The 71718-nt window shown below is 42.4% G+C and overlaps 3 protein-coding genes and 1 long non-coding RNA gene across 7 annotated transcripts in view; 3 read left to right on the forward strand and 1 right to left on the reverse strand.

Annotated features, from left to right (window-relative positions):
* Positions 1-3329, forward strand: part of aebp2 (AE binding protein 2) — a 10236-nt gene extending 6907 nt beyond the window's left edge. Inside the window, exons 2-8 of the mRNA XM_058416895.1 lie at positions 1045-1258; positions 1367-1474; positions 1559-1745; positions 1827-1951; positions 2101-2168; positions 2280-2393; positions 2510-3329. Coding sequence (XP_058272878.1) covers positions 1045-1258; positions 1367-1474; positions 1559-1745; positions 1827-1951; positions 2101-2168; positions 2280-2393; positions 2510-2522 — 829 coding nt within the window. The 3' untranslated portion in view covers positions 2523-3329. The remainder of the gene's footprint in view (positions 1-1044; positions 1259-1366; positions 1475-1558; positions 1746-1826; positions 1952-2100; positions 2169-2279; positions 2394-2509) is intronic.
* Positions 3330-15324: 11995 nt separating this feature from the next.
* pde3a (phosphodiesterase 3A, cGMP-inhibited) lies at positions 15325-52164 on the forward strand. Of its 4 annotated transcripts, none has more exons than XM_058416864.1 (15): positions 15325-16924; positions 36203-36454; positions 38885-39045; positions 40513-40574; positions 40676-40907; positions 41328-41401; positions 41916-42097; positions 42255-42392; positions 44917-45028; positions 45107-45220; positions 45487-45686; positions 46470-46673; positions 46758-46919; positions 48242-48518; positions 48653-52164. In XM_058416864.1, exons 1-15 carry the CDS (start codon positions 16010-16012, stop codon positions 48907-48909), a joined length of 3342 nt encoding a protein of 1113 aa, XP_058272847.1. In that variant the 5' UTR covers positions 15325-16009; the 3' UTR covers positions 48910-52164. The 4 variants fall into 4 exon arrangements, with proteins under 4 accessions (XP_058272847.1, XP_058272846.1, XP_058272850.1 ...); XM_058416863.1 differs by having other exon boundaries at positions 15326-16924; positions 40673-40907; XM_058416867.1 differs by having other exon boundaries at positions 15327-16924; positions 38888-39045.
* Positions 29626-36207, reverse strand: LOC131369971 (uncharacterized). The gene is made up of 3 exons (XR_009207359.1): positions 33613-36207; positions 33449-33492; positions 29626-32384 (listed from the first exon to the last, which is right to left on the reverse strand). It is a non-coding gene; the product is annotated as an uncharacterized LOC131369971 (long non-coding RNA).
* A 3014-nt stretch (positions 52165-55178) lies between the features above and the next one.
* Positions 55179-71718, forward strand: part of slco1c1 (solute carrier organic anion transporter family, member 1C1) — a 21144-nt gene continuing 4604 nt past the window's right edge. The window contains exons 1-10 of the mRNA XM_058416887.1: positions 55179-55410; positions 55496-55729; positions 62241-62383; positions 63360-63501; positions 66043-66175; positions 69950-70071; positions 70160-70306; positions 70632-70730; positions 70920-71165; positions 71259-71423. Coding sequence (XP_058272870.1) covers positions 62255-62383; positions 63360-63501; positions 66043-66175; positions 69950-70071; positions 70160-70306; positions 70632-70730; positions 70920-71165; positions 71259-71423 — 1183 coding nt within the window. The 5' untranslated portion in view covers positions 55179-55410; positions 55496-55729; positions 62241-62254. The remainder of the gene's footprint in view (positions 55411-55495; positions 55730-62240; positions 62384-63359; positions 63502-66042; positions 66176-69949; positions 70072-70159; positions 70307-70631; positions 70731-70919; positions 71166-71258; positions 71424-71718) is intronic.

Below are 71718 nucleotides of genomic sequence, written 5' to 3' on the forward strand. Positions count from 1 at the left end.
ACCTTTCCAGGCCAATGGATGACCCAGTCCTCATTATAGCCTAATGTCTGCTTTTTGTTTCCACAAGATGTGTGTCGTCCTCCTGGGCATCACTTGGGGTTAGTCATTCAGGAGATCTGCCCCAAAGCTACACTATATTGCCAAAAGTTTTGGGATGTCTGCCTTTACCTGCACATGAATGTAATATGGAGTTGTCCCGCCCTTTGCAGCTATAACAGCTTCAACTCTTCTGGGAAGGCTTTCCACAAGGTTTAGGAGTGTGTTTATGGGAATTTTTGACCGTTCCTCTAGAAGCACATTTGTGAGGTCAGGTACTGATGTTGGATGAGAAGGTCTGTCTCACAGTCTCCGCTCTAATTCATCCCAAAGGTGTTCTATCGGGTTGAGGTCAGGACTCTGTTCAGGCCAGTCAAGTTCCTCCACACCAAACTCACTCATCCATGTCTTTATGGACCTTGCTTTGGTCACTGGTGGGCAGTCATGTTGGAACAGGAAGGGGTCATCCCCAAACTGTTCCCACAAAGAGCATGAAATTGTTCAAAATGTCTTGGTATGAAGCTGAAGCATTAAGAGTTCCTTTCACTGGAACTAAGGGGCGGAGCCCAACCCCTGAAAAACAACACCTGAATTCAGTGATTTGAAGTGGTGTCCTAAAACTTTTGGCAATATAGTGTACTTGGGCAACAGTAAGACCAACCCATGGGTGTGTGAGTGCAGGAGCTTGTGTTTGTCAGGAACTCACAAGGAGCAGTGACCCCAGTAGACACTTGGGGAATCCATTCCAGGATTCTAGCACAACCTTTTTCTCTTCCATTTTTGTTTGTCAGACATCAAAATAGTAGAAAATTTGGACACAAGCAGTAAAAGGACTGTTCAGAAGAATCATTCAGATTTTGACACGTTACTGAGTCGTACTTGAGCTTTAGCTGTGTGACACAGATGAATAGCTTCCTGTGTTGTTAGCTCGTGTGAACACATCTTAACCATAAAATAGAATAGGAACTGCTTATATGATGAGCGTGTGTGTGTGTGTGTGTGTTTCAGTATCAGCAGCACCCTGATGGACATGGAGAGCACAGCATCCAGTGGACGCTCCACACCAGCCATGATGAATGGCCATGGAGGAGCAGCTCTGGCCTCTACCAAAGGTTCCTCCTCCTACCCCTGCTGCTGGGATCAGTGCCCTCTGCTGTTCACCAGCAGCCCAGACCTGGCTGAACACATACGCTCGGTCCACGTGGACGGTCAGCGTGGAGGGGTCAGTACCACATCCAGCATTAGGAACAGTCAGATGAGGTTTTCTGAAGTCTAGTCTATTCTTGCTGTCTCCTTGCTGAGTGTGTGTGTGTGTGTTTCTCTGCACTAGGTGTTTGTGTGTCTGTGGAAGGGCTGTAAGGTTTACAACACACCGTCCACTAGCCAGAGCTGGCTGCAGAGACACATGCTGTCCCACAGTGGAGATAAACCTTTCAAGGTATGATTCAGTTCCACTGCCACAACATCTCCTACACACTTCACTCTCTTTAACTGCCTTCTCCATGGCATCCTGTGTTTTCAGTGTGTAGTGGGTGGCTGCAACGCTACCTTCGCCTCTCAGGGAGGACTGGCACGTCACGTTCCCACCCACTTCAGCTCCCAAAACTCGTCCAAGCTGTCCAGCCAGGCCAAGCTGAAGGAAGAGTCGCCTTCCAAAGCGGGCATCAGCAAGCGCAGGAAGCTGAAGAACAAATGCAGGAGGTCGTTGCGTATGTATCTGAACCTCAGTAGTGATGATAATGATGATATCTTTTATACGCCTCTTTTTTAACCCACGCTTCCTGTTCCAGCTCGGCCACATGACTTCTTTGACGCACAAACGATGGACGCCATCCGTCACCGTGCCATCTGTCTCAATCTGGCAACCCACATTGAGAGCCAGGGCAAGGGCCACAGTGTAGTGTTTCACAGCACGGTGAGTGTGCAGTGTGTGAGCCATGCAGCACACCACAGATCAGATCCAACATGTCCATGTCATCCGTTTAAATCCATCAGGATCATCACATTCTTCCAGAAATCTCCATTAACCCCCATAATACTGACGGTGTGTGTTTGGATCCACAGGTGATTGCGAGACGGAAGGAGGATTCAGGGAAGGTGAAGGTGCTGCTCCACTGGACTCCAGAGGACATGTGAGTACACATCAGTTTAGAAGAACCACTGCTTCAGGAAGGTTCAGAGGTTCTGAGCTGGCACAACCAGCAGAGTTTCCGTCAGTCAGACCGTCTGTCTTTGTGTCTCAGACTGCCGGACTCGTGGGTGAGCGAGAGCGACCGACCACAGATGAAGACCAAAGTGGTACATCTCTCCCAGCTTCCTCAGGATACAGCTGTGCTGCTGGACCCCAACATCTACAGGTGACCGTTCGGTCCAGGTCCGCTGGGTTAGACGCCTCATAGTGGCACTAGAGAATACCTCCTGCTGATTAAACATGTCTGTGTGTCCTGCTGACGGTGATCTTATGTGTTTTCAGGATGTTCTTCTAGGAGGCGGGGTTTATGGTGGCCTGCTGATGTTTCCAAACTCAAGTGGACTTGCGGCTCTGTAGAGACAGGACTTAACATCCTGATTACTGTTGTTTTTAAATGCTCAAACTTTTAACTGCGTTTTCAATCTACGAAGAGGAAGAACTTGCACAAAATCGGACTCTAACTGGTGCTAGACTTTGAAACGCTTCTTTTCTCTTTTATTTCCTTCTTTCTTTCTCAATACCACTATAAAGTTGCATCGCTCTCCCTTGGTCCACAGCTTTCCTCACTAGCTTTATTAGAAACCCTATTAGATGTATTTGTTGAGAAAGTGCCCATGTAAATATGCCTGGAGATTTGTAATATATTTTTGTACTGAAGAATTTTACTGTACTGTAGATAGCTGTAATATTCCACAACCTTCAGGAAATATTACTGCACAGAGAGATAGAACCGGGTTAGGTCTTTTGCTGGGAACCGCCTGACGGTTCCAGCAGGTTTTTAGTCTGAGACTAGATGTAGTGACCCCTTTCTCACTGCGATGTTCGTCGAGTACGTACTGCTCCGCTGTGGTTTACGGTAGACCAGAATGATGTTCCTGTTGACATGTGCACTCTTTGACAGAGACCTTACTCGAGTTAGATATGAGCCAAGGACCCTAAAGACATCTCAAAGAAATGGTGCTACAGTAAACACTAGCATTTTAGACTTGTATAGAAGAGATTTTTTTCTTTTTTTGATCGATGAATGGTCGTGCTCCGGAGTGTACGGAGTCACTCAAGCCAATGTACTGCTGGATCCTAACTCTGTCTTTGTAGTAAAAAAAAAAACTGAAAACAGTGCTACACCTGGTCTGGATTTATTGCTGTGTTCGTCTTCATACAACACATCTCCTGACTCACACACACTCCCATGGTCTGATCTACAGCACTGATGAACGAGGTCGTCCTAACACTGAATGACCTACTTCACACTGCTGAGGTCTGTGCAAATTAACCACCATGTTTTAGTGCACGCATATACACACTTTTCCCCACTAGGGGGCAGTGAAGTTTCATTATTCACCAAGCGGTCCTTCAGCCACAAAGCGGAAAGATCCACATCAGCGATTCTACATGCTCAGTAGACACTAGGGTGTATAAATATATAAATAAATAAGTGTTAGTGTAGAATCAGTGTTTATGAAGCCTGCTGTATAATAAAGATATAGCTTAATGGGCTTCATTGCCAATAGACACGTTTTCAAAATAAAAGTCCTAGTTAGAAACATAGTGAGGCTGAAACTGCTTCATGTTTAACTTCACTTCAGACAGAAGTTTATGCTTTAGTTTTTATGCTTATTTAATGTTGGTGTGCACATACTACACTAAAGTCACTACAACAGGCTGCACTCATCTGTTCTCATTCATGCTAGAGCTTTACTTTTATGATTAACAGTAAAGTCAATGATGCTGCATGGATTAGAACAGCTAATAAAATAAAGCAAACAGGGGCTTTCATCTGCCATGTCCCCTTCTCCTTCAGAAATCCACTGGTTTAGCAGAGAGCTCATTCTTTTTTCTGTTTTTTTTTTATAAATGAGGCTAATAGAAAAGTAGCTGCCGGTGAATCCTGTAGATCCATCCAGATCTTGTAGATCCATCCAGATCTTGTAGATCCATCCAGATTTTGTAGATCCATCCAGATTTTGTGTGTAAAATACTTGAGACCATCCCGTCATGTGGTGATATTTGATGATACTTGAATTCTATGCAGAATTTCCCTCTGACAAAGTAATTCTAATTCCCATCGTCCGAGTTGAATTATCTGACCAGCAGCAAAGTTTTGTCGTCTCTCGTACTCTTCTCTCTTCATCCACAACGCTCTGGTTCTTAAAGTAACACCCACTAAACTGTTATTTCTGAACACGTTCCCCACAGCGTAGACATCCAATTATCTGTCCGGCCTCAATACTCACTGCCCTGGAGGTTTAACTCTTTCTCCATTTGATTTCTTCCTCCACTGACCCTGATCTTATTGCTGCTATTGATAAGCATGCACCTGCTTAGCCATCTCTATAGGAAGAGCTTCAAGGAGAAATAAGCCAGGACTCAGCTCTCACCAATGAAAAGGCCAAGAGAGAGTTCACTACGCTTAATATCCCTGAATGTGTGCACTAATCCCATCCCCCAATCCGCTCCAGAGCTGTCGTGATCTGCAAGCCGAGTCTGACCTCATTACAGCTGATGCCTAGTACTCGTACACTTCCTGACATGAATACGGAGATACACACAGATGATTCCCACAAACGCATCAGGTGACTTCCTGCTCCATCCCATTCCATCAAATCCACTTTCCCAAACCTTTTCACTTCACTCCAGTCACCGGAGTCTCCAGACAGTCATCACAGCAGACATCTGTAAAGCTCCTGAAATGCACGCTTCACAGCATGGTGACGTACCTCAATTAAAGTTTAAATTCTATTGTTTTAACACGGCCGATAGTAGTCTGTCGTATCTGGTAGATATTCGCCAATGGACAGTATCTCTGTTTTTTGGACAGTGTCCCTCATCTATGAGAGAGATAGATAGATAGATAGATAGATAGATAGATAGATAGATAGATAGATAGATAGATAGATAGATAGATAGATAGATAGATAGATAGACAGACAGACAGACAGACAGACAGACAGACAGACAGACAGACAGACAGACAGACAGACACTTTATTCATCCCAAAGGGAAATTTACAGCTTCTAGCAGTATCCACAAACACAGGTAATAGATAAAATAAGAAGCAATATAACAAAAATTACTGAAATACCCAAAATTAAGGCTACAAAAATATAACAGAAAATATAACCAATAACAAAATATTACACAATTTAACAAAATATAGCAGAAAAATACTAAATATAGAGATTAAATATAGAGAATTAGAGGAATACAAGATAAGTAATGTGCAAAAAACAAGTGTTTAAAGTTACAGATGTAGAGAGGTGATGGGCAAAAACTGGGTGTTTATGAGTCCTGTGCAAATCTCAGTGTATTGAAGAGATCGTCTAAGGACAGTGCCCCTTGTCTATGGAAAGTGTTTTTCGTCCATGGACAGTGTCCCTTGTCTATGGACAGGGTCACTGTTCTTTGGACAGTGTCTCTCATCTATGGACAATGTCTCTGTTCTTTGGACAGTGTCTTTGGTCTATGAACAATGTCTCTCATCAATGGATAATGTCTCTGGTCTATGGACAGTGTCTCTGCTCTTTGGACAGTGTCTCTGGTCTATGGACAGTGTCTCTCAACTTTGGACAGTGTTTCTGGTCTTTGGACAGTGTCTCTGGTCTATGGACAGTGTCTCTGGTCTATGGACAGTGTTTCTGGTCTTTGGACAGTGTCTCTGGTCTATGGACAGTGTTTCTGGTCTATGGACAGTGTCTCTCAACTTTGGACAGTGTTTCTGGTCTTTGGACAGTGTCTCTGGTCTATGGACAGTGTTTCTGGTCTATGGACAGTGTTTCTGGTCTTTGGACAGTGTCTCTGGTCTATGGACAGTGTTTCTGGTCTTTGGACAGTGTCTCTGGTCTATGGACAGTGTTTCTGGTCTTTGGACAGTGTCTCTGGTCTATGGACAGTGTCTCTCAACTTTGGACAGTGTTTCTGGTCTTTGGACAGTGTTTCTGGTCTATGGACAGTGTCTCTCAACTTTGGACAGTGTTTCTGGTCTTTGGACAGTGTCTCTGGTCTATGGACAGTGTTTCTGGTCTTTGGACAGTGTCTCTGGTCTATGGACAGTGTTTCTGGTCTATGGACAGTGTCTCTGGTCTATGGACAGTGTTTCTGGTCTTTGGACAGTGTTTCTGGTCTTTGGACAGTGTCTCTGGTCTATGGACAGTGTTTCTGGTCTTTGGACAGTGTCTCTGGTCTATGGACAGTGTTTCTGGTCTTTGGACAGTGTCTCTGGTCTTTGGACAGTGTCTCTGGTCTATGGACAGTGTTTCTGGTCTTTGGACAGTGTTTCTGGTCTTTGGACAGTGTCTCTGGTCTATGGACAGTGTCTCTGGTCTTTGGACAGTGTCTCTGGTCTTTGGACAGTGTCTCTGGTCTATGGACAGTGTTTCTGGTCTTTGGACAGTGTCTCTGGTCTTTGGACAGTGTCTCTGGTCTATGGACAGTGCTGTCTGTATTTTCATGCCTTTCAGATCTTCACTTCCTTTTAAAGCTACAAGACTCGGATAAATCAGTAGAATAAATGTGTAAATGAATAATCAGTGTAGACAGTTGAAGAGGGAAAACCCTAAAGCTGATCTGAAAGTGATTCCATTGCGTTAATACAGAAGCGTAGATCAGACTATTTCCTACAGAGGTCCACTGCTTATTGACCGTCTGCCTCGCTACCGATTTTTCCTCTGCCCCGAGCAGCTGACAGCTCCACACAGAGACAGCCAGCGGATGCATTATTCAACTAGTCTATGCAACATGCATGCACATGAACTCGTACATGTCCACACCCACACAGTGAGAAGGGGGAAAAATCAGATTACAGGCTACACCAAGCAATGTGCAGAGCATCAGAGTGAAGCTAACGCTCGCCACCGAGCGGCAAATCTCCTTCTAACAAACATCATTCAGCGCTACAACTCCTTTCGGTTCATGGCTTCAAGCCCAAACATCAGTGCAGCTACCAAAACACGCTAAAATATTCCACAACTCTTAAAAGCTCTTAGAAAGCACTAATGATTGTGTTAACAGGAACACTTCAGTCAGAGCACAGGGTCCAAAAAACACTCAAGAGCTGCTGCCATGGCAGCCATGTATGGATCTGTAGAAATGATATCTTTATCGTCTTTACGCTAGGAGAATGAGAACAACCCGCAGTGGAATAACACAAGAGCTGATAGGAAGGTAAATAACCGTTACTCTTTATAAACATGGTGAGCAGAAAAGCATCTCATGGGGCAGCAGGAGAAATTCCTCTAGCAGGAACTTTATTTGTCCTGTGATAGCCGCTCTTTGCTAGACTGTTAATGGTTTTGTTGGTATTCGGATCCCACTGGAGACCCAGACCACCTCCCTCCTTTAGCTGGAATGCCTCAGGAGGACCTTGATTTACATCTGCACAGTGTGCAGAGTTACAGTTAATGTGCTGCCCCAGAATGTGATTGCACACTTCATCACCACGTTTGGCAGCAGCACAGAGACTAACCCTGTTTGAACCCGCTGTTTACTGCACTTAATGCAATCAGGCCAGGCCAATTCAGCCGAGTGCCTGCGTCACAACAGCCCCGCTAATGGGGTGGAGCGCTACTGTATGCCTGGGTTGTAAACAGTGGCCTGGCTTCTTGTTTAGATTTGATTCAGCTGCTGCCTCTCTCGTGTGCTCACTTGGCCTCCGTCAGGTTCTGTCTGGCTCTTCTGTTTTTGAGAGTTGCAGAGCATGGGGCTATGGAAAAAAAGAAGAGATGTGTAAACATCAAAAGAGAGAGAGAGAGAGAGAGAGAGAGAGAGAGAGTCAGACTTCCACATATAAAAAGCCCCATGATGTTGACAAAGAGAGGTCAGGGGTAGAGAGAGAGAGAGAGAGAGAGAGAGAGAGAGAGAGAGAGAGAGAGAGAGAGCGTGTTGTAAAATTAGTTTATTGAAAGTTCTCTGCAAATATGGCATATTTTAGGTCACATCAAATAAATAAATAAATAAATAAATAAATAAATGAGTGCCATGCAGTTTGCTCAGTCTGGTGTCGTAGTGCAGAGCTTTGATCTCTCAAGGTAGTGAGGAAGTGTTTTTTTCTTTTTTTTCATTGTTCAGCTGAGATTTAGGGTTCCTGCAAGTGATAGGCTCTGAGAACGTTCCTGATTTTGCTCTTTTTACGACCCCGCTGTAAACATCTGTCACTGACACCACGGTGGCTTCTGGGATTTGTTCTACTATTTAGATGGTACTGTGTCCACATGTCTAAAATAATGGATGACCCAAAGTCCAATAGGGCATGAGAAGAATCTGTGTTCATCATTATCCAGACACTGAAACCTCAATATATACAACAAGCTCTGCGTGAGCCTTTGGTCCCATAAGCAAGGTACACAAGCCGAGGTTATTTTTAGGGTGCAGTTCCTGTTTGGATAAGATTGGGTTTCCTGTTAACACTTGATTTCAAATGTAAGGGTATTTTAATGACCACAAAACACTGGCTTTCTGAAATGATGACTGGAGGAGATTAGTGATGAAGATCTATGTGTGTGTATGTGTGTGTGTGTGTGTGTGTGCATGGTGGAGAAAACAAGGCAAGGCTGCTTTATGAGATGGGCTTCTGTGTAGAACCAGAGGTTGAGGTTCCTAGGAAATGAAAGGAAATGACTAGGACCTGTAGGATTTAGCTGGTGCTGCTGCTGCTTTTTAGCCAGTGTTGTTTTAATGTAGTGGTCTGGAGGACCTGAAACATCCTAAGGAACATGGTCCAGGATCCACAAAAGTGCTTCACTAACAGGAAGGTCAGGTGGAGCTTGTGGAACCAGGCCACAGGAGCATCATCAGTGATCCTTTAACCGTCCTGAGCTAGTGGAAAAGTGGTAGGTCCAATCTCTCGTGGCGGTGGTGGCTCAAGTGGTTAAGGCGCTGGGTCATCAGGGGTTCAAGCCCCAGCACCACCAAATTGCCACTGTTGGGCCCTTGAGCAAGGCCCTTAACCCTCTCTGCTCCAGGGGCGCTGTATCATAGCTGACCCTGCTCTCTGACCCCAACCTCCAAGGATGGGATATGCGAAGAAAAGAATTTCACTGTGCTGTAATGTATATGTGACAAATAAAGGCTAATTATTATTATTATTACTCTCTGCAGCGTCAGTGCTCTATGACCTGACCAGCTCCGTCTGCAATAATCTCATGCTGCCCAGGATGGAGGCCATCCTCAGCAGCAGCGAGTGTTTTTTCAGGTCAGTCACATGATGGGCTTAAAAGCTCCTGCCACATTACGACCTGCTCCTTTCATCAAACTCTGTCTCAGAGGAGGAATGGAGTAGGTTTTAAAGCTGGACCTTCCCTCACAGTCCCTGATGAGAGTGTAACAGCTGCACAGATGCAGATTCAGAATGTAGAACTTGCCTGGTGATTATTGTTGCCATGGAGACTCTTAAGCATTAGAGCATTAATTCTACGTAGCTTTAATGGCTAGAGAAACGATCCTGGGTGAGGATTTTTTTAATCCTTCTTGCATGTGATATATAAGTCGGTGACCTCGTGGGAACTTGATGGCTCACAAAACACAAACACGGTTTTATGATCCTCTTTGTACTCACACTTCATGGTTAATAACTTCCTCCTTTTTTTCTATTTCTCTAAACTCTTTGATTTCTATGAAGATAGTCACACATTAATTTGACTCATTTGTTGTGTAAACGTTGCTGGTGTGTTAACTCGCTGTTGTGAAATTTTATAGCCGTATTTTGTTGTACAGTGTCGTTGCTCCCTCTGTATCTGACCCGTGCTATAATAATAAGTCATAGCTGTAAACGCCTGCGGTTCTGGATTGAACCGGATCTCGGCTGTTTGATGTCGTAAACCTGGACGATGTCTTTAACGTGGAATTCTTTAAAATTGCATGCTTAAAGATTTCTCAGAATTCAGTCAGAGTGCTCTTGTTTCGTTAGTTTTGTGTAGAAACGTAGCTAACAGCGTGCAGACAAAACATTCCCTCGGATCTGTCTGCACGTAATCGTGTCGCTAAACCTTTTTATTTCTTCTGAGGTAAAGATACAGGAGCGTGACCTTTCTTGGTCCCATCTGAGCTTAAAAGCCACAGTAACTCTGTCAGAAGTGACAAACTACGCACTCTGAGACTTCCATAGGAACCGTCTGGCTTTTCTCATGTGTGTGGACTCCCTTAGCTCTTTCCCCCACACTTCACCATGTTGATAATGGAGATTGGAAAAATAAAGCATTTCCTTGTGGGTAGCGAGAGTTGCCTGCTATTTGGGGCGAAGGTGACCTCAGTGGACCGACGCCGCCGCCGCTGCTCCTGCTGCTGCTTGGGAAAGAAAAAGTCTACTTTAATACGTGTTTCGCTCTCTGTCAAACATGTTAAATGGATTCTTCTGGAACTTTATTTTGGAGAACTCAATATAAACAGTAATGAAACACGCATGTGCTGTGGAATGTAACTGTTATTACACCTTTATAAATATAAAGTACTACTGGGATGCGTTTAATAAGACGCCCAAATGAAAGAACTGACCACTTCGTCAAATTCTTCAGAATACTTAAAGTACAGTACTGGATATCCAGGTTTAACAGAGCAATCAACTTGTTCACCTCCGCGCTTATTAGCGTCTGCATTAATAAAGCTGGAGCTCGCGATTCAGCAGTAATCCAGCATTCCTCAGCAAATCCCAGATGGAATTTGCCATTTAAAGGTGCTAAAAATTCATTACGCCGTTATTTCTCCAACCTTCGCCAACTCATTACACGAGTGGTACACATGGTTCTGATTTTATTCGCCTTGTTGGCAGTCTTTATCGCCTCTGTAGGGAACGTGAACCTTTACTAACCTGCTGCGCTTGACTTTGTCTCTGTACGCTTTATTTCATTCCTTTACGTGTTTGTTAAATAGGCTCGAAGAGAACTGGCCTGAGAACTGCTTCGCCTGGAGGAATAATGGAAAGCGGCTCAGTGCTGAGTGGGCCAGAATTCACCTGGACTTTTAAAAAGAAAGGGAAAAAAAGAAACAATCTTTGACTGTAAATTCCCCAACGGTTAGCGGCGCTGAGCTTATCAGCATGCCGATGCGAAAGGAGTTGGACGGAGTGTGTTTTCACTTCACATTTCTGATGGACTTCCTGGACTTGCAGATTAGATTGGGGAACAAGATTGGCTGGTCTGAGAACCTCTCGAGTGGAGACAGAGAGGAAAGCCAATGCTCAGGGGACGAGTGTGTTACGTGGAAACAAGACGCCGCTGTGAGCTTTGAGTAATGTGACAAAAAAAAAATAGCAAGAGCTGCAGAATGTCAGCTTTAAACCAAACCCGGTACTTCCACAGCATCATATGTAGCACCCGTGTTAAAGCGAGTGTGTCTGATACTTTATACAGAAAGCTGCTCATAATCTGTGTGTAACGGCTCATTAATACATTAATAACAAAGCTCTTTCCGAAGCTTCACCTCCTCGTACATGATGGACTCGCACACCAGAATTCTCCGAACGCTTGTTTTTTTTTTTTTTTACCAACATTCCTGGTGTTGTAGAAAGTTCTGTCCATAAAGTATGAGGAAGAGCTGAAAGTGAGCAGTCATGGTCCCGGGCCCTGGGCCGTACGCTTGCCCTGGGGCTTCGCCGTGTGAAAGCACACTTTTGTGCTTGAGCTCCTGTTCCTGGTGCTCAAGTGGATCCAGACTGTTTTCTCTGGCAACTCTTACACAAACAGAAAGCAATTACGTCGCACACTAACCCCTGCATCAAAATATCAAAACGTATGATGCATAGCTTTATTTGGTATTATCAGAGAAAATGACGGAAATAAACTGCCGGGTCCCAGAAAAGGGGAAGTGAACAATGGAGGAGTAAATCATTTTTAAGTGTATGTGCAAATGTGGCCTTAAAGCAAACAACCCTGCACTCCAGCTGCTCAACATCGCTCTTAATAGCTGACAAACATAACGTGGGGAAGTCTATAGACTGGCCAGGCTTTTCTCTTTTTATTAAACAGGTGGGTTAATTCGGTTCCATTAAAGAAGAGCTAGTCAAAAAACAGAGAGAAGAAAAAAACTTGGACACACTGCATTAATATTAATGAAGTTATTAATATTAGATATTAATAAAGTTATTAATATTAGACGTCTCTATTCATGAGGATTTCTCACGACTCAGGATGCCATTACTTTTGAATCTCAGTCGAGGTGTGTGCTCATGTGTCTGAAATCTATCCCGCTTACTCATATCTTTCCCCGATGAGTATATGATGAGTTTATGATGAGTTTACCTCTGATAATTCAGTCATTTATTTAACTTCATAAATGAGGATTAGGTTTTTTTTGTCATGTTTCAGTAAATAAAACAGTTGGGACACCGAGCCAGACTCAGGTCAGGTCAACAGCTGGGGCCCACGTGTCCAGGGTCTGTGTCAGAGGCCATCTTTCCCATAAAACAATGGAGAGTAGGGATTGGTTAGTGAAAACATGTGTTTTACTCATTTCATGTGTCCGTGTGTGTGTGGGGGGGGGGGGTTGTTGGGGGGGTCAGTACCCAGAAAGTAATAAAGGAGGAATTATTTACCGTAAGCTACATACTGACCCTTAAATGTACTGACCCTCAAACATACTGACCCTCAAACAAATATTACGCACATCACACTGCAAACCAAAACCTGATCATCAACAATATCAAATTCTGACCTGACTCTGAAGACTCTAACATTGAGTGGAGTCTAAATTCTGACCAGGTCAAGGGCACTACATTACAGTGAAGAGACACAGACACTAGAACAACACAAGTGACAGATCAGCTAGGGGGCAATAATGTTCAACAGCTGAGCAAAACTACATATAATCACTGGTGAGTTGAGTTTTATTTTCGAATTCCATCAAAAGGTTTGATTCATTTTTGTAAATAAAAGCCTTTATTAATTGAGGTACCAATTAATAACCTGCACCTTTAGATCGGAGTAGGTGTGGCAGATAATAAAAAAAAAAGATTGCTCAGGTACTGCAGTGTGAGACCATTCAGAGCTTTATAGGTCAGTAACAGGATTTTATAATCAATGTGAAATTTGATTGGGAGCCAATGTAGTGTGGATAAGATAGGAGTGATGTGTTCATATCTTCTGCTTCTAGTTAGGACTCTAGCTGCTGCATTCTGGACTAACTGGAGCTTGTTTCTGCTCCTACTGGAACATCCAGACATGCCTCCTTGAAGGTGGAAGCTGGAGCATGATTGGAGGCTTGGAGGCAAGCAGAATGTATACTTCTTGGAGCAGAAAGGAACGTTACACAGAGTGAGAGAGTAAATATATCGGTCAGTCCACCAGCTGAGAGATCTGTGGATGCTCGGCCTGGGGATGCCATCTGGACGGTTGTTTTGCGAGTGTCGACTTGACTGAAGGATCCTAAAGTGACGGCAGTGTGATTTCATTAACTAGTGCTAAATGTTCGTGTCAGCCAGTCAGAACCTAACATCTTGTTTAATCTCACGGGTGACAGATACGTTATAATTATTAATTAGCATGTGTTTCAGTTATAAACGTTATCTGTTCTTTACGCAAACTTCCAAACACAAAATGTGGAATAATTTTGGCTGTAAACGGCTAGACAGCTTTCTTTGATGAAGAAAGGCCATGAAGTAAGAGAGTTCTTCTAGCACTTTCTATCCAGATGGTATTGTACTTTAGTTCTGAAGTGATGAATGGAGTTAACCTTCTTGCTAGTCCTGTGCTTGCTGATCAAACAGTGCAGACCATCAAACAGAGTCATCACAGACATCCTGATTAAGGAACATTTTATTTACCAGAACAAAAGTTTAAATAAAAGAACATGTATTTCAATGAATATGAAGATTATTACAGTGCTTATTATTAGTGTGATTAGCTCAGAGTTATTTTATTATTATTTTACACTTACACCAATCAGGCGTAACATTGTGTTGGTCCACCTTTTTGACACCAAAACAGCCCTGACCCGTCCTGCACTGTGTATTCTGACCCCTTTCTATCAGAACCAGCATTAACTTCTTCTGCAGTTTGATCAACAGTAGCTCGTCTGTTGGATCGGATCACACGGGTCAGCCTTCTCTCCCCACGTGCATCAATGAGTCTTGACCGCCCATGACCCTGTCGCCGGTTCACCACTGTTCCTTCCTTGGACCACTTTTGATAGATACTGACCACTGCAGACCGGGAACACCCCACAAGAGCTGCAGTTTTGGAGATGCTCTGATCCAGTGGTCTAGACATCACACTTTGCCCCTTTTGGTCAAACTCGCTCAAATCCTTACGCTTGTCCATTTTTCCTGCTTCTAACATCAACTTTGAGGACAAAATGTTGACTTGCTGCCTGATATATCCCACCCACTAACAGGTGCCATGATGAGGAGATACTCAGTCTTATTCACTTCACCTCTCAGTGTTCAGAGTGTTATAGCTGATCAGTGTATATCAACATATTTATTTAATTTTTAATGTGTAATTCGCACTAAATCTGCACCTGTCTGATGTGACCTGACCACCTTATCTCTTTTTAAAAGACTCCAAGAGGAGAACCATTCTTCTTCTTCTTTGGTGCTGATGAATTAGAAAGATGTCAGTTTTTTTTCCTCATGCGATCACAAGCATCTGTCTCCTTTGCTAACCAGCTCAACCCTTCTGTAGAGGTCACCTCGTATGAAATTAGACCCTGGGTAGCCTGATTTGATATTTTTGCGTTACAGTAGTCTATTGGATGATATTGGTGCACACCCTGAGGCCTGGAAATGACGTTACCTTCCTGTCTGACTATTGACTGTAGTTGAGTGTGGTTTTGGAGGTACAGCAGGTTCACTCTGTGTGATGTAGATGTGTGTAGATTCAGAAGGTACAGAGTGCTGATTTATGGTGTCATGCAGAAACGCTAATGTGCCTGTGTGTACACAAGGCAGTGCCCATGGTATCGACCGAAAAAAGGGCTACTCAATACGACGCATGGTACGAAGGGAAGATTCTGGTGAAGTGACAGCGAATATTATTTAATACAAGTGAGGAGTGGAAAATTCTTCTATTGCAAATTTTACATTCTACAGAGCTCATGAAGTCCCAAACATCCACGTGTAAAAAGAGATGGATAAGAAGACCCACTAGTGGACTATAAGATGATGAAAACGCATATAAGTAAGGCTTTGTTATCCCTCCAAGTCGTCACTGCTGCCTGCATTAGGGACCGCCTCACGAGGAGGAGAGGAGGAGAGGAACACCGGCCTGTATCAGGATAAAGCCAGAGGAATTGGAAGTCAGAAATGATGTGTTTTTTTTTTCAGGGATGACGTCTGTGTGAGAGCTTAGTGCTGCCAAGGAAAGTATAAATACTCGAAAACACTAGCTTAACAAAATAGTAGGAATAAGCTGGAGGGAGGAAGAGGAGGAATAAGAAGAAGGATTCGCGCTGTGGAAGGAAGCAATGGCCTTGTGAAGAACGTCAGAAGCCTTTTCTTTCTGCCTCAGTGCGCGTTAGCCTGCCTCCACACACACACACACACACACACTCACACACTCTCTCTCTCTCTCTCTCTCTCTCTCTCTCTCTCTGAACGGGATGGCGGGCGAGGGGAATGGAGCCGATTGAGGTTTGTGCGCTAAAAAAAAAGAAAAAAGAAAGAGAGAGAGAGAGAGAGAGAAGCGCCACCGACCGAAGTGCGCCTCTTCCTCCCCCTACTCGATTATTTCACTTTCTTTCTGTTTACTTAAGCATGTGATTCCGGCGACGCAATAAATCACGCACTACGTGTACTCCCCGTGTCCACCCTCCACATCAATGCATAGCCTGGGCAACTTCTGTTTTTTTTTTTCTTGACTGATGGCAACGGGAGCCGACTCGGACATCTGTAGAGGAATATCGCGAGCTGTGCACGAGAGTAACCCGCGCGCTGGCGAGCGCAGCGCCTATGTGAAGGCGTGCGTGTCCCCTCTGTATCAGGACAGCGGCTGCCAGTGGTTTTGTCCGAACGCGAGCTGGAGGTGTGGTAAACTCTCGTCTGCGGCGTGCGTCGGCTCCGTGTCGTTTTGTCTCGCCTTGCTGCTCCAGTTGGTGGACTGGGATGTGGAGCCCAGCTCCAGCTGTAGCGGTGCTCCCCAGCACGACACGGGATCGTATTTTCTCGTCCTGAACAGAAGTGTGCTGGACTTCTGCCTGGCCCTGTGGCATCTGATCGCACCCATTTTCACGCTGGTCACTGCCTTCTTCTGGGCCGGCCTGTACTTGATCCGCTGCGGAGTGCTGGAGCGGACCATCGTTTTCCTGCTCGCGCTGTGTCACCTGGGAGAAGCGGCGGCGCAGGCGTTCTTGCATGGCTCGGACGAGCAGCTGCACTCTCTGACGGCTAGCGTGGTGGTGCTCGGCTGCTTGGCAAGCGGGGCACTCATGGTGATGCGACTGGGCCAGGGCATCTCCGTCATCGTCTTCATCAGCATCATCAGAGCCGCCTCGCTCATTTCGCTGCACAGAGTGCGCGCGAGCTGGAGACCCTACTTGGCGTACCTGGTGGGGGTTCTGGGCGTCCTGCTGGCGAGGTATGCTGACAGGCTGCTTCCGAATCAGCCGAGCCAACTGGAGGGCTGCAGCTCCGTGACAGGGTCGAGACAGGACCTTCTCGTGTTTAAAAGGCGCAGGAGATCCAGCTCCGTCGTAGCATCGGACATGGCACAGCACGGCTTCGAGGCCAGCAGCAAGTCGCACAGGAGAACCTCCCTGCCGTGCATCCGGAAAGACCAGGTACAACTTTACACTCACATCACCACACTACAGCTTTCCATGACCAGCTTGGTGTGTGTGTGTGTGTGTGTAAAAACTTAATAAAATAATAATATAATATTATTAAATAATAATAATAATGATGATGATGATGATGATGATGATAGTGATGATGATGATGGCCTGTGGTCTCACAGACTCTGAACACATCCCTGTTCACACGACAAGAAATTATTATACTCTCATACTAAAAAGGTGCGTTTGTCTGCAGAAAAGAATTAAGGGGAATGTTTTACTCCCAGTCCCAGGCTTTCTATGTGTGTGTGTGTGTGTGTGTGTGTGTGTGTGTGTTTGTGTTTGAGAATGATTAGGAAATTGTTCCAGTGTGTTCCACCATTTCCACATTGCCTCCTGGCACTTATTTCTCTCTGAAATGTTCACCTAGCTGAGGCGAACTCACATGTCTCATTTTTCCTTCCAATCACATGAAGAGAGCATCAGTAAAAAGTGTAGTGGTTTAAAATAAGTATTTAAACACTCTACATACTAAAACATTCATATATATATATGAGGATATATAAACTGAGGAGATATTATTTCCACACTGATTTCCGCTGCACATGGCGGTGGTTCTGGAGTCACAGGAAGTCCTGTAGGTTCTGAAATGTTACTCCAGCACTGATTTCTTTTAGTGTTACAGCAAAGACACACAACATCCTCTTCTGAAGCCTGTGCTCGAGTGTGTGTGAGATTTATGTGTGTGTGTGTGTGTGTGTCAGTTTTAATTGATGGATTAGATGTAGTTACTAATTGACTTGTTTTCTTGTTGTATAAGTTGCGCCCTCTAGTGACTGGATATTTTGAACGTTTATATTATACACACACACACACACACACACACACACACACATACACACACACGTATAGATGTGTATAAAATATGCTTGTAGAGTATAACACATGCAGTTTTTTTGTGAAGCCATGCTGTTTAAATGCTTCATAGTACACACCATGTATGAGTCATTCTTCTCTGGCTCTGAGAAGCTGTGCAGCTCCACACACACACACACACACACACACACACGTGCTGTGGTATGTGGTTAATACAGATGTTGGAGGTTAAGCTTGTTGTGTATGAGGAGTAGTTCATTTGGAGTTCTTCATTAACCCTGCGCACTCAGGACAGGAGGAAATGAAGTGAGGACTGGAGCTGCTGCACTGACTGGGACCTTATCTGTCACCCTCTCTGCACAACACATGCCTCTGTCAATGACACAGATAAAAATTGCTCTGTTATGAACATTGCAGCCACGTGATGTATATTACATAAGCCCCTCTTTGAATGAACCCTGTGCCAAAAAAAACACTGAAGAAATAAGCTTTCTTTCCTTCTTTCGATTCTGTATCAGTGTATCTGTGGGTCAGTGCTGTTCGGATAACGTCCGGGCTTTCCTAAAGTTACTAGAAGTGTTTCGCTGGAATGATGCTGCTACATATTTCATAGTTTTAATTTTTTAAAAATAGGTTTTTCCTAGAAACTCTATGGCCCGAGGATAGGACAGGATGGGAGACAGGAAAGAGGACAGGACAGAGTTAAGGACAGGATTGGAGACAGGACAGCTTAGATTACAGGATGGAGTTAAGGACTGAATAGGAGACAGAATAGCAGACAGGAGAGAGGACAGGAGAGAGAGGACAGAACAGGAGAGAAGACAGGTGAGAGAGGACAGAGGACAGAACAGGAGAGAGGATAGGAGAGAGGACAGGACAGGAGAAAGAGGAGAGGGGACAGGACAGGAGAGAGGACAGTGCAGGAGAGAGGACAGGGCAGGAGAGAGGAAAAGACAGGAGAGAGGACAGGACAGAGGGCAGAGAGAGGACATTGCAGGAGAGAGGACAGGACAGAAAAGAGTAAAGGACAGGAGAGAGGACAAGACAGGAGAGAGGACAGGGCAGGAGAGAGGACAGGACAGGAGAGAGGACAGGGCAGAGGGCAGGAGAGAGGAGAGGAGAGGAGAGGAGAGGAGAGGAGAGGAGAGGAGAGGAGAAGAGAAGAGAAGAGGAGAGGAGAGGAGAGGAGAGGAGAGGAGAGGAGAGGAGAGGAGAGGAGAGGAGAGGAGAGAAGAGAAGAGAAGAGAAGAGAAGAGAAAGGACAGGGCAGGAGAGAGGGCAGGGCAGGAGAGAGGACAGGAGAGAGGACAGGGCAGGAGAGAGGGCAGGAGAGAGGACAGGAGAGAGGACAGGGCAGGAGAGAGGGCAGGAGAGAGGACAGGAGAGAGGACAGGGCAGGAGAGAGGGCAGGGCAGGAGAGAGGACAGGAGAGAGGACAGGGCAGGAGAGAGGGCAGGAGAGAGGACAGGAGAGAGGACAGGGCAGGAGAGAGGACAGGGCAGGCTGCAGATCATCCTAATTGAAACTGTTCATTTGATCCCACTGCTTTTCAGGAGCTGACTCCATCCCTGATTTTCACATCCATTACCTCTTTCCCCTAATGTGTGCCTGAAGTTGTTATTTTTTTCCTGAGAGCTGTGGAATTGGCAGTAACTTCAGGTTCTCTTTCGATTGTGCTTTGGAAAAGATAATGGATTACGGGTTGAAGGAGACGCGAGGGTGTGTGCCTGGATCTATTTGAGGAAAATGAGGAAGAACAATATTCTCTCATTGACGCACACGGAGATCCGTGGAGACCAGCTATATTTCGGTGACATGTTTTATAAGGTCTCATTATAAATGTTTGAAAAAGAGATGCAGGAATACGAATTTTCACTGCTCTCTCTCTCTCTCTCTCTCTCTCTCTCTCTCTCTCTCTCTCTTGCTTGCTTTTCATTTGCACTTTCTCTCGTTCTCACCCCTACTGTTTAATTGGCCTCATTTATATTGTTGTGCCAGACAGAGATGCCAACAGAGAGCCAGCACTCCGTGTGTGTGTGTGTGTATGTGTGTATGTGTGTGTGTGTGTGTATGTGTGTGTGTGTGTGTGTTTTTACTCTCCGTGTTTTGTAAGGGGTCTTCGTCTAGCCAGCCTTGGAATGTGTAGCTTCAGCTGTCTTGTGTGCACGGCCAGCTTCCTGCCAAAACCCTGGTCCAGCCAGAACCTCTGGAAACCTGTAATTTCACAGGTACGCCTGGTCACAGAAAGCCAAGAAGCGGCGGTATAGCTGATTCAATCAGATCGATGAAGAAATCAGACGCTCTGCTCCATCCAAAGGCACAGATACTTTTACAGCTAAAACTCCACTTCCCCCTTTTTCTCCTCGCTAGCAGCGGCAGTTCCGTGTCTTAAAGCAATAGGCGAGACGCACAGTTTTTCCGCTAGGTTAAGCACAAGTTAATCATTAACCCAACTTAACTGTGTTGCGATTCCTGTTCGAATGCGCATATTGCATACTCAGCTGGAATATGTGTGTGTGTGTGCCACATGTGAGCTCCATGGCCCATGGCTGCTGAGAGGGAGCTTGTTATTTTAACCTGGGCTGGCTTTAGCCCAGCATGCCTTTCTCTCATAGGTCCCCTGCTAGCTGTCCATATGAGCTCGGTTCCCCAGACAAGGCCCGTCTTGTTACGCCACTCAATGGTGTGTTTTACTTTCAAGAATATATCAGGCAGATGAAGAGGGGGCCAGGGAGTGGGTTCGAGGTCTAGAGCAGGCCAAAAGCAAAAAAGTAGGTCTGTACATTCTGACTATAAGTGGCTCCCGGCTTCACTGTTGAAAACGACGGATGACGGACGGTTTATTTTCTTTCTCTGATTTCACAGAATGGGAAAAAGTGTTTTTAATTTTTAAAGTCTTTGCTATGTAGTGGGGGGGGGGGTAAATGACAGATCCCTGAAAATATACAGTAAAGTCAGAATGTTAGAGAAAGAGAAACGTTACTGGACCCACCCAATTCTGGAGCATAGAAACAAGTGTGGTGAATTCCATCTGCTCATTTAAAAAGCTTGGACTTGGCTGACACTTTACTGTATGTCAGTAGAACAATCTGCGCTGCTGCTGCTGCTGGAAATTCTGGCACCTCCACTGAGAGAAGAAAGGAAACTTCAAGGAAACTTTAGACTCTGTTATTTTTTTAACTGAGGATCAGTGTGATTCTGCTGTTTTTGTAACAGTCAGTGAGTTATTGATGTGTCCTAACATTAAAATCTGCTCATTTTACACAATGTCATCTGGTGTGACCATCAAGCAAAGATCATTTCCAGACTTCACTGAAAAAAGTGACATCATAAAACAGCCGGATTTCCTGTAACAGACATGTTTAGATAGGTAACTTTGTTCTAGATGTGAAAACAACAGCAGTGAGGATGCTAGCATACTGCAAAGCACTAGCAAGCCCTCCTCCACCACCTCCACCTCCACCCTGACCAAATACTGCTTGACTGAAAGGTTCATATTTATTATTGTTTTGAGGTCAGGCCTGTCCTTTATTCAGAGCATTAATGCTGTGGAAACCTGTTTCTGGGTAACCTTCATGATGTTCCTCATGCTTTAACAAAAACGAGGTGCATGAGCCTAATCGTCATTTTCTTTTTTTCTTTTTTTTGTTCTATTTGAAACGGCTGGAGCGTTAAAAGCCAGCTCTGAATTTTTGTCCTAGTTCAGCCCTGCTCCTTAAATCAGTAAAAAGAATTTCAGGGTAGGATGAGGATGAGGAAATCTAGTAAATAAGTAAAGTGCTCATGTGTGATCTTCTCTTGCATAGTAGAAGGAGCAACCAGGACACAAATGTGTGTTAATCATTTAAGTAATGGTGATGGTGGTATCTTCAATCTTCTAAAACCAGATCTTCAAAATTCCAACAGAAACGAAAAGGTCCTCCATTTTATTTTGTGAACAAACTGCCCTCTGACTCTAGGTGTTAATTATACACTGGGGAGGGATTTTGCCCTGTTCCTGAACCTTTCTTCTGATCTCGAAGCGTTGAATACTGAAGGGAAAAAATGAAAGTGTGGTGATTCAACCCCAATGATATTCCTGCTAAAAACCAGCAAGAAGAACCAGAATAGCAACCTGCTCCCCCTTTCCCATTAGCCATTCTGGTGTTTCCGGAGTGGAGATGTTAATGTAGATATAGCTGTGTCATTGTGCGTATAATGGCCTGTACAGTCATTAGCCTGTTCACGTTTTCAGCGTCCTGTGAGAACGCGAGAAATAAAGTGGACTTACAGACTGATACCTTTTAAATAGAGCCAGCAGTGCTGCCTGATGTGAGACGTAACCTCTTGATTTCCCCTAGTCATGCCTTCACATACATGTGGAAGAAATACAGATTGCAACACTTGGCTTGAATAAGTGCTTGGACACAGAATCAGACTAATCATCTCTGGGGTTTCAAGTGTTCCCATTGCAATCCTATAAACACTGGCAGTGTGTTAAACATGTTCTAAATACATACAAAAATGCGTATGTGCAACGTCTTTACTGAGTCGTGTGGGTTTTTTTGTCTTTGCTATGTATAACTCAGTCATTAGTCTTGATGTGTATAAATGGTTTATGAAGATAAGCCGAGCTGTAAAATGTCGGATGTCATTTTGCGCAGATGTCGCCATTAATCTGCTGAGTTTGTTGTTATAAGGGGAAGTGAAGAAACGTAAGAAACGAAAAGTGGCGAGAAGTGGACACTGGCAAGCAGGGACAGCTTCAGCAGGCCGGAAAAAATAGGGACCAGATGTGTGGATTCCACAGAACCTCTGCAGATCCTCCTCAGAACCTCCACAGAACCTCCACCATCACAACAACCTGAAGTTAGGGAGAAAATGTAGAATATTAAAGATTTTACATTCTTGAAGGCATTAAACTGTAAATATACTGCCATAGGGTCGCACCACATGATCTGTGTAAGGTTCAAATTGAACAGGAACTGGACTAACCACCAATACATACAGATCTGTTCTGATATTTCAACAAATGCCTTGCGTAAATGTAGATGTAAAGATTTTCCTCCGGTCATACCACATGACCTCATTCCTTAAACATTACTACAGAACTACAGTACTTAAAAAGGTGAAAGATTCCAAAAAAAATCATCTTAAAACCCTTGAAACCATTTCCAGCGATCCTGGGCAAGTTCCTTTATGATGTCACTTTTCTCAGTGAATTGTTTTATACAAGTCTAAAGATGACCTCACCTTAACGGTCGCACCAGATGATAGCTGCTAAAACGTCTAACGTTAGGATATTATGCAAGAGCTGTGAATCCAAATGCACTGCACTTTTGGTCAGTAATATGAAACACTTGTGAAATACGGGACAGACATCCAAAAAAGGATTTCTAGTCGTTTCAACTCATGATCGGATATTTTGAGTCTTCTATTAAAAAGTCACTCATGTTCTCAGATATTAGGCTTTTTGTACTGTGTATATTGTCTTATTATTCTTTTTTACCATTCAGGTCTACAGGTTTTGCTAAGAACAAAAACAGATCTTAATCCTCTGGTCTTCATTCTGCCTTCTGCTCTATTAGTCATGTGCTTTTGTTTCTCGTTTTCTTGTGAGTAAATGATTGAAACTTTCGGAAGTGCGTAGTTAAGCTGGTGACGTCATACGGTATTTGTAAGGAAGGCAGAGCTACAACCTCTGTGTGAAATGCATGAGAAACCCAGCAGAAATATGCAGTCTTTCCAGCTGTGGGCTTTGTGTTCCGTTTAAAAGTATGCCGGGGGCTGACCCCATCCCCCACTGTTCGCCCCGCCTCCATTTCCCTGGTTCGGGAACTGAACAGCTGACATTTCATACAAACATGGAGCTTGTGCAGCAAATACTCCTGTCTCATAAACTCTTTGATTAACTGCCTCCGAATCAATCAAACACAAACGTCAGTGAGGCACAACATGAGTGCACTAGTGTGTGTGTGTGTGTGTGTGTGTGTGTGTGTGTAGCAGATATACTCTTTCGGTTTTGGTGAAATGCGTGTGACTGGAATGGGGGGGTGGTCTGTGTTATACAGATAACAGTCTGCCATTAAGCTACAATTAAGGCAGAAACACAACTGGCTGTTGTGATGATCAGCCGCTGGGAATATTAACAGACTCACTGGTTCGGTCTGTTATTAGTGTTTAACGTCTCTGTATCGATTCTACTGGATGATAACCTCAGGCTGAACAGCATATGGCCTCCGAACACATGAGACAGGATCTCTGAAAACCAAAACTAGATCTCACTTACAGATGTTTAAAGATAGATTGTGGAAAAAATAACCATCGGAACACCAGCCAACCATCTGTCTGGGTGTTTACTAGTGTTCACTGGTGTTTACTAGTGTTTACTAGTGTTCAGTAAACACCAGTGAACACCAGTGAACACTAGTAAACACTAGTAAACGCCAGTGAACACTAGTAAACACCAGTGAACGCTAGTAAACGCTAGTAAACACCAGTGAACGCTAGTAAACACCAGTGAACGCTAGTAAACACCAGTGAACGCTAGTAAACACCAGTGAACGCTAGTAAACGCTAGTAAACACCAGTGAACACTAGTAAACACCAGTGAACACCAGTGAACACCAGTGGTGTTTACTAGTGTTTACTAGTGTTCACTGGTGTTTTCTGGTGTTTATGTTGCTTTTCTTTGTAATAGCAATAAACCTGGTGAGATATGTGTTTAATTTAATCTGTGTGATTCTCTTTTAGCAGGACTGTTTGGTTGTGTTGTTTGTTCAGTTGAATTTAGTTTGGTCTTGTTTAAGTTTAAGTTTCTGGTGAAGTCGGTGGTTCATTTCAATCTACTGTCTGATTCACTATTAACAGTTGTTTGTTTGGTTGTTTGATTGATTGATTGATTGGTTGGTTGTTTGTTTAATTGGTTGTTTGTTTGTTTGTTTGTCTGATTGGTTGTTTGTTTTGTTTATTGGTTGTTTGTTTGATTGATTGGTTGATTGATTGGTTGTTTGTTTGTTTGGTTGTTTGTTTGTTTTGTTTATTGGTTGTTTGTTTGGTTGTTTGTTTGTTTGTTTTGTTTATTGTTTGTTTGTTTGATTGATTGATTGATTGATTGATTGATTGTTTGATTGGTTGGTTGGTTGGTTGGTTGATTGATTGATTGATTGTTTGATTGGTTGGTTGGTTGATTGATTGATTGATTGGTTGTTTGTTTAATTGTTTATTTGTTTGTTTGATTGGTTGTTTGTTTTGTTAATTGGTTGTTTGTCTGATTGATTGATTGATTGATTGGTTTTGTTACATTTGGTTTTGTTTGATGGATTTGTTTTTATTTTGTTTGGTTTTATTTAATTCTTTTTTGTTTGGTTTGGTTTTGGTCCATCTTTTACTGTTTATTTTTTTTCCTGGAGATTATAATCTATTGTCTGATTCACTGTTTGATTTTGTTTTTCTTTAATTTGGTTTAGTTTTGTTTAACATTGATTTTTATTCTGTTCACTCTGTTTGTTTCTGGAGAGGTCAGTTTTTAATTTTAGACCACTGTCTGTTCCACTTAGCAGATAGGTCTGAGGATTTTGGTTGGTTTTGTTTTATTTGGTTTGTTTGGTTTTGTTTGATTTTGTTCTGTCTTTAGGAGGTAGGACTCTTTTTGTTTTGTTGTGTTTGGTTTGGTTTTGCTGCTTAATTTAATCTGCTGCCTGATTCACTTTTAGCTGTTTTCTGCTTGATGTTGTTTTTGGTTACTTTATACTAAGTCTGGGCTAAAATGTGTCCAGGGCAGCTTTAATGTAGTTTGCAGGATTTCAGACAATAGTTGGTTTAGAAATCCTGGCCTGCTGCTGAGTTTTATCCGACCCCCCTGTCCTACTGCATCCCATCAGCCCCGTCAGTGTGTTCATGACTGACCATGAAGCTAAAACACAACCGTGAACAAGAAAAAAACATTAGACACATAGTGTTGTTGTGCCACTAAATTGCACTTGTGCCTGCACAAAAACGGAGCCCTGAATCTCATTAAGTGTTTTAACGTCAGATTGGCCCTGTTCTGTCTAAGCTGCGTTCATTCAGCCCTAAGCAGTTGTTGATGTGATTTTGTTCAGAAGAAGAGAATAACTAGGTTCTCCTCTCACTCCGGGAAATTCATGTCTGCCATTTATTCTTTTTCTGCTCTCCTCCTCCTCCTCGTCCTCCTCCTCTTCTTCCTTCACTTTCCAATAGTGCTGCCTGCAAGGATCATAACAACGCAATCGTTTGAATATGCTGTTGGTTCTATTATCGTAAATGCAAACACAAGCTTCCATTCCAGTCGAGTTAAATACAGGAGACACGGGTGACGTCTATGGTCAGCTGACACTCGCTTGGCTGAGGACTGCTGTGGTCACGAATAATCTACTGTTTAGCAGAGACATCAACAGCCGAAATAAAGACAACGCTGAAAATATAAACCTCTAATCATCAGGAACTGGAAGCCCAGAAGATAAAGTAATGATGCGCAGAAATCAGGAAGCTTACCAAAAGAACAGAGAGAAGAAACGTAACAGCTCCTTTACTGTTAGCGCCGATCATAGAAATAAACAATGATATATAAAACGAATTGAACCTGCAGTTTTGGAGATGAAGATATGTTGTCTACTTTTGTTATGAAATGACTGTCAAGCAGTTCAGGAGCAAAAGAAGGGAGGCAGTGAGGGGAGATCACAGCCAAACCACTAAAACGTTTTGTAAACCATTTGTGCAAGGACGCCAAGACGACCAGAACAATAACAAGTTAAGTGAACAGAGATTCGCTCAGAACCTCCATCAACTCTCGGAAAATATGGCCTGAGCTGGAAGAGAGAGGGAAAGCGAGCGGGCTACAGAGAAACCTGCGTGCCGGTGCATTTCGAGTGGAACACTCACTGCCTCTGCGGTTAACATAACGATGAGAACTTCACTACATTAACCAACTGGCCTTAAGGCTGTCACATGTCTCCTATGGCAGGAGGCAGTGCGCTAGCATCTCCAACTTAACCACACTTCCAAAGCCACGCTCGGAGGCATCACTGGCCAAACTTCTGTTGTCACCCATGTCGGTAATTTGATCAAACACCAGAGAGCCAAAGATTTCATGAAGAACTATTTACTCAATTGCTCTTTTGGTGAATGGAGAGAAGAACAGCACTGAGATCTTTCAGTTTCAAAGCTTCTTAATATTCACAGGTTTACATGTGTAGACTTCTTACATAAATATAAAGCCTAAGGTAGCTGTAACAAAACACTGATTTCTGGACTCTTGGAATCGTTTCTCTGACGAGTTTCCTGTACATACTTGTGTAAAATCTTAACCTTCTGACCGAGGCGTCAAGGGTTTGGGCTTAAAACAGCCCCTGGTACTTCATAGATCTTTATGGAAGCTAAGTAGATGGTGGTGTTGCACAATCTGACTCACATTAGTGTTCTTTAAATCTTATTGAGGACAGATCAAAGCCTAAACAGAATGTAGGATGTGTATTTAAAAAAGTACAACTAATGATTCACAGATGTTCTGATATGAGACGCTTCCAGATATCAAGTTATTTACGCTTCATGTGCATAAATAGGTTTTCAAATATCCTAATAAATACAAATCTGTTGAGAAAGATTTAAAAAGTTTGCCTAACATTTACAAACTGTTTGGAAGCTAGATGAGGTACAATCTCCTCCGAAAGTATTGGAACAGCAAGACAGTAATCTGGTCACATGAGACAGTAGATCAGCTTTTCATTTCCTAATCTGTACATCTCCATGTGTTCAGCAGCGTAGAAAACATGAGACTTTCTGTGGTAGGAAACTTTTTTGAGTAGGTCTTGTCGTTCCAATACTTTCAGAGGATTCTTTATGTGAAAATATGTACGTACACGTGGGGTTTTAAGGTCTGAGACTCGATCCCATCATAGCATGTATTCGATTATTTATTATTCTGCATGTTGGGGGAAAATTCATTCACGTTATTGAGTCAGACATGTGAATGAGACGGAAAAAAAAGGAGATATAACAGAAAATTAAGCGAATCTGTACTTACGTATATTCACCTGAATGTATTTATATAAATATTTAGCTCTTATCTGTATAAATGAGCAGACAGAATAGATTACCAGTTATTTATGAGAGCGATGATGCAGGCCATTTGAGTCGGCCTGATACTTCAAGAGCCAAAAGCAACACGAGGAATTTCAGCAAAAAGGAGGTTTGTGAACAGGCACAAAGCCATGGAATGTTGAGCTACATATCCACAGAAATGCATACTCAATGTAGCCTGGTCAACCAAGAAAAAAAAAACTCCACACAAAGCAGTTTGAGCTAGTCACCCTGCTCAGAAGACCATGGTACAGGACTGAAGATTTATTACTATTCTTTAAGGCTAATTTTTCATTTCTCTTCTTATATATTAAGTTTACTGCCCAGGTATGATCATGTTAGTGGCATCTATGTAAAATGTCACAATGCAGTAAAATGGCTCATATCTTCAGCAGGTATGGATCACCATACGGGTAAAGAAGCTGCCTCAAGGTGGTGAAATTATAATGTGTGTAAGATGAAATCGATTCGCTTTTTAATTTGTTTTGATTTTTAAATCCATGTACTGGGTTCATCTTGGTCACTCGTCTGGACAGTGGCTTGATGTAAGCTCTGATGTCCCTGCAAATAGAATTAGGTCCTTCAGATTTTCCGTAAGACCACCATTACAGGCGACACTGCTCACCAAATTTGATAGACAGAAATGAAATGAGCTAAAAGCAGTAAATAATGTAACGTGCATGCGCTTAGCAATACCTGAAGGAGTGCTCGACTGCGTCATTACCTTTTCATGTCTCCATGGTTACAGCAGTCAGGCAGATGGATTTGCAGGACACATGAATTCTCTTCCCTCAAAGCCGTACTTTTACTAACTACTCCCACCTTCCCAGCACATCTGTACCAAGCAATCAGGAATAACTTTCTTAATATGGGTCATAACCCTAACCCTGAGGAGATGTACTTTATTGAGGTGGTGATATCATTTAAATGGCTGTGTTTTAACTGTCTTGGTGTGTAGATCTAAATAACCAGATGTAACACGTATACATTCGTGTAGTTACGTATGAACGCATCTCTGCTTGGCTCTCTGGTCTTCTCTATGACGATGCTTTGGGACACCAGACACTCTTATTAGCGCAGGGGATATAATAAGCCCCGTGGCTGTGTAGATTGCAGCATGTGGGGTTAATGTAGCCTCTCCACAGGCCAGGCCATTAAAGCTCTATAACCCAATCACATCCTGGCCAGAGCTCCCACTTAGCCTGGCACTGATGTCACCCTCACTAAGAAGAGTGGAAAAAACACCACTCCTTCACCTCACTGGCAGGACTCTGTGTGGCCCTGGAAAAGTATACAGCCATTATTCACCCTGATTTATGGGTCGATGTACACTGTTACATCTAATCATTTGCTGTGCGCTATGACTCAGCTCAATCTTGATTAGTCTGTGAGTTAAGAGCTCTTATTTTGGCATTTAGCAAGCATCATTTACACACTATTATGCTAAATATGCTCAGAGATGGGTCTGAGAAAGGGAACGGTGTTGAGGTATGGTGGAAAACTGAATGCCGGGCCAAACACTCATTCAGCTTTGGGTTGCTTTTGTGTGGAGTCAAAGTGTGTGGTGGTTTACATAGCTTCTTATATTTGGAAAAAACCCACTTCACGAGGTGCCCAGGTCCAATACATGTTTCAGATTGGCTTCTGGCTTTATAAGAATGTTAAAGAACACAGCAGGTCTTTATTTGTTTGAAACAACATGCACTTTAATTCCTATTTACAGTAAACACATCCTGGTTACTGGTGTTATTTATTGCTGACACATTTTCCTCTCGTTTTGTCAAATGATCTCATCAGTAATGACCAATTGGGCCGCTATCCGTTTATGAAAGCCACAATCGACCAATCAAAACCATAAGTCATCATTCTCTCTCTTTTTTATTCCCAGCTGCAGAAACGACTGTGAGTAGCGTGCCCGATATAGGTCAAGAGCAGCCCTAGATTAGTCTGAGTAATTGTGTGCATCAGTTTGAAACAGTGTCAGGTAACAGTGAGAGTGGAAAAAAGGTATGTAGTCATACCTCCTGTGGACCTTGGACTGTCCTGCTACTATGCTTAACTTGTAGTTCTATGCTGAAATATCCAGTGCATAAAGTTGATGTGATACTCATAAGAGTAAGGGAAATCAGTGTGTTAGCTCCATGTGTTGTGGCTACGGGGTTTAGGAAATGCTGCCAGTGGCCATCTCTCCAGTGGAAACAAACGGCAGGATTCCTTCGCTGCCACTTATTGGTGCCAGGCCCTAGTACACAAGCCAAGTATTTACTATTCATCCAAAATGAAGTGGTGCACACTTCTGTATGACACTGGAGTACAAATTCCTTTCCTGTGGTCTACTGTCCGCCATTTTCTCGTCTCGTTCCAATACTTTTAAAACTCTTCTACTGTGCTTTTTCCTGTCTTATACTGCACTAAAAAGACTAAAATCGCAGTTAAGTGATTGATATTGTTTTTTCTTCAGCTAGCAAACAATGGCCCTCTGGTGTCATAAAGCCTTTATTTGTCACATATACATTACAGCACAATGTAATACTCTTTTTTCACATGTCCAAGCTTGTTAGCTACATTGGGTCAGAGCACAGGGTCAGCCATGTTACAGCCCCTGCAGCACAGAGGGTCAAGGGTCCAACAGTGGCAGCCTGGTGATATTGGGGCTTGAACCCCTGTTGTTCCAATCAGCCACCCAGATACATAAGCATTGAGCCGCATAGGAAGAGAAACCAGTGTGTTAGCTCAGTGTGTTCGAACACTGAACATCTCATTTAGTATTAACTGAGTGTTTTTTGGGAATCCCTACATTTGATGCTGCTGCAGAAAGGATTTCAAGGCCTCCAGATACATAGATCCTTTTCCCTGCGTGTGTAAAATGTGACTGATTGGAGAGCCACACCTGTATGGGCTGCATACATTAAAGAATTCATGTGTGTGGAGGTTTGAGATGAATGGTGGTGTTTGGCGTGACTGAGTGAACAGGAACAGGTGAATGTAGAGGGGTTGTTGAATGCTTAGCGGACAACGGTTGGGATAATGGGGAGAGTGAGTAATAGGTTATTTGCAAAGACGGTGATAGAGAGAAGGGCTGTTGTCCATGTAGGAGAATGACTGGGAGTGTCCACATACTGAGTAAGACTGAGCGAGAGTGTCTGTGATCCTTCACAGGGCGAGAGAGAGAGAATCTGTGATCTGACAGATGAAGAAAGAGCATCTTCTCTGCTTCCAAATGGGAAGAAAGAGTATCCACAATCCTTCAGAGACAGGGACAGACAGTCCAAAAATCTCAGAGGCTGCAGTACTTCAAAGGGAGAACGAGAGAACCTGTGATTTCAGTAGTAAGTAGCAGCACAACCCCAACTGAAAGCCATTGGTTCCCAAAAGAGGAGTCCCTACTAAGAGAAACTGCTGTCTGGATTGACCTGTTAGTCAAATGTTTTGTGACGAACTTCAACCCTTCAGCCTTCATATCTAATGATAGGTCTGTTTTGTGTACCAGTCTTCTGGATTTTCTAAAATTAGTAAATTCTTTTAAAAGGAGCTCATTGAAACAGTGATGAAGACAGTGGAATGTTCTTCTTGGAAAGCTGATGGGCAGAGATGTGAGTGATATCAAGTCAATTTTGCATTGCTGCTCTTTATGAAAGTACACTCAAGGCTCCAGTTTAAAGCAGGCTTCTCAGCTTCAGGTCTGTGGATTAGTTTCCTATAACAACATGCCCCATCCTGTTTTATTCTCTGCGTATCTGTGGAAAAGGTCATCCCTGAACCTGGTTTCATCCTTCATCCCATGCGTAGTCTAGTCACAGTCTCCTAGACTGTGTGTTTTTAGTATCGCTACTAAGCCGGATGTGACAGCGGAAAGAGCTGCGACCTTTCAACCACAAGTCCTGACTTTTCAAGAAATGCGAGTCCACCCTTCCTACGAGGCTGCAAGATAAAAACGAGATCAAGCGTGCACCGTGACAAGCCCAGAATGCTTTTCTTTTAAACATATCATGAATGATTTTTGAGAAATGGAATTTTTCACCTGTTCTGCCACTTACATTGCCTTTAGATAAACGATCGCTTTTAGATAGATTATTTTTAGATCCGAAAATAATACGGCTCATTTGAGCTGCGAAATGAAACAGCACGGATGAAACACAGAGTGTTTCAGGAGCATGTGTTGATTGGGGAGATGTGAAGGTAGGCTGCACCGGTTGTATATAATCTGCAGTGTGTTGTAAAACTGCCTGCTTGTTGGTTTTGAGGTTGATTAAAACACTGTATGTGATTTTTATTGCACTCATAAGGTCAGGACCCTCTTGAGAACCGTTGTGGCAGTGCAGCTGAAGAAACTGCACTCGCTTGGCCCACAGCCACTTAGATGTCAAACGTGACTCTAATGTGACGGGCAGACTCTTCTCATCCAGGCTCTCCAAAGCTTCTATTCCTTACAAGGCCCTGCTGCAGGAGCGCATACACTGCATGAGTTGATGCTGTTGTCCACGCCCCCTCTCACTCACCACCTCGAAGCAGCCTAGAGAGAAACAAGGGCAAGGGGAGGGAGGAGAGAGAGAGAGTGTGAGTGAGCACGAGAGAGAGAGAGGTAGTGAGGCACAGAGTGAGTAAGAGCAAAAGAAAAGAGGCAAAGTCTTTTAATAGACTAAGAACAGTTTGACTGAACATGTTGTCCTTAGTTGATTTGTAAAGGGTCATGTTGTTAGGGAAAGAAGAATAAATGCGATGCATTATTTGCTAGCTTTAGCTCTACCCTTGTCCGGCTTTAAGGAACTGCCATGTTTTTCTTGACACTTTAACGGTAAGCCGGCCAAGTGAAGGGAGGTGTTGGAGTTGTTTAGATTAAAGAGTCTTAAATGGGCACACATGGAAACACAAGGAGCCGAAGCTCCAACAATTCACCTTTTCACAAGCACAAGGCAAACTTGTCAACCTAGCCTACCATATTTACGGCCTGAGATCGTAGTGATTTTGATATACAATGCTGGGTGGTCCGGTATGGGTTCGAGAGAGGCGGAATGTTTACGACCATATGGTCACCTATGACTGTGCAAAGGGGTAAGAAAAGACAGCTGTATGGAAGTCAATAGCCCATATGACTGCTTTGGTTTTTGCTCTGCTCTCACCTGCACAAGGTTTAGCCAAGTGTGATACACACATTAAACTGCCTGTCTTTAGTATTTCTATCAAAAATGCTAGCATAAAGTTACTAGCATATCTCATCACTAGCACACTATCACTGCGTTTCTGTTATCCATGCAAAAAATGCAAAGAATTTCCATTTCGCCACAGAGTTCAGCTGCTGTGGTACATATTATTTTGTGTCATGGTGTATGGATTATTAAAATGTTTTCATGTCATGTGATGGCAGCAAATGATTGCAAAAGTATAGTGTAAAGAATGCAAAAGTGGATACTAATTTAGATTATAGCTGCATGAAAGTTTTTTATACCTCTATAAACTAATAATATCAAATTAAATGGGCTCCCATTTATGGAGTTGGACTTCCACTGAGTTTGTCTTCCTGGTAGAGGAGTGGAACAGTGTTATAGCTTTGGAAAAGTCATCAGTGTCTATGGTTACCTTCGGAAACTGGCAGACTGTCCTTAGCTCTGAGAGGCCAGGGTCTGTAGAGGAGATGTAGGTTAGAGAATGGATTTGAACAGGTAGTAAGGAAGTAATGGACAGATAAATTTGCATGAAACACAGCAGTGCAGTTTTGCTGTGTGTTGAGGAACTTTTCCTACCTTAGATACTGAAGGTTGCTTTGTTTTTGTGACCACTGTCTCTATTCATTCAAAAACAGCTTGGTGGCATGTAGTACCCTGTCCCCTCGAACCTGTCTCTGGACCCTTAAGGGAGATTTGGGATGTGGTATGGAAGCTGTGGAACACTTCTCTCCCTTGACATCCAGCCAGTGCACAACAGCAAGAAAATCTATAAAACTATTGGACAAGCCAAGTATCACTAAATATTTATAATGAGCACCAAGGGTACTAAAAGTCTTATTTACTTTGAGACCCTAACATATGTGCACCAGATGGTATACGCTGCACTGGTCAAGTTGGTGAAAACAATGATTCATCTAAGCAAGTCAAAGGTTGTGGACATGACAGGCATGGATCATTTATTCCCAAAGGAAACCTCTTTCAATGCAACCAAATGGTTTTAGAGCAAGACCAAGTGCCCAACAGCTCTGGGACAGGTGTACCAACTGGAATGGTTCAAGCACTAGCAAAGTGTTTGCTCCTTAGCTCCATACTTTGCTCTTTAGGATGACTTGCTGGTACAAGATGGTATCTACAATTGCAGATTGTTATTTATGAACAACTCTTCTTTGACTAAATAACAGAAAACAACCTTTATTTCCAAAAAAAACCTTCTCAAATTGATTTTTTTGGCTTTTTTTTTTTTTATATTATCCTTTCTATTTTGGAGCCTATCCCTGTGTGTTTGACACAATTCCTGGTTTAAATTGTCACTTATACATTACAGCACAGTGAAATTCTTTAGTTTTTCACATATCCCAGCTTGTTGGGAAGTTGGGGTCAGCGCGCAGGGTCAGCCATGGTACAGCCCCTTGGAGCAGAGAGGGTTCAGGGCCTTGCTGAAGGCCCAAACAGTGGCAGCTTGGCAGTTCTGGGGGTTGAACCCCTGATGTTTTGATCAGCAATCCAGAAGCTTAACTGTTCAGCCCATACAGGTATGGTTTTCACAGCAAAGGATGAGCCATTATTCATAGTCTTTTAGTCCTCATTGTTGCTTATAATGAACAGAAAGGAAAAATTGTCTGAATGGTTTTTTTCTGCGATGAAAAGTATAGTCGTAAAGATACTTCATTCTTCGTCTGCATTACAGCTGCAGCAGGATTCAGAGCCTCAGTGCTGCTCTTCTCATGAGAACACCTCCTTCTGCAGGATGGTGGAGGTATAGCAGTTGAATGAGCTGATCAGGAAAAATATAGAGATTCATTAACAATGAACTGACTTAGCTGATTTGGAAGTATAAAATATAACTAAATGGCATGGCTGTTAATAACATTTTATTTAGATTGAAACATATTTGGAGTAGAACCCAAATGTTACCTTGCAGCATATATTCTCAAGCGGTGTTGTGACAGCACTAGGTCACACAGTGTTCCAGTGAACTGACAGGAATGAGAGTGGCTCTATCATCTCAAATATTACAGATAAAATATAACACAGACTATCATTCAGTTGAGACTCACTCACACCAGAAAAAAAGAAGGTTCTTCCACTTTCTCACTGGAATTATTGGTGCGAAGTTATTTCACCATTTTCTCATCACTCATGATAAGGGTTAGCATCATTCGGATATAAAATGCTAGCCACTGTAGAAAATAAGAAGCAAGAGGCTGATGCAGGCTCAAGCATATGCATTAAGCCAAAGCTCTTCATCAGGATGTCTTTCAGCTGTCAGGAGGTATAGGATCAGACATGGCATATCAGACTCGGGCAGGCAGATTGGCCATTAGGAAGCCCATGTGGCTGAGTGCTGATAGAAGGAACAATAGGACCTAAGTGTGTTTCTGTGCTGCTGTGGTGTGATTGTTTTTCTGTAAACTTTTTTTGTTACTGTATATATGTACAATAGACAAGAAGGAAACATTTATAACAGAAAGCATCTTCATCACTGGAGCTCTTTCTCTGATTCAGACTCACTTGCTTGTCTCCTTTTTAAATGAACTGTTGTGTAACTGATTTCTTTTTCATAAGCTTCTCTTGATTGATTTTACACATTTACTCCAAATTAATGTCGCTGCTCTTAAAACAATTAACACAGCCAGCTAAGCCCACTCTTATCTTGGCCAAACAGTTTCTGCATAATGAGCACAGCATTTTTCTCTGGTGGAAATTTCACTCTATTTGTTGAGGATTTCATGAATTTAGGATACTTGTGGTGTTGTATGGCTTCAAGACAGCATTGTGTGCCACAACACCAGTGGTTAAAATTTCAGCAGACATGGTGATGTTTTCTCCCTGATGACCAGGGACACTAAGTGTGGTCATATTCTTCAATTATGAGATTGTAGCCAGCTTCATCAATGTACAGCCACTCAAAATGAGTAGCATTGCTATCCAACTCCAGAATCATCCAGAATAAAAAGAACACAAGGTGCAATAAGTTAGTGCTGAAAATACCTGATATATTAAAGTTCTAGTTGGTTATATAAAGTTTGTGGAAAATTATGCTTGCAATTTGACATCCATTTAGGACAAAGTATTCAGATGTTAATTGTTTTGAAAGCAGTGACCTGACTTTGGAGAAATGTGCTTCACACTTTGTTCTTTTCATTCTCTCTCTCTCTGTTTGTAGTCCTCAGGCACCAGTGTGATGGTGGACATTGCAGTGATGGGTGAAGCCCATGGACTAATCTCAGACCTCCTGGCTGACCCATCACTGCCTCCAAACACCTGCAGCTCATTGAGAGCTGTCAGCAAACTGCTCAACACGCAACTCACCTTTCAGCCGCTCCACCACCGCTCACGCATCAACCCTCTGCTGGTTTCCACTGATGGACACCCCTGCACTGACTTTGAGGAGGGTCTTGAGAAGGCTATCCCTAAGGTACATGAAGTTTACATGAAGTCCACACCCTCATGCAGCATCTCGAATTGGCTGAGCCATGCATGTGTCCGAGAAGTTGAAATTAAATAGATAAACTGCTGTTTTGTAAGTGATGTAAGTGAAGTGGAAATAGTGTTCCATTCATACAAAGGAGTAGAGACTCTGCTGAATTAAAGTGTTTACAGCTGGGAGCTCCTGAGTGACTGGAAATGAACAGTGATCGCTCTATCATTGGGAGATCATGCGTTGGAATCCTGATGATGTCACAGCAAAATTGGCCAATCAGTGGCATCTGTGAGCTCATGGGTGCAGAACAGGGGCGTTGGTGCTTTTATTAGCAGCCGTTTGAAAAGAAGAGGTTTGGCTAGCTTCACATGTCTCTGAGGATTAGCCTTCACCCTCCCTAGCTGGTGGTAGAGAATTTGAAGATGACCAAAGTGGGAGCAAAACAGAGGCAAAAACATGGCTACAAATAACTTACACCACTTTTCTCCTCTCTCTCTCTCTCTGACATCCACAGCCACAAAAATACATGTCCTGTTTCTCATCAGAGAAATAACATAGCCTCGAATGAAGCAGATAGTGACTTATATTATTAAAGAATTTAGCACTTAAGATTATATCAGGATAAACACACATAGTACAGTAAGATCAAACGGCTCTCAATCTCTGCTCCACATGCTACAGTAAATTCAGCAAACAAAGATGTTTATTAAATCCCTTTCATTAAACCAGGACTTTAAGTATGTCACACAGCACTGAACACTGATCTTAAACAGACCACTGCAAGTCATCCGGCTTCCCAGAGTCCACCGACAGTTGAGCTTTTAAATCTAGGATGAATTTAAGGTGATGTTTTGGCAGTCGGAGTGAAGAAAAACATGAACAAGTCTGGATCCCTAAGAAGTGTTTTATCTGTCATCTCTGCAGCTGTGTCAACATGGACATCTTGGAAGGAAACAGGGTGAAAATTTGGAATCAATGTACTTGAGAAATACGGTCATGCTAACACAATTCACACAAGGTTGCAAAGAGCAGAAGCTGTTTTTACATTCCAGGGTGGCTTACATCCTGAAACCTGAAATGCAGGTAGCGGTACAAAAGCAGTGTTTGTTGAGCTATTGGAAGCATTTCTTCATTCAGCCAGAGGAGATGATTTCAAAACTAATGTTGAATTAGCTTGTAGTATCCTGGCCTATTATACCATCTACAAGTCTACTCACAGTAGACTTGCAGTATGATAAACATTTGCACTGGGGACACACTGATATCTCACAGTGCTAAAACACTTATCAGCAATGTTTGATATAAGTCAGACCTGCATCTAAAAATGGCTCAGAAACCCAGGGTGATTCACTGATTGGCTTTAAATACGGAAAGTCTCTCACCCAGTGAAGAGACCAAAAATGAAAAACATTTAAAACCACTGACAGGTGAAGCGAATAACATTCATTCTTTTGTTATGATGCCTCCGGTCAATGGGTGTCATTTGTTAGGAGGCACCTGAATGGTTAGTTCTCAAAGTTGGTGTTTAGGAAGCAGGAAAAATTTGCAAGAATCTAAGCAAGGACTTTGACAAGGCTCAAACTGTGATGTCCAAAACAGCAGGACTTATGGGGCGGTTCAGTGGTTAGTACATACCAACAGTGCTCTAAGGAAGGTGAATCGGTGAACTCGAGACAGGAAGCCCAAGGTTTACCAAGAACAGAACAGAGTCTGCACTGAGCACAGACTCACCAAATCTGGACAGATGAAGATCAGATTGAATATCATAGCCTGTTCTAATGAATCTGGATTTCTGCTGAGCCACACCGATGGCAGGGTCAGAATTTGGCAATTTTTGTAATTTAGAAGAATTCCAGAATTTTAGCCCTGACTCTGACCTCAAGACCACTGAACACCTTTGGGATGAACTGGAACTGGTCTCCTCAACATTCCACCACCAGTGTCTGATCTCATTAATTCTCTTATAACTGAATGAACACACATCCCCACAGCAAGGCAATCTTGCAACATCTTTTGGAAAGCCTTCCCAAAAGAGTGGAAGCATCAAAACTTGGCAAGGTAGCAACAAGAAAGATAAAATCAATACTTAGGAATGATGTCCTGCATCTCAGATTGATGTCCTAGAGCAGCCCTCCAGCTAGACACAAAGCCATGTAGGTTCAAAAGTAATTGATGATTAACAATAGGCTTTACAAATAACACCAAAATCAAAAGGTGTTCACCAGGTAAAAAGATCATTTGGGTGGCCATCTTTTTAACTTTAAGGACACCAGACCTTAGCTGTGGAGTGTCTCAGGTTTTGCAGACACATTTGGTACATTTTAGCTTATGATTTGTTCATCAACCTCCCTGAAGGAACAGAAACAGGTAAGAACAGGTAAGACCAAGCAACTGCTGGATAAGTTTGACTTGTTTCTCTTCCAGCAGCGTTCAAGACGGAGTTTGCCTTCTGGGCCTCTTCGGCGCATTTCCTCTTCCTGGACAACTACCACCTCTGCCACAGGGCTTCCCACCATTGAGCCAAGCTTGGTCAGGCGAGACCACAGTTCCACCATCAAACCCGTTCATGACTGTCCCTCCAGCAGGTACTCCACTAACTACAATTCGGATGTGTTATTAGCAAAATGTGAATCACTGGCCTGCTCTGCCACTTCCTTAAAGAATGTTTTTTTTTAGTTTATGTTCTCTGCCCCTTACCTTGAGCTCTAGGAAAACACATTTGATCCAAAGAATCTTTTCCTAAGCACTGGATAAATTCAGGTATCTTGTATTTCCCAGGTGGCAAGGTTTGAATGTATTGATTGATAGTATCCAAGGCATGTCATTCTATAGATCTATAGGTCAGGAGCATCACTGGGCCAGTGTTGAGCACTTGTTCTCCCCCACATTATGTGATTTCATCTTGGAACTACAACCTCCATTGGTTCTTGCTCTGACCAGAGGGCTACTAAGGCTACTAGGCAAACCCAAAGTGGAAAATATTTCCAATGCTTTAAAATAAGAACGTCTACCAAATTAATGTTACAGAGAAGACTCATATCCTAAAGTGTTTATATGAATGAGTAAAGTTGCCAAGTTTAGGGAAATAAGGAAATCTGCAAGGTGATATTCTCTTCCATGATATGTTGGAAGATCATTCCTAAACAGTTGTGACAAAGATTTAGATCCAGGAATAGAATCCAAGTGAAGGTTTTATATCAAATGTGCCAAAGTCAAACTCCAGACACTCCATGTTTTAAGTCATAAGCCATTTTTCTAGTCCATGGTGTATCTTCTAATCTGTAGAGAGGCTAATATGTATAACCCATTTTCATGCCCACTGATGCAGATGGTAACCAGATATCCAGTCATTTCTCATTTCCAAGCACGGTTCTGGAGCACTGTGCAGTAGCCACTGCTGACTTGTTTGTTCTGATTTGTTCTGGATAAAATACTGGTAGCTACTTTGTTTATGTTGAAATATGGTGACTTTACATCCACAAAAAAATGAGTTGAGTGAAATAGGTCATCTGAGTTCAGAGAATCCTTGCTTCTATGCTAACTGAGGCACCGACATGAAGGCAATTTCAGAGTCCTGTGCTGGCAGATTTTGAGATCCAAACCGCTGTAACGCTGTTCCACCCAGACACATTCATTATTAACCACAAAAGCAGTAACTGAGTAAGACCAGGAAGACTGTTTTCACCCAAGCAAATTAGCAATATACTGCCACTAAGTTACACCTAAACAAGTTTGTATTTTTATTCTTAAAAAAACTCTTTTATTACATACTATTTCTCTACAGGCTTCTTTCTTTCCTCAGCCCTCACTTAGGAGGATGAATCAGTGACCTATTCAATAATTCCACAATTAGTGTGAAGGCCAAACATAGAGGCAAGGATTTGGGGGTTATTGGGACATAGCAAGCTGCTTGAAAGACTTGTGGAATATAAAGCTGTATTCACTGGGTACTATGTATATGTGTGTCTGATTGTTTGATTGTGATTTTGTTTTCCTCAGTTAGTAGTTTGATGAATAGTCATTTGTTTCTTGCTCACTGTCTCTGATTGCAGGCCCATGTCTGCCTCCCACATCACCTCAGCCCCCAACTACCTCTACAACAAAGTCAGGCAAGGTAACCAGTGTGTGTGTGTGTGCGCGTGTGTGTGTGTGTGTGTGTGAGTGAGTGTGTATGTGTGTGTTATATTTAAGACAGTGTGTTCATTTGATCAGTAGGTTACCATCCCTTCAGCAATTCACCCATGGCCTCACCTTGCCACTCGCCTCCAGTCCAGGGAACCTCAGTGAACAGCCCCACCAATAAGCTGCCCTCCATGGACCTGCCAGATACTGGGGCCCTTCAGGGCAATTACCTCTCACCAGAGACCTTTCACCGAGCCTTAAGCTGTAACTCCCCCAGTTCCAGAAACTTCCAGCCACACTGGACTCTCCCATTACTCTGTAGCAGGTAAGACACGTTAACTGAGCACTACCTCATCTACTGAACCTCAGGAAAATGCCTGAACCTGATTAGATTCTCCTTAACAAGATGGATATTAAGTAAACTATTTAACCTTGTTCGGTGTGTAGCGCCTGTGTTCGTGTAAAGGTATCAGTGTCCTAGTGCCCTTGACCTATAATGAATCTTGGGTACAAAGAAGCAGTTCTGTCAGCACTGCTGATTTACACAGCAGACCTGCAATGCCTGTTGCAGATAAGACGAGTACACCATGTTACATGAGACAAGAACGTGATCAGTTAGCCAGAGAGGATGTAGCTAGGTTTCAACGGCCAAATATCACTTAGCGAGCGTGTATTAATAGATCACAAACCTCCAAAAAGATGTGTCTTTCTCCTGATGCAGTCCACCTGTTCTGCTGTCTTACAGCTGTGGAAGGCCATACAGCAAAGCGTGGCATGGGCAGGAATCTCCAGACAAAGCTGATAAAACTCAGCTTTCAGGTAGTCATTTTTTAATGGGCTTTTATTCTGCATTAGTAGTACAGTACCAATACTGGAAAAAAATATTGAACACTTTTGCCTGCATTTCTGATGAGGCACTTACACATTAAATACTGTATATTTATATTTTGTTATAAGTCTAGTGGCTAAAGTCAGATAGCTAAAAGAACATTGTCTATTAATGACTGAACAAGCACTTTTTCATTATTTATAACAGTAATATTGAAAATCTGCCATGATTTTTAATAGTCACACTTTTATATGAATTGTTAAGGCATCGAAAATATTTACAGATCAATTCAGCTAAGAACTGAAAAGTACAGAGGCTTTATGTAAGCAATGAGGAAGAAGTGGATAACATGGGAGAGGGCGGCCTCTCATGGTGAGCTGGTGTAATGTCCATGTAGCATGTGGTTTAAGCAAACAGCACTAAGTGTGAACATGACGTGGAGTTAGACAAACAGTAATCTCAGGAAACAACACATGGTTTCTCACTGTGTCTTGAATCACCCAGATGATCCAGCAGTGGTGTCTTCTGACTGCGACAGCACCTACGAAACCATCCACAGTGACAGCAGTGATTTTGCACAGAACGAGGAGGATGGAGAGGCTCGGAGACAGCCCTACAACATGCGGGAGCTTTGCAGGACATTGCAAGCAGAGACCCTTCTCTTGCATACGTTACTACCATCAGAGGTGATTTTGAATGAAACCCTCACTGTCCATTTTAAAGTTTTAAGGTGGACATTGAATTTTTGTTGTGTTCTTTTACACATGTGTATAGTATGCATATATTACTGTTCAATTTTCAGTTGTAGAGTATTTCATTAATAACCCCATCTTATGTTTTAAGAACAAACCAATTCTAGCCCCTGAACCATTGGTGATGGAGGGCCTGGAGCCTCTAATGAGTCAAATCAACAACTGGAACTTCCCAATATTCAGCCTGGTGGAGAAAACCAATGGGAAGTGTGGTCGCATCCTAAGCCAGGTGAGAACTGAAAGGTACACGAGAGATAAAAAGCACCTAGTGCATAGACACACTGTTTATCCAGAGACTACATCATTACCATAATAAAGGAAAAGATCTGCAAAGTAAAAGTGAATAACCACAATAACTGCTGTGTAACAGACTAGTAGGGTTGCAAAGATCTGCTCCAGCACTAATCTGAGCCCTGTAGTTTCATCCAAAATATTAAAACGAAATATAATGCATTGTTGCAGATTTCTAATAATGAAAACAAAACACTGGAATTATTGCAACGGCTTTAGTAGCTGCTGCTGCTTCTCCTAAATCCATTAGACATTTTCTTGCTTTTAATGAAAACTCCTAGCTCCTAGCTGTTTTGTAGCAAATTTCCCCAAAATGCTGAAGAATTGCTAGTTTAACATGCTGAACTGCACTAGACAATACCACACAAGTTAAAACTGAAGTCCATTATGGAAAGCCTTGAGGCTTTGTTTTCACAACCTAGTTTCTGTTATTCCACTAGGGGGCAGAAGAGAGCAATTAACGTCCCTGCTAAGACTACATACTAATGATATGTGGCTAAATATGCTGCAAACATTGGCTCTTAGTGTTGAGGGTCTTTTCCATGTAGAAATGGATCAGCTACATATTTCACTTCACAGAGATAAGTGAAAAGAAACTAGCAGTCTTGAAAGAATGGAATATTTTGGCAGCATTCCCATGAGCATTATTGTAACAGCTGTTAAAGCTGCAGACTGAAGAGAGAGTAGATATCATCTGTCTCTGAAAACATTAGTAAACAGCTGAAAGATGGATTGAAGACATTACTGCCTTTTTAGGGTCTTTTATATTGTTGAATCAATATCAAATGAAGCTGGGTTGAAGCACAGGTATTGGGTTAAACTGTGGTGAGTCTGACTGTCTGGCTGGACAGGTATTGGGTTATATTGGGCTGAGTCTGACTGACTGGATGGACCAGTAATGGGGTAGACTGGGGTGAGACCATCTGGAGAGGTATTGGGTTATACTGGGGTAAGTCTGACTGACTGTCTGGAGAGGTATTGGGTTATACTGGGGAAAGTCTGACTGACTGTCTGGAGAGGTATTGGGTTATACTGGGGTAAGTCTGACTGACTGTCTGGAGAGGTATTGGGTTATACTGGGGTAAGTCTGACTGACTGTCTGGAGAGGTATTGGGTTATACTGGGGAAAGTCTGACTGACTGTCTGGAGAGGTATTGGGTTATACTGGGGAAAGTCTGACTGACTGTCTGGAGAGGTATTGGGTTATACTGGGGAAAGTCTGACTGACTGTCTGGAGAGGTATTGGGTTATACTGGGGTAAGTCTGACTGACTGTCTGGAGAGGTATTGGGTTATACTGGGGAAAGTCTGACTGACTGTCTGGAGAGGTATTGGGTTATACTGGGGTAAGTCTGACTGACTGTCTGGAGAGGTATTAGGTTATACTGGAGTGAGACTGACTGACTGGCTGGAGAGGTATTGGGTTATACTGGGGTGAGTCTAACTGACTCGCTGGACCAGTAATGGGGTAGATTGGGGTGAGACTGACTGGCTGGACAGGTATTGGGTTATACTAGGGTGCGTCTGACTGACTGGCTGGCTGGAGAGGTATTGAGTTATAGTGGTGTGAGTCTGACTGACTTGCTGGACCAGTGACTGGGGTGACTGGCTAGTGATTTTGTGCAAATAAAATTGGACAATCATTGGTGTAAAAGGCCAAAGCAGTGTATGATCCAGATTGGATACTCGACCTTGGCCTTACGGTAGCTATTACATATCATGTGAATGTTCTGAACAAGGCCGAAACTCCCTTATCACACCCTTATCACTGTTATTATGATGGCATCAAATTTGTGCTTTCAGATGTTTATATGCATGTGTTCATTGAGTATCCTTCAGATAAAGGCACTTGACAATATGTTGATGTTTTATTAGTCTCTAATCGGATACGAGTGCAATGTGAACATTTACCGGGAATGTTCTCTGCAGAAGGAAATCCACGCCTGTGTTTTTTTTTCTGGTGAACTGTGCTATTTATGTTTCTGTGTGATGTGAGCCTGGAGCCTGGAGCAGGCTTGACTGGGACTCCCTCCCCTGAGATTCAGATGAGTTCTGTCATGATAAAAGAAATGTAAGCACCTAATAACTGTCCTTGAGACACTACATGGGCTTGCAGAGCTCAGCCTGGGGACTGATAGATCTGCCGTGCCATGCTGCGCCTTCTGATGGAAACGTGCTATTCTTACCATATACCCACAGTGTGCGCTAACAAGGTAGTCATGTGTGTGTCATTAAGTGTAAAAAAAAAAGGTGCTGTTGCTGATCCACACTTCACACCAGCATGACACTCTACACAGATGTGCTGGAAATAGCCGACTACTCAGTAATCGAGTGGTGGTGCTATTGTACAGCTCAGTGAATTGAGATGTAGGAGACTTTGGCACTGCAAATTCTCTTCTGATCTTGCCATCAACCAAAATAGCTAGTTATGATTAGTCTCTAATCTCCACCTTTGTGCTGTAGATGTCTTACAGGCTATTCGAAGATACCGGTCTCTTTAAACTCTTCAACATCCCCGTGAAGGAATTCATGAATTACTTCCATGCCTTGGAGAACGGTTACAGGGACATCCCATGTGAGTAAGAGCAGGAAAGCATTAACAGATAGAACTGTGGTAGCTTGGTGGTGTAGCTTAATCTCTCTTTCATTTCAGATCACAACAGGATCCATGCCACAGACGTCCTCCATGCAGTCTGGTATCTTACCACACAGCCTGTGCCAGGCTTACCTTTACTGGCTCACAACTCGATATCAGTCAGTGATTCAGGTAAGAATAATTAGCATGGTAGTGTGATGTGACTCAGTAACACAATGCAAATAATCTGTTTTGATCAAAGTTTAGATTATTTACTTTATGTATAATGAACACACACTCAGGAGCATGAGTAGGTTATGAAGGTTTTTTTCTGAATTTATGGAATCGTGTAAACGCTTAAACAAGCGATTTACTGTATATAAATCCAGTACTATCCAGCTTGATGTGTGGTTTCCCCTTTGCTTTACTAGATTTTTTCTTTCTGCTCCTTTGTGCAGATGCTGTCAGTGGGATCAGTCATGGGAATGCGGATTATCTGTTCTCTAAGACTTATCCCAAAACGGAGGATGGCTATGGCTGTCTTGCGGGGCTTATACCTGCCTTGGAGCTGATGGCACTGTATGTGGCAGCTGCCATGCATGACTACGACCATCCTGGTAGAACCAACGCCTTCCTGGTGGCCACCAGTGCTCCACAGGTCTGTCCTCAACTGTATCTAATGCAGTTTCTGAACATGAATTTCCAAATCTAAATCACCATAGAGAGACAAGTCAGAATTTCAGATAGTTGCATATCATATAATGTGATTCCAGAAGTTCAGAAAGGAACCCATTCTAACAGAGCTTCAGTCCTCCATTGTAGGGTGCCGTGGCTAGCAGAAGCCAGTCCTAAATGTAAGGTACTCAGTAGACACTTACTCTGAGAGCATAAGGAAAGTGATAAGAGACAAATCAACCAGTTTTGGGCAGGTATATGTACCTACATGGTGATGCATGGTGGTGGTAGCATTAGAGTTCTTCTCAGAGGCAGGGACAGGGAGACTGGTCTGAATTTGAGGATGCAAAATCCAGAGAGATCCTGCAACCCCGGTCTCCTTAGCCTGAAATCATGAAGATGAATGGAGCAGCTAGAGAGGAAGAGAGGATTCACAGTGGTAGAAGTGTGTCAGGATCAGGCAGCGGGAGACCATGTACAGCTCTATAGACCCTGTAGAGACGTTGTGATCAGAGTGCAAGCAGGGACTCCAGCGGGGCCTGGCTATGAGCGAGGGTCTGAAAATAAAATAGTGATGACATCAAGCTCAGTCAGCCTACAAATCTGCAGTGTAGATTTTTACAAAATGCCTGAATAAATGATTTCAAACTCTCCTAAACACTAATTGGGAGGCTGCTGTGTGTTTAAATGAGTGCTGTAACTGCATCCTGTTGTATTAATAGAAACACAGACACAGTTAAACAACTGTTTTTTTTTTCTTGTGCAGGCAGTGCTGTACAACGACCGCTCAGTTTTGGAGAATCACCACGCTGCCTCTGCCTGGAATCTGTTCATGTCCCAGCCTGAGTACAACTTCTTGGCCAGTCTAGACCACGTGGACTTCAAGCGCTTCCGCTTTTTGGTTATCGAGGCCGTTCTGGCCACTGACCTGAAAAAGCACTTTGACTTTTTGGCGGAGTTCAACGCCAAGGTGACGTCTTACTCTGCTTCCTCAGTGCAGGTGAATCCTAAACAAGACGCTAGATTTTCACTTGAACTTGTCGTTTGTATCCAGGTGGGACATGAAGGCTGCTCAGGTATCGACTGGTCCAATGAGAACGACCGGCTTCTGGTCTGCCAGATGTGTATCAAGCTAGCGGATGTTAACGGGCCTCTGAAGCACAAAGATCTTCATCTTCAGTGGACAGAAGGGATTGTCAACGAGTTTTATGAGCAGGTACACAACACATTCATGCACCAGCTCTCCTGATTCCTGGAAATCACGAGGGACTCTGTAATCCCGTCCATGCCGAGTTCTTGGTGTGTAATTGGAGTAATAATACAGATGTCCTTAGCAACAAGTTGGTGCATCAATAATACTGACCCAGAGTCACTCGAGAAAAGCAGGGACATGTGGTTTCCTGGCAACCAGCTTGGTCCTTTCCAGCAGTGCTGAAGATAATGACTTTACAACTGTACTGGTGGCAGCAATAGACACTAATTAATGCACTAAATAGACTCAGAGTGTGTGTGTGTGTGTGTTCATTTCTTTAACACCCCTCCAATAGGACACAGCCTAGTTACAGTAGATATTAAGTAGTTTGTGGGAGAAAAGGTGCTGCAGTTGTGTACAGAATGAAGAAGATGAGCGTTTTGTCAGGACCCTATCTACAGCATAATCTCTCTCTTTCTGATTCTCTCTCTCTCTCTCTCTCTCTCTCTCTCTCTCTCCCTTTCACTTACTCTTCTTGAATGATTCATTCTGTTCCACATGACATAACAAAGCACATCATACATGATGGCCTTTTTGAAAGACGTTGCCACTGGTTGCCATAGCAACAGCAGGCCTTGGCAGCCGGGGTTCATTGTTTATGCGTGAACGTCATTTCAAAAAATGCAGGATATTCATTTCTCAGCAATTTCTCCGATTAAGGCCGATGTTAAATGGTCAGATAGTACAGCTCTGTGGAAGCACACACACCCACACACACACACACATTTTGCTAATATTACACTCAAAATTTTGCATATATCAGGTTTTTGTCAAGTTTAGAATTTATTTTTACCTGGATATTTATCAGCTTTGACCTGATTTTTTTTTTTCAGAAAGAGGAGAGTGTTTCAAGCCTCATGTAATTAAGATAATAGGTTGTAACCAGAGAACACACAGCAGCGGGTGGGATAAAGAGAAACACGTGTCTTAATCATCAATATACAAAACAACCAACTAACTGTTACTCAATAAAAATCTCCTAACTAGCTTATGAATTCATAACAAGAAATTTGTAGCACATTAATCGCTTGTTTAGTTGAGGAGGTCTGGGGTTCAGTCTGTGTTCCAGTTCATCCCAAAGGGTTGAGTCGGAGTCAGGGCCCTGTGCAGGACACTCCAGTTCTTCACTCCAACCTTCACCTCCACAACATGTCTTCATGGAGCTGCTTTGTGCACAGGGACATAGTCATGTTGGTTGTGATAGTCAGGGGTGCAGATACTTTTCACATTCACATGAGACCAGTTTCCTTAACAGTGAATGTGTCTCTCTTTGCACTATGTATCAGGGTGATGAGGAAGCCAGCCTGGATTTACCCATCAGCCCCTTCATGGACCGTTCAGCCCCCCAGCTTGCCAAGTTGCAGGAGTCTTTCATCACACATATCGTGGGGCCGCTCTGCAGCTCCTACGACGCGGCAGCCCTCATGCCGGGCCGGTGGGTGGAGCCTCAGCCCAGTGAGGTTGGAGAAGGGTCTGGTGCCGAGGAGACCGATGAGGAAGAAGAAGAAGAAGAAGAAGAAGACACAACTGAGGAAGACGCCTCCACCAACTCGGATCATTCCCGTACGTTAATACATTAATCCATTTCCTACACATGTTGTGTTGCCAAGTCTGTCGTAATCAGTGTTTATTTCAGATAGCTAGCCGTGCAATAGTTGAAGTAAATGTATGTTTAATATTTTTATTATCTATTGTAGAGAAACTGATGCCCAACATGCGACAGAAAGTCTTCTGTCAGATCACCCAGCACCTTTTGGAGAATTATGAAATGTGGAAGAAGGTCATTGCTGAGGAGGCCCAAAGCCAAACCAAGCCGAACAAAGCCTCCGAGCCGATCCTGGCCATTCGTGAAGAGGAGGAGGAGACAATCAGCAAGGATAAGGAGCAGAAAACTAAGGAGGAGGAGAAAGATCAGCAATATGAGGCATCAATAGATGATGAACAGACTGAATAAAGGAAAGTAACAGGAAACGATTAAGAAATATCAGGAAAACTGAACATCAAGACACAAGCTGTAGAAAAACATTGGAGAGGGAAAAAAAAACTAGCGAAATGGGATGAAGATCAGGAATCTGATCTAGACTAGAATACTGTCACAAAGCCTTTATTTCCAAACAAGACTCCTGATAAACGGTTGCCAGCACATCACTACGACACAACACTGTAGATTCTTTAGGTGAACACCTTCGTGGAGGAAACAGGGTGGGCTTTACGGCAATCCCGTGAGATCTCTAACACCAACAACAACAACAGGCTCCACTCTTCTCCAGAACTACTTCCATGACCGGGGTCTCCATGATCTGCACTTTTGTTTATTAGTCTATTCATTTCAACAAGTATTCAGTGAAGAAGTCCTTCTTGAGCTTGGGGAAGGACACCCTCAGATCATCTGTACGGAGGAAAGCATGCACCACACGTCTAACACTACTTATCTAACCCTTTTCTCTCTCTTCAGTTTAAAGTGTCTGTCCTTTTCTTCTGTTCGCCTGTGGAAGTGTCCTTCCTCCACAGCTTCCTCACCTGCCTGCATGGCTTTGCAGGTTGAATGTTCCAGTGTTTGTCCTTCCTGTTTCAGACGATCCAACAGCACTGTAAATACTGTCTAGCATTTCATCCCTTTTTCTGAGTGGAAAAAAATCTCTTTTTTTTAGTTAGTTTATAAAGATGTTCCAGCTCCAGCTCTGTTCCTCTTTATATCTGTGTGATTTTTGTACCATGTGATTTTTTCAAGATGAAGTATGCATCGCTTATTAAACCCCCCAGAGTCAGGACACGGCACTTCTGTGTGTTTGCCCCACACTTTCAGTCGTTTCATGCATCTTGAATAGCACCGTATATCCATGTAGGGATTATATACATCGAAATTCAAATGTAAACGCACCCTGGTTGGTTTTTGAAGTTTGCCTCAATGCTGATATGGATTTCTTTCCCTTCCGAGAAAACAGACATAATGCACTCGTGCTAAACCCACGCTCCAGCCATGTAGCTCCGTAACCTGAAGCAGACTGACCGCCACAGCAGTTCACGGATGGTGCGAATTCCGTAGCCGTAATTCAGCTCGACGCTTAGTTAAGGTGCTAATGCCATGGCGTAGTCGGCACTTTGGTTTAGTTCAAAATTCCTAAGCGTAGATTTGCAGCAGCATAATGTACAGCCAGCACTTCAAGCAATACTGACACGTAACTGTAGACCGATGGTAGTTTTATGATTACCATCATATTATTATTATTATTACTATTATTATTATTATTATTATGACAATGACAATGAAGTCGGGCGTGATATATATAAATATAAATCTATATATTTTTTCACAGTGCAGCTGTTTGTGCCAAATATTCCTTCAATAAAAACAACTGCGTTGTCCAAGCCTTTTTTATGGATAATAAGGTACCTGAGTGAGTGAGTGAGTGAGTGACTAAAAAAAAGAAAAAATGCATTAGATCACACAAACATAACTGAGGAGGTGATGCTGAAAGTTTAATAGGAAAGTTTTGATAACAGCATAGAAAAACACTCACTACAGTATATCCTGATTAAAATAGCTCTATACAAATTTCTGCACTAAAATATGAGCATTAGCTCCTCAATGCTGTTTGTAATATCACTTTTTTTTGTTTTGCAGTAGAGTGAATCCTCGTCTTTATGTTACACAATCTGACCAATCTGACCTGACCATCACAGCATACACGGTATATACTCATAAGATGAACTGGAACTGGAGTCTCCTTCAACATCCTCACCGATGATCTAGTGGGAATCTGGAGCTTGTTCTAGCAGGATATTGATGCCTGATGGTCAGGGGTGCACATACTTTCGGACGTTCTCTAAGTCTTTTATAATATTTAGCCAATATTCTCCCACATCTCAGTCTCTAACTTAAGCCTATTGCTTCAGTGTAGAACTTTCCGGTTGATTATCCCAATCCTTCAGCGTCTCTCCATCCTTCTGCTGATAAGATCTGACGTACTTCCATACACAGGATGGTGACCTTGTGTGTGGAGTCTCACTGAGGTGTTAAGACGTCACGTACCCCCCACCCCCACCCCCACCCCCGGCAGAGTGACGTCCCTGAGATCAGTCTGCCCCCAACAAGGTCATTTTTTCCTTTTATCTATCCGTTTGCGTTCTTTTCCAGCTCTTACGTTTGAATACGGCAGCATTTGTAAATACTGATACTTTCTATCCTGCCTGTACACACTGTTTTATACGGTCGCCGAATTTCCTTCCAAGCTCTCACTGTTTTATAATGGGAAATTGTTTTTTTTTTTCTTGGAAGGTAATTTATGAAACAGATTTGATGTGTAAACGTTTATATTTCCGTTCCCCATATACGTACGTGTAGTAGAAGAGCACGGACTCGCTAGAGTATAAAGTTCCTCCTATGTTAAACTCATGGCTCATGCATGTGGTTAGATAGAGACACTAGGTAGGCAGGGACAGAATTTTGTTTTCTTTGTATTTCCGGTAAATTTCTTCCGCCGTCCTGCATGTGCCTTTTCGGATATTCCTTCTCTTTTATGATTATTCCACAAACTCCTTCCTCATTTCTGTCTGCCACCAGAGACGAACGAACGAATGATGTACACGCTGTTTCTATTCAAGCGAATCAGGATAAATAAAATAATTTATCCAGTCCGGGCACAACATCCTGTTTTTCAGTAACGTGGCATGTTCACATGAGATCATCGTTTGTCTTCTGTCAATCTGTCAGCGTTTATCTTTAACATATATGCATCTGATGGTGGTGGTGGTGGTCATTGTGCACTCTTCCTTCACCAAAAGAAATACGTACCATTCCCACTCTCTCTACGTGATCAGTGAGACACGTTTTTATATGTGATGGGTACCTCACTGACCGAAAAAAAAACAAAACAAAAAAAGCCAAAAAAAAATTTTCTCACTAGTTTGTTGCACTTAAGACATGTAGCAATACCTATACAAAAGGGAGCTGTACAATTCACCAGTATTTGTGAAGTAAAATATTCATATTGATGTCTTATTGTTCCATTTTGTACAAAAAAAAACACAATATTGTTCATGGAGGGCATGGAGAAGACGAAATAAGGAAATGTCTTTTTTTTTTTTGGAATAAACATTATTTATTTTTAATGTTTTCTAATTTTAATCACTTATCCTTGTAGCTCCTCTATGGCCAGAAAATGCTGGAAGTGCCTCTTGGTTTAAAAAAAATGTATTATACAAGAAATATATACTGATATTATTAGACTTTGTCACATTGTTTATGTTCTGTGAATACAGTTTAATGCTGTATTAAATGTTGTGATATTCAGTGTCTGGGGTTTTTCTCTCCTCATTTCAAAACACACCCACACTGGAGATAAAGAAAGAGGAACTCTTTCTCCATCAACGTTAGAAAAATAACACCATGTTGGAGAGAAATGTTCAGGAGGGATGAAGGAAGTGTGAATCTAGACCCTACAACCTGACACTCCAGACCAAAATATAATTATAATATCATTTAAATCTTTTCTCCTGTTTCCACTTAAAACTCTTTTTAATTGTTTTTTTTTTCATCTCTTATGCTATAATTTCACTTTTAACATAAAGCAAAGTATGGATAACTAGCCAGCGAAGACTAACACTAAAAGAGGCTAAAGGAATGACCTGAGGATTGAATTAGCCGTAACCATGGCAACGCCACAGAGGAAAGTCAGGCAGAAGCGTCGCTGGGATTCATTGAATCATCTAATCAAATTCAGACAGTTAGAGACACCTAAATAAATGGAGCTTACTCACTTGCTAACATGACGTTTGCTAGTCATTTCATGTAGCGTTCTTATACCTGGGGCAGTTTTGTGGGGGGAAGTTGTGAACTTACAGAGTCTGGGGTATTACTGTAATGAAAGTAACTTGGGATATCAGAGAACTGTTGCTTATTTTAATTAGTATATATGCTGAATTAACTTTAAAGCTGCCTTACTAGCCACCTTATTACACAGGCATAACTAACACAGTGAAGAAAAACTGAGAATGAGAGGCAGAAAGTTGAGGTGTGAGTAAAGTGGCTCAAGTGGTTAAGAGTTGTTGATCTGAAGCTCAGGGTTCAAACCCCAGCACTGCCAAGCTGCTACCGTTGGGCCCTTGATGCAAAGCCAAGCCTTCAACCCCCCCCTGCTGCAGGGGAGCTGCATCATGGCTGACCCTGTGCTCTGACCCCAACCCTCCAAGGATGGGATATGCAAAGAAAAATTTCACTGTGCACTAATGTATATGTGACAAATAAAGACAATTTAAGGCCTGGCTGATTGGGCTGATATGACCCTATGGAGTCCCTCCCCCCTTCACAGAAGGCCCTTGCAGCTCTGCATCAGCTCCAGAACATAATGAAGGTTACTCCAGAGGATGATCCAGAGTGTGGACGGTTTGCCAAGGGTTTAACTATCTCTCCCTCTCTCTTACGAGAGCTTGCAGCTGATGGGTTTTCCCCATGCTATCCAAATAATTAGGTACATCCCTCCATAAATAGTCAGCCATCCCTAGGAACTCTCTCTCCTCCTTTTTGGTCTTGGTTCCTGGGCAGGCCACAGTCGCTGATGTCTTATCAATTTAGAGAAGAACTTGCCCATGGCCCAAGTGGAAGCCTGTCCAGATGCACACTTCTTTGAAGGTGAAAGTGTGAAGGTGTCACTGCTAATCATTACTATAAATAATGATGCCATCCAGAGCTGATGGAACATGAACAACCCAAAAGGAAGAGTTACAAACTGGTGTAGACCAAACAGAGTGGAAAAGGCCATTTTCTCACGAGGATGGATGGATGGATGGAAGTGTCACAATGTGGACTGATGTGGATGTTGTAAGGAGGGTCTACCTCAGGCCTAGCTGTGAAAATCAGTTCCACGACTTGCGTCAGATTTCCTTCAACAACAACCAGTCACCAAGCTTCATATTCCACATACCAGCCAGGCGTCACCTCTGAAAAAGGAGGATTGGTAGATAGACTGTGCAAAATTCAAACAATCTGGTAACGTGTTTTTTGTACTGACCCTCCCCCTTTTTAAAACATGGCTCCTCCCATGTATTAACTTTGCAGGGATGCAGTAAACAGTATCAGCATGCCAAAACACCAATGTCTGTGATTTGTGTGAAGATGGCACACCAGTGGCGGTGGTCCGCTTCAGTGGCTGACTTCTGGAGGGGAATTAGGTCATCCAGACATGAGAGAAAGTGAGAGAGAGAGAGAGAGAAAGAGAGAGGGGGAGGGGAGTAGAACGGTAAGGAGAAGATTTAATATGACAGTCGCATGAGCAACCGGCTTTCCAGCAGAAGTGAGAAATCCACGGTCACGCTAAATTGTACCAGAGTCATGAGTCACAAAATAAGCTTAATTACTGTCAGCGTACACAGTCAGAGAATGGCCTGTAGCAAGAACGCATGCCCTAGTGAGAGCTGCCTGGGGAGATAAACAGGAAGGGAATCGCTTTCTACTGTAGACAATCCAGTGACTGCAGCATATGCTGTGTGGTGAAAACCAGCTGGAGAGAACAGCCATCAAGAAAGAAAATAAACTCACTCTTACGATCAGGAATGACTGAGAGGTCAGGTCTGGGCCTGGACACATCAATCACAGTCAGCTGGGATGCTGTCTGAGTCAGGAGGTAGAAGAATAGCAGGATTAGGGGTGTTAATGAAGGGTGTGTAGTGTGGGCAGCATAGCATGAGGTACCATGGTGCATTGTGACCAGAACATGATGAGATGGCAGTGAACAGATGTGGATCCACATGTTTGCTAATACACCTTCAATACATCTGACATGGTCAGTCATTTTCACTAACAAGCTCAAGATTAGAATGAGGCGTTTCCACCTTGACTGGACATAACAGAAATATAAGAAATATACAGAATAGAAATGAAGAAAACTTTGAGAGTCAGTGGACAGAGTGACCACCAAATACACAATGTATTTTACAGCTGGTGACCACCTTAATCTGTTTTATTTTAATTAAGTTCCTGAGAATGAGTGTGTGGTCTCGTGTGTGTGTGTGTGTGTGTGTGTGAGAGAGAGAGAGAGAAGAACATCACACCAGGAAATATGGATTTGATTGATAATCCAAAATATTTCAATTTCCTTCCATACCCCCAAACTATGAATGTCTAGTGTAAGCAAGCCAGAGGCAGTGGGCATGTGCAAAGTGAATGACATCACTGAAACTGATTGGAGCAACTGGGAGATGTGGGAGATTACTGAATGTTCAGATCTTACACACTGTCCCCTGTTACAACTGACCCCAGTCTCCCCTGGTGAAAAGGTTTAACAGCATTACTTCTCAGACCAGGAGTAAACATGAGATTTAAACCATTCTGTGGCTGAACTGGGAAACATCTCCAGAGCACCTCAGCAGATCTGTCTGTCTGTCTGTCTGCAGGCTAAGAGCTCGAGCCAATTCATCGGGAATCTTGCGAACACGGTGGAAGCTGTTTCTCAGGAAGGTTAGGGGGAGCTGGCGCAAAAGATTACTCTCTTCACAACACGACTGCGCTTTTCTCTCTCTCTCTCACTCTCTCTCTCTCTCAGAGAAAAACACGGGATGTGACTCGGACTCGGAATACAAGCCTTTCATCCTCCAAGCTTATGGGAAGTTTCTTTCAAGCCCGTGGCATCTGCTGCGCGTGAGCTTTTCATGTCCACTGGAGACCAGCCCGTTCTGTAGCGTCGGGAAAAGTCTCGGGTTTTTACTCCTGATTTTTTATATAACACACCGGAGAGGACGGAGAGAGCAGAGCTTTGATTTGCGTAAACTCCGATTTTGTGAGTATTACCGCTGGTTTATTAGACCTCACTAATAATGAATGGTGTTGAAATTGTGGATTATGATCAGAGAGCACAGTCTGATCTAAAAGCCCGTGTCTGTTACAGCGGGGATTAGTTTGTTGTGCTGGACACATGACACACATGAGACAGGACACTGCGCATTTAACGCGTTCAAACAAGTGCCACGAAATCCAGGCGCGTGCACACCACCTTTCCACAGGGTCTTTAATGTTATTATCTAGTCACTGCTCATCTTCAATCACCAACAAACGGCATCCTGGGCATTTAAATTCAGGTCATGTCATGCTTTAATACATAACATGCATCCTGTAGCAGGAGCCTGGATAAATATAAAGCCTTTATGTGTTTATTTGTGTCTCTGTGTTTGAGTCCAAGCTCTGGGTCTGGCCTAGAAAAGAAGAAAAGGCTCATTAGAAGACATGAGCATGTGATGGACTGAGAGGTTGTCATGACTGCTGCCTGTTACCTTCACACAGGGTTCTAGAGTCAGGGAACATTCACAGGGTTCCACAGACAGAAAACATCCACAAGTTTCTACACTCAGGGAACATTCACCATGTTCTACAGAGAGAAAACATTCACCAGGTTCTACAGACAGAAAACATTCACCAGGTTCTACAGAGAGAAAACATTCACCAGGTTCTACAGACAGAAAACATTCACCAGGTTCTACAGAGAGAAAACATTCACCAGGTTCTACAGACAGAAAACATTCACCAGGTTCTACAGAGAGAAAACATTCACCAGGTTCTACAGACAGAAAACATTCACCAGGTTCTACAGAGAGAAAACATTCACCAGGTTCTACAGAGAGAAAACACTGACCAGGTTCTACAGAGAGAAAACATTCACCAGGTTCTACAGAGAGAAAACATTCACCAGGTTCTACAGAGAGAAAACATTCACCAGGTTCTACAGAGAGAAAACATTCACCAGGTTCTACAGAGAGAAAACACTGACCAGGTTCTACAGACAGAAAACACTGACCAGGTTCTACAGAGAGAAAACATTCACCAGGTTCTACAGAGAGAAAACATTCACCAGGTTCTACAGAGAGAAAACACTGACCAGGTTCTACAGAGAGAAAACATTCACCAGGTTCTACAGAGAGAAAACATTCACCAGGTTCTACAGAGAGAAAACATTCACCAGGTTCTACAGAGAGAAAACATTCACCAGGTTCTACAGAGAGAAAACATTCACCAGGTTCTACAGACAGAAAACATTCACCAGGTTCTACAGAGAGAAAACATTCACCAGGTTCTACAGAGAGAAAACATTCACCAGGTTCTACAGAGAGAAAACATTCACCAGGTTCTACAGAGAGAAAACACTGACCAGGTTCTACAGAGAGAAAACATTCACCAGGTTCTACAGACAGAAAACATTCACCAGGTTCTACAGAGAGAAAACATTCACCAGGTTCTACAGAGAGAAAACATTCACCAGGTTCTACAGACAGAAAACATTCACCAGGTTCTACAGAGAGAAAACATTCACCAGGTTCTACAGACAGAAAAAATTCACCAGGTTCTACAGACAGAAAACATTCACCAGGTTCTACAGAGAGAAAACATTCACCAGGTTCTACAGAGAGAAAACACTGACCAGGTTCTACAGAGAGAAAACATTCACCAGGTTCTACAGAGAGAAAACATTCACCAGGTTCTACAGAGAGAAAACACTGACCAGGTTCTACAGAGAGAAAACACTGACCAGGTTCTACAGAGAGAAAACACTGACCAGGTTCTACAGAGAGAAAACATTCACCAGGTTCTACAGAGAGAAAACACTGACCAGGTTCTACAGAGAGAAAACACTGACCAGGTTCTACAGACAGAAAACATTCACCAGGTTCTACAGAGAGAAAACACTGACCAGGTTCTACAGAGAGAAAACACTGACCAGGTTCTACAGAGAGAAAACATTCACCAGGTTCTACAGAGAGAAAACATTCACCAGGTTCTACAGAGAGAAAACACTGACCAGGTTCTACAGAGAGAAAACATTCACCAGGTTCTACAGAGAGAAAACATTCACCAGGTTCTACAGAGAGAAAACACTGACCAGGTTCTACAGAGAGAAAACATTCACCAGGTTCTACAGAGAGAAAACATTCACCAGGTTCTACAGAGAGAAAACACTGACCAGGTTCTACAGAGAGAAAACACTGACCAGGTTCTACAGAGAGAAAACATTCACCAGGTTCTACAGAGAGAAAACACTGACCAGGTTCTACAGAGACAAAACACTGACCAGGTTCTACAGAGAGAAAACACTGACCAGGTTCTACAGAGAGAAAACACTGACCAGGTTCTACAGAGAGAAAACATTCACCAGGTTCTACAGACAGAAAACATTCACCAGGTTCTACAGAGAGAAAACATTCACCAGGTTCTACAGACAGAAAACATTCACCAGGTTCTACAGAGAGAAAACATTCACCAGGTTCTACAGACAGAAAACATTCACCAGGTTCTACAGAGAGAAAACATTCACCAGGTTCTACAGAGAGAAAACATTCACCAGGTTCTACAGAGAGAAAACATTCACCAGGTTCTACAGAGAGAAAACACTGACCAGGTTCTACAGAGAGAAAACATTCACCAGGTTCTACAGAGAGAAAACACTGACCAGGTTCTACAGAGAGAAAACATTCACCAGGTTCTACAGAGAGAAAACACTGACCAGGTTCTACAGAGAGAAAACACTGACCAGGTTCTACAGACAGAAAACATTCACCAGGTTCTACAGAGAGAAAACACTGACCAGGTTCTACAGAGAGAAAACATTCACCAGGTTCTACAGAGAGAAAACATTGACCAGGTTCTACAGAGAGAAAACATTCACCAGATTCTACAGAGAGAAAACACTGACCAGGTTCTACAGACAGAAAACACTGACCAGGTTCTACAGACAGAAAACATTCACCAGATTCTACAGACAGAAAACATTCACCAGGTTCTACAGAGAGAAAACATTCACCAGGTTCTACAGAGAGAAAACATTCACCAGGTTCTACAGAGAGAAAACATTCACCAGGTTCTACAGACAGAAAACATTCACCAGGTTCTACAGACAGAAAACATTCACCAGGTTCTACAGAGAGAAAACATTCACCAGGTTCTACAGAGAGAAAACATTCACCAGGTTCTACAGAGAGAAAACATTCACCAGGTTCTACAGACAGAAAACATTCACCAGGTTCTACAGACAGAAAACATTCACCAGGTTCTACAGAAAGAAAACATTCACCAGGTTCTACAGAGAGAAAACATTCACCAGGTTCTACAGAGAGAAAACATTCACCAGGTTCTACAGACAGAAAACATTCACCAGGTTCTACAGAGAGAAAACATTCACCAGGTTCTACAGAGAGAAAACATTCACCAGGTTCTACAGAGAGAAAACATTCACCAGGTTCTACAGAGAGAAAACACTGACCAGGTTCTACAGACAGAAAACATTCACCAGGTTCTACAGAAAGAAAACACTGACCAGGTTCTACAGAGAGAAAACATTCACCAGGTTCTACAGAGAGAAAACACTGACCAGGTTCTACAGACAGAAAACATTCACCAGGTTCTACAGAAAGAAAACACTGACCAGGTTCTACAGAGAGAAAACATTCACCAGGTTCTACAGACAGAAAACATTCACCAGGTTCTACAGAAAGAAAACACTGACCAGGTTCTACAGACAGAAAACATTCACCAGGTTCTACAGACAGAAAACATTCACCAGGTTCTACAGAGAGAAAACATTCACCAGGTTCTACAGAGAGAAAACATTCACCAGGTTCTACAGAGAGAAAACACTGTCCAGGTTCTACAGACAGAAAACATTCACCAGGTTCTACAGACAGAAAACATTCACCAGGTTCTACAGACAGAAAACATTCACCAGGTTCTACAGAGAGAAAACATTCACCAGGTTCTACAGAAAGAAAACACTGTCCAGGTTCTACAGACAGAAAACATTCACCAGGTTCTACAGACAGAAAACATTCACCAGGTTCTACAGAGAGAAAACATTCACCAGGTTCTACAGAGAGAAAACATTCACCAGGTTCTACATAGAGAAAACATTCACCAGGTTCTACAGAGAGAAAACACTGACCAGGTTCTACAGACAGAAAACACTGACCAGGTTCTACAGACAGAAAACATTCACCAGGTTCTACAGACAGAAAACATTCACCAGGTTCTACAGAGAGAAAACACTGACCAGGTTCTACAGAAAGAAAACATTCACCAGGTTCTACAGACAGAAAACATTCACCAGGTTCTACAGACAGAAAACATTCACCAGGTTCTACAGAAAGAAAACACTGACCAGGTTCTACAGACAGAAAACATTGACCAGGTTCTACAGAAAGAAAACACTGACCAGGTTCTACAGAAAGAAAACACTGACCAGGTTCTACAGACAGAAAACACTGACCAGGTTCTACAGAAAGAAAACACTGACCAGGTTCTACAGAGAGAAAACACTGACCAGGTTCTACAGACAGAAAACATTGACCAGGTTCTACAGAAAGAAAACACTGACCAGGTTCTACAGACAGAAAACATTGACCAGGTTCTACAGAAAGAAAACACTGACCAGGTTCTACAGAGAGAAAACATTCACCAGGTTCTACAGACAGAAAACATTCACCAGGTTCTACAGAAAGAAAACACTGACCAGGTTCTACAGACAGAAAACATTGACCAGGTTCTACAGACAGAAAACATTGACCAGGTTCTACAGAGAGAAAACATTCACCAGGTTCTACAGACAGAAAACATTCACCAGGTTCTACAGAGAGAAAACATTCACCAGGTTCTACAGAGAGAAAACATTCACCAGGTTCTACATAGAGAAAACATTCACCAGGTTCTACAGAGAGAAAACACTGACCAGGTTCTACAGACAGAAAACACTGACCAGGTTCTACAGACAGAAAACATTCACCAGGTTCTACAGACAGAAAACATTCACCAGGTTCTACAGACAGAAAACACTGACCAGGTTCTACAGACAGAAAACACTGACCAGGTTCTACAGACAGAAAACATTCACCAGGTTCTACAGACAGAAAACACTGACCAGGTTCTACAGACAGAAAACACTGACCAGGTTCTACAGACAGAAAACATTCACCAGGTTCTACAGACAGAAAACACTGACCAGGTTCAACAGACAGAAAACATTCTAGAAAAGAAGAAAAGGCTCATTAGAAGACATGAGCATGTGATGGACTGAGAGGTTGTCACGACTGCTGCCTGTTACCTTCACACAGGGTTCTAAAGTCAGGGAACTGACCAGGTTCTACAGAGAGAAAACATTCACAAGGTTCCACAGACAGAAAACATCCACAAGTTTCTACACTTAAGGAACATTGACCAGGTTCTACAGACAGAAAACATTGACCAGGTTCTACGGACAGAAAACATTGACCAGGTTCTACGGACAGAAAACATTGACCAGGTTCTACGGACAGAAAACATTCACCAGGTTCTACAGACAGAAAACATTGACCAGGTTCTACAGACAGAAAACATTGACCAGGTTCTACAGACAGAAAACATTCACCAGGTTCTACAGACAGAAAACATTCACCAGGTTCTACAGACAGAAAACATTCACCAGGTTCTACAGACAGAAAACATTCACCAGGTTCTACAGACAGAAAACATTCACCAGGTTCTACAGATAGAAAACATTCACCAGGTTCTACAGACAGAAAACATTCACCAGGTTCTACAGAGAGAAAACACTGACCTAACATTTTCCACGGTTCAAATCTGGTCACATAGCTGATCACATGACTTGTCATGAAATTAAGTATGTAATCTGAATTATTCACCCCAGCAGTGTAGAGAAGAAAAGCCTTTGTTTTTTTTGGACTCTAATACTCCAAACCTGCTTCCATGAGGAATATTTTAATGTATGTTTTTGACTTCAATTTGAAAAGTGAAAAATTCAGAAAGTATAAAACAAAAAAAACAATAAGGTAAACTATTTATATTTTTTGTGTATTCTTTTATTGAGCAAAGATAAATTTCAAATGATATAAGGGACTATAAAGTAAATATATCTAAAATAACTTGATGTTAGTCCTTTGTTTAACACACAGCAGTGTTTTTAAAGCCTTTGCATACCCTGGGAACATTTCCAGTGCCCTTTTAGCCAACAAGTGGTGTATTGTTTGGTTAGAGCGATATGCCAAACCAGTAATCTACGTGGAAATTAAGAACTATGTCTTTGTTTCCTTGATAATAAAGAATCTGAGGAGTTTTTTTAGCCATAACTGTTTTCTTTTAGCTAAAACCAGTGGCGCATCCGGCTAAAATGTGCTCCTCACGCTGGAGATTAGCTACGTTCTGTTTTTAGGTCTGAAGGAAGTCCTTTGCAAGCTTCTTTTATAATTTTATGTAACCACATTCTAAATGCTTTTCTGTTAGTAATAACTGGAATAAAAGTTTCTGTTACGTTCCTGCAGGGTTGACTGCATCGATGGCGAGAAATTTCATTAGGGAAAATGGAACTTTTTTGAGGAGGATGGACCCACCGAGGAAAGCCACTTGGTCACCAGACAATGGGATTACGTTGAGACGGCAGCGCTCGTGCTGTTCCGGCCTGAAAGTAAGGCCGAGTTTTTCCTAGAACAATAAATTCCACAACAAATTACTTAGTGTGTCGGGCGGCGGAGGTGTGTTTTATTTGCTCACGGTTAGAACGTGATTGGCTATTGACGTCAGTAAATCAAAACAAGATTTAGCTGCAGTTTGTGGAGAAATCCTTCTTTGAAGTGCTTAATCCTCTGAACAAAGAAGGGTTTCAGACTATGCTCCTGACCATATGGGTACCGGTGATTGAAACAGGAAATCAGTCATACTCAGTCAGTCAATTTGTTGGTCCTACTGTACATTTCTGTGAAGAAAAGAGCAGCCTTCTCTTATAAGCTTGGAGATATTTCATACTTGTATTTCATAATCCTACATCCATTCTGAGTCGTGTATGTTTGCATTGGTTATCTTGTTAAAAGACAGACTGGAACTTTAACCTGGAAGAGCTAAACATCCAGATCAAATGAATGCAATACTTTCTTCACAAGAGTTTTGGATCATAAACTTCAGCTTGTTAATGTGAAATAAAATTTCAAGCAATGTATTTTCACATTTCAGCTGATAATAGACCAATTTCCTATGTTTATTAGGGATACCATGAAATTTATGGCCTCTCAGACAAAATTTGGTTAAAAAAACAGAATTTTCAGTTTAGACTGAAAAGTTTAGACTGAAAAAGATTCATTAGGCTTAAAATAAACATTCAAATCTAACACAATTCATTCTAATGGTCATTAGAAGACTACCAGTCCAAGTAATGAAAGGAGGAGGTCTAAATATTAAAATGTACAATGTTTAAGGTAATTATTAATGTCATTCTTCCTCACCGAATTTGGTGGTCAAAGCCTGCTGCTGCTCACTGACCAGTAGTTCCTGCATATACGGATTTAGTAGTTAAATCAGAAGAATGAATGAACGTGATGCATATTCTGCATTCAAAGTAGCACTCTAGTACATGATTCAAATTAAAACCTACGTCTCTTTCATTCCAGATGTTCCTTGTAGCTTTGTCCTTTGCATACTTTTCAAAGGCTTTATCTGGGAGCTATATGAAAAGCACAATAACTCAGCTGGAGCGGCGCTTTGACATCCCCAGTTACTTAATAGGCATCATTGATGGCAGCTTTGAAATAGGTAAGAGCAATATCATCATGCGTGTGGATTTCAGTCCAGTCTGAGAATTTTTTAAAATGGAACTAACAGCCTTTCATGGCTTCATCGGTATTCTTTGTGCCAGATTAGCTTTTAGGGAAATTAACCAATGTTAGCTTGGATTTCATGTTTTCTATATAATAAGTAAGTAATCTAATCTCAGGCTCCTTTGGAGATCTTAATAAGTTGCACTAACCACACACATTGTTCCAACAGCTTCCATTTTCATAGGATTTTTGCCGTTAGAACAAGGCATAGCTATCCTGTCAAATGTCTGCTTTTCTCAGGTCCTAAGTTCTAAGGTTTAAGTACATAATAATGACAATTTATTTCATCCTTCCTAACCACCAGGGTCAGTGAGAATCACCAGGATAACTTCTGTGTGTGTGTGTGTGTGTGTGTGTGTGTGTGTGTGTGCACAGTGACCTATAACACAGTATCAAAAGAAGATATAGTATGACACAGTATTCCAGGAAGCCCTGGATATGGGTGTGCAGATTTCAGAATCACACAATAAACAAAACATCCTGATACTGAGATCCAACAATAACAAGGTGGACATCTTAGGCTAGGATAGTCATGCTCTCAAAAGTAGACCCTACCCTTACTTCCTTATTTAGAAGAATAGCTGGTTTCTTCAAATCTGATTTCTTATAGATTCCTCCCATTTCTTATGCCAAATTAGTTAGATGTAGTTCAAGCTACAAGTAAAAACTTCCTGAAACAACAAGGGGAAGAAACCTCAGAAAAAAAGATCTGAGTGACACCAGATAGTGTGATTGTAAATAATAATCCCTGCTGTAGCTGTATACCTGGAAGGCCCTAGGTTGCAGCTTACTGAAAAGGCTTTTCTAAAAATAATGTGGGCAATAATAAAATATCCCCATTGAAGAGATGCTCTTCTCTTACAGGTCGAGGAGCAATGTGTGGTCATAGGTCTCAGTGTATTATCAGAACACATCATTTACCAGGAAATGAAAGCCAGGTTGGAACTTTATGGAATGGCCACAAGGCCATAAGGTGACTGGCAAGATACTGCTTTTGCTGGTAGCCAGACCAAAATCTTGTGGTTCCTTTCCCAAGCAGGTCTGCCATGCTGAATGAACAAAGGGATTTTCTGTGTCTGGCTCCTCAGAATGAATCGCCAATTTAGGATTGCAGAACAGAAAGTGTTCCAGCATGCATGTCCCTAGTTCCTGGATCTTGCATGATCTGTGTGCACTACATTCCCTAAAGCTGGTGCATTCTTCTATCCTTAAAACACTAACATTTCTCTAGGCACCACAGCATCTTTTTGGGGGCCTCATGCCCTCTCCCTTGTATGGGTATTGTCTCAAAACCTACACAGAAATTTGAACTAAAATGCTTGTCTCTTAAAACTGCTTTTAGGTTAATGATGACTTTGGCAAAAAGAATGAAAAAAATTACAAAGCCTAAGGTCATATTATGCAATTTTATGAAACAATTGATTTTCAGTTGAATTTAAGGCAGCTCTACAGAATGTTCCTCGCCGTACCTCGTATGGTACCCTGTACCGCAGAGGTTCTTAAATGGTTCTAGAAGTATAACATTTCCTTCAAGTGGTGTGAGGGCAACAGTCAATTCTTAACATCCTTCCAGTGTATGATCCATGTGTGTCATGATACTGTTGGTATATACACTACCAGTCAAAAGTTTGGACACACCTTTTAATTCAGTGTTTTTTGTTTAGGGATTCATTTTCTACATTCTAGAACAATCCTGGAGATTTCAAAACTATGAAATAACACACATGGACTTCAGTAATCCATATGTAATGACAACAAAAAACAGTCAGTTGTTATTTTAAGACATGAAGGTCAGGTGTTCTGGAATAGTTCTTGCAGGAACAGTATTGTCAAGTGCATTTGCAAAACCCATCAAGCCCCATGATGAAACTGGCTCACATGAAGACCATCCCAGTAAAGCAAGACCAAAACTGACCTCTGCTGCAGAGGAGAAGTTCATTTAGAGTGACCAGCCTCAGAAATCACCAATTAACATCACCTCAGATGAGAGGCGTTATGAAGGCTTTACAGAGCATCAGTAGCAGACATATCTCAATATCAACTGTTCAAAGGACATTATTGTGGATTTCAGTCGCCTTCAGCATTGTTTTACAATGTAGAAAGAAATAAACATCAAGAAAGACCATGGAATTAGAAGATGTGTCCAAACTTTTAACTGGTAGTGTACTTCTAGGTGCTTCTCACAGCCCCTGGTGGTCAGGAGAGGTACAGTAGAACAAACAACGCACAAGATTATATCCTGATGATTCTCACTGTCCCTGGTAGTTGTCCCAGACATAGAATCAAAGTTTTATACATAACTATCAGTTCCATGGTTTAGCTTTTCACAGGAATAATCATATGTTTGAAACACAAGTATGTGACTAATTGTTTGTTTTTAATGAGCAGTGTGTCTTCAGTAAAATGAAGCCCTAATGAACATGCATGGGATAAACAAGCATTTTTCTTTTCCCCTGCTTCTTGCTTTCACTGATAGGTAACTTGCTGGTTATTGCCTTTGTCAGTTACTTTGGTGCCAAGCTTCACCGACCAAAAATCATTGCCACTGGATGTCTTCTGATGTCACTGGGGACATTCCTAATTGCACTCCCTCATTTTATTATTGGACGGTAAGCTGGAAGGCTACCTTTACCTTTAGGAAGTTTTGTTGTTGCCCAGTTCATTTTGATGTTACTGTTTTTACTCCTATTCTTTACGTTGTTGTAGTTGTTGTTTGTGTTGTAGTTGTTGTTTGTGTTGTTTGTGTTGTTTCATTTTATATTATGTGATCAAGGAGTTATGGAAGGTCATATTGTATCCTGGAAAATCTCTTGTGCACATGCATGAGATCTTTACCACAAAATCATACAATAACAGAGAAATAGTACTTTCCCAAGGTAACTTCACTTCAGCTCAATTACTTTATTCTCTGATGTCCATCTGGGGACTGTATGTAGACCTGGAGCTGGCCCCTTTCAGGTGGTGGCTTCAGTTGGAACTACAGTTTTTGTTTCTTCTGCCTCTTCTCCCACTGTGATAAATGTGTCTTTCTTTCTCTGTTCTTGCACTGACTGTGACTAGCTGGCTTGGACTGCTACTGCTAACTTTGCTTGTTTGCTCACTCATGTTCTGAGCTGTAGCTTCTACAGGGTTTGGGGGATATGCTAATTCCTCTCTTGCCCTCTTGTTGACTAACACCTTTACCCTTTTTTCATCACACAACCAAGTTACTCTGTCATCTGCCTAACAGCTGTAGTAAGACTATTCTCACAGGTCAGAAACTGCTATTATGCCTCTTTGAGTCTGCAGATTCAGATATTCATATTGTGGACTATGCTATGCTTATCCCAACCTACCTTGGATCTGATAAAGCCTTTGGATCTGATAGAGACAGAGGACGATGCTTAAGTAAGGAACACAACACACACCATGCCTGTGCTAACTCAGAAACAGCAACTCAAGCTTAGACCTCAATTCTGAGGCCAACTTCATCAAATCCAGACAGTCTATAAGCAGCACCCGCCAGCTTGGGAAAACTGCACCACCAGTGAAGTACTGGCACATACCTCATGGCTGAAGATTTTGCCTGTTGGACAACAACCATGCCAGATCAATGAGCCTTATTGACCCTCACAGGAGTCACAGGGGTACAAACTCCAGATCCACTCAGAAAACATGGTCATTGTACATAAACAACAAGGGCACCAAGAAACACCCTACACTTCACAAAGAAACTCATTAAAGTGGGCTCACGTCTAGAGTCCAGCAGGGCAAAGGTAGACCTCATTAACTTGCTGTTAAGCTTGGATATCATAAATATATATTGTAAATCCTCACCAGGTAGCCGTTAGTGTAGCTGTACTGAATACAGCTTGGAGTAGCTCTCCTTCTGGTAAGACCAACAACATGACAGTCATCAGTAGCAAGCATATGACCAGGCCTGACCTACTTAATGTCTAAAGGCGGCCTTAATCCCCCTTTAAAGTTGTCAAGTAAACTTTTGGGATTGTGAATTCTGTCATAACAGAACGTGTCATCCAACCTGCCCCGTGGCTATCATGGCTAAATTAGAAGAGTGCCCATGAGTGTGATTGATTAAGGGGGTGAATACTTATCCAACCAACAAATGAATAGACCTTTGTGTAACAATAAAAAAAGCATCAAACTTTATGTACAATTTTGTTAGCATTTATAAGGTCAGATTTTTTTTTTTTCTTTACCACAAAATTAAATTAAATGTGTCATTCTTAAGAGAACATTTTTTGTTGGAATAAAGAGAAGTAGTCTTAAACAAGAAAGCAAAGTAGATTTGAAAAACATCTTTTGAGTAGAATGTAAACAGATTGTACTGAACAGGGCTCAGACATGGATCTAGGTCTGAACAACAAACACATTAAACAGTGCAAGGTCAATACACAGAGCATTGACAAGACCATAGGACATTACTAAGTATACACAATAACCAGAGTTTGAACAAACCCCATCACTCTCCCTGATGTACAGAACCTCAGGTTGAAACCATGGCTTCTCTCACTGGTTCCAACCAAGGTTATTGAGTACATGAACTTGATCAGGACTTCACTGAGGTGTTAATAGTCTTGGTACAGCCAGGGCTTTAGTGAGCTAGTCTTCCAAGACCTTTGTCTCAGGGATGGTACAATCCAACAATCCGATGGTGGATGAAAGGGTAGCTTTGATGCTTGCTGTATTTGCTGAACACCTCAAGACTATAAAGTTCTGGAATGGTCACTGCACTCAGACTTTCCACATGGATGGGTAGATATGAGAGAGATGGTTAAAGCAGGATTCATTCCAGGTCATCAGCTCATTTTGAAATCACTGGATCATGAAGTGGTTAAGTGATTGTATAATCATAAAGGAAAGCATTTTCCTGTACAACACTCCAGTCAGCATTTGGTGGGGAATTGTGCACTAGGATGTCACCCTCCCAATACACACACACACACACACACACACAATATTTGTACAACTCAGCCACTATCATGTCCATAAAGTTCCCCACTGTGCCAGTCAGTGAAGGCTGAAAAAAACATGTCTAAAGGCCATGGTATTTTAACACATATCGTAATGTGTCTGTTGTCTATCATGGGGTAACTCACTGACTCACCTGTTTGGAGGTCTGCCACAATGTTATTGCCACAATACATATTCAGGGGCATATCCAAACTTTATGTAGGAGACCAATTCAAATGATCTCCATAGACTCAATGTCAGTAGTGATGGTCAGTGAACCTGTTGCATGGACAACAAGACCTGAGAATACTGTCAGTTTGACTGGACAGGTTGATGAACTGGTTGGTGGATTGCTCATCATCCCCTCAATGCTCAACTGAATGTTGTGGAGTCAAAGGAGGTGGTGGCCCAGGAGAGTGTTCTCCCAGTGAGTTGACTGACCACTTCGAGAACTGACTTCATAAGTCATAAATTAATAACTGGTCAACAAATATATATATTTTTTAAAAAAACAGCTTCCTCTTTCTGAGCACAAAAACCAAAAAGGTTGGTTGAACTGTCATTGAAGAGAATGTTAGTCTGAAAGGAAGGAGTGAAAATCAAGAGCATTGCAAACACGTTAAAGATAATAGAATTTAATGAGTGAAAGGAATTGAGTATGAAATTATGCAAGGATGGACAGTCCAGTAAGCGGTGCTGGAGAGGAATTAAAGACCGAATCACACAACCCAAGCACTACGTACAGGCTGTCCCTCAGAACTCAACTCACAAAACAGTGTTGAGGGAAGCCACAGTGAGGCCAAAGTTCAATCTGAAGGAGTGTTCAGTCTCTGACAGTGGAGTGAAAGTGAACCTTGTAAACATTGTAAACACTGCTCAAAAAGAACCACATGAAAACAAGAGAGTGACCCCATGAAGATGTGGATTGCTGGTGTGACAGTCCAAGATCAAGCTACTGTGTTTGGGTACAAAACAAATGGAGGCATGGTTTAAACATGGTTTAAAGATAACAGTCAACAAATAGCATCCAACCAAGCTGAAGAATCTGGAGCAAACCTGCCAGGAAGAATGGGTGAAAAATAAACAGTGTACAGATCTTACCCCAACCCAACCTACCCCAACATACTTGTAGGATTTTACCCCAGCCCAACCTACCCCAACATACCCACAGCTGTTACAGTAGCAATGGGTCAGTGGTTCTTGGCTGTACTTAAAAAAAAAAAAGATAAAATGTATGCAAGTGCCTTCTGGAATCAACAAGAAATCTGATTTATTTGTTTATAAAAAGAAACACATTTCTTCCTTGGATCAAATTCACCAGTTTGGACACTGAAATTCATGTCATGCCACCAAACCTTGTGACTAATGTGCATGTCTCTAATTTATTTTGCCTACTTACCAAAAGAGCTAAACTGATTGCCTGTATTCAGATATAAGTTTGAAACATCAGTTAGATCTTCAGCGAACTCAACACATAACGTCACGCCGTGTCCAGCCAGTCCACCTAGAATGCTGTCTGTGGGGACCCACCCCTCTGCAGTGTTGAACACAGGTATACTCACCGTATCAGTGTCCGAGTGTACCGTATACATACATACACATATCTGTCTCATTGTTTATGATTTGGTTTTCTTCACCAGGTTGTGAGAATGAGTCCAGGTTATCCATGTGGATCTATGTGTTGCTGGGGAACATCCTGCGTGGAATTGGTGAAACTCCTGTACAGCCTTTGGGAATTTCATACATAGATGATCATGCTCTGGAGGAAAATGCTGCCTTCTACATTGGTATGGAATATTTAGCTTTATCTAAACAACATTATGTATAAAAAATTCCATTTGATTAAAACTAAAAAATAGATAAAATATTTTCAGGCACTTTCTAAACATGAGGCAAGAACAAGGTCAGAGAACAGGCTGTGGTCAAAGTCCAAGTACAAACATCAGAAAGATTGAGTTCTGGTCAGGTCAACAGAGAAAACATCTGAAGCCTGATCTTGGACTTGGGCCCTAGAGAGTCCTGTCTAACTGAATCTCTGATGTGATTCCAGTCAGTGGTTTTATTTGATCTGCCTATTCTCCCATAACAGTCTGTGTTTGCTGTGTGCTTCAGGGTTTGTTCAGACAATATCGGTCATCGGTCCAGTGTTTGGCTACCTGCTTGGATCTCTTTGTGCAAAGTTATATGTGGACATTGGCTTTGTCAACATGGGTGAGGAGAGGTGTTCTCACCATGATGGTGCAAACAATTAGATCATATTTCTGTATATATTTATACATCAGCTATTTGCATTTCTAATAAATATTAAGGATATATGCTTTCTCTGTATTTGCTTATGTGCATGAGTGTGCATTTGATAGCTGTGTTTTTATTTATAATGATTGTGTTTCTTTTTTATAGAGGGTATTACAATCACACCAGGAGATGCCCGCTGGGTGGGTGCATGGTGGCTGGGGTACCTGATAGCAGGCCTCATCACACTGCTGTCCGCTGTACCTCTGTGGTTCATGCCCAAGTCTCTCCCTGTATTAGAGGGTCAACTGTCCAAGTGCTCTGCTGAGCAGACCAATTTTATCAAAGACTCGCATGTGGTACACCACAAATGCCAGGCAGACAAAGCTACCAGCTTTGTAGAACTGGCCAAAGGTAGTCACCTGTCCAGCCTACTCTTTTTTTTCTGACTGTGTTGGTTTCAGATCCAAAGGTTAAGTGACTAATAGATTTCACTCTGTTTTGCAGATTTTTTGCCAACACTGAGATCACTGCTGGGGAACCCCGTCTACGTTTTGTACCTGTGTGTAACGATCATCCAGTTTAATTCTTTAATAGGCATGGTCACATATAAACCTAAATACATAGAGCAACATTATGGGCAGTCAGCATCCAAAGCCAACTTTCTGATGGGTGAGTCTATTCAGGAAATAGTACATTAACACACTGGTTACAGATAAATCATCACCAAGGTGCACATGGGGAATCCCTTCTCTATGGATGTAGCTGCTAGTGGAATTGCACTCACATCATACAAGAAATCTCTACGTTATACAACCAAAAGTATGCGTACAACTGTCCATCACACCCATATTTGGATCTTTCCCAAACTGCTGACACAAAGCACACAGTCTGAAGGTGGATGAATCGGTGCACGCTAGTTAGTTTTATAAAAAAAGAAATATATTGGTTCAGCACCAAAACTGCC

Source organism: Hemibagrus wyckioides, linkage group LG19, assembly GCF_019097595.1.
Source record: "Hemibagrus wyckioides isolate EC202008001 linkage group LG19, SWU_Hwy_1.0, whole genome shotgun sequence".
NCBI classification, from domain to species: domain Eukaryota; kingdom Metazoa; phylum Chordata; class Actinopteri; order Siluriformes; family Bagridae; genus Hemibagrus; species Hemibagrus wyckioides.

Bases quoted from the DNA above. Each gene is read 5' to 3' on its own strand.
- pde3a (XM_058416863.1), top strand. From the start codon at position 16,010: ATGGCAACGGGAGCCGACTCGGACATCTGTAGAGGAATATCGCGAGCT. The intron at 45,687-46,469 runs GTCTGTCCTCAA...TTTCTTGTGCAG, and splicing joins TGGCCACCAGTGCTCCACAG to GCAGTGCTGTACAACGACCG. The intron at 46,674-46,757 runs GTGACGTCTTAC...GTTTGTATCCAG, and splicing joins TGGCGGAGTTCAACGCCAAG to GTGGGACATGAAGGCTGCTC.